The 60,000-nt window shown below is 45.7% G+C and overlaps 6 protein-coding genes across 7 annotated transcripts; 4 read left to right on the top strand and 2 right to left on the bottom strand.

Annotated features, from left to right (window-relative positions):
• Positions 1–5,141: 5,141 nt before the first annotated feature.
• LOC311323124 (proteinase-activated receptor 3) lies at positions 5,142–6,913 on the bottom strand (the record flags this gene model as incomplete). The annotated part of the gene is made up of 2 exons (XM_084455286.1): positions 5,142–6,259; positions 6,838–6,913. The coding sequence occupies 2 exons, from the start codon at positions 6,911–6,913 to the stop codon at positions 5,142–5,144; spliced, it is 1,194 nt and encodes a 397-aa protein (XP_084311412.1).
• A 9,321-nt stretch (positions 6,914–16,234) lies between these two features.
• LOC311323115 (proteinase-activated receptor 1-like) lies at positions 16,235–17,476 on the top strand (the record flags this gene model as incomplete). The annotated part of the gene is made up of 1 exon (XM_084455274.1): positions 16,235–17,476. The coding sequence occupies one exon, from the start codon at positions 16,235–16,237 to the stop codon at positions 17,474–17,476; it is 1,242 nt and encodes a 413-aa protein (XP_084311400.1).
• A 5,008-nt stretch (positions 17,477–22,484) lies between these two features.
• Positions 22,485–25,633, top strand: LOC311319825 (proteinase-activated receptor 2-like). The gene is made up of 2 exons (XM_084451431.1): positions 22,485–22,616; positions 24,013–25,633. Exons 1-2 carry the CDS (start codon positions 22,544–22,546, stop codon positions 25,080–25,082), a joined length of 1,143 nt encoding a protein of 380 aa, XP_084307557.1. The 5' UTR covers positions 22,485–22,543; the 3' UTR covers positions 25,083–25,633.
• Positions 25,634–26,137: 504 nt separating this feature from the next.
• On the top strand, positions 26,138–28,982 carry f2rl1.2 (coagulation factor II (thrombin) receptor-like 1, tandem duplicate 2). Of its 2 annotated transcripts, none has more exons than XM_084451414.1 (2): positions 26,138–26,233; positions 27,064–28,982. In XM_084451414.1, exon 2 carries the CDS (start codon positions 27,222–27,224, stop codon positions 28,152–28,154), a length of 933 nt encoding a protein of 310 aa, XP_084307540.1. In that variant the 5' UTR covers positions 26,138–26,233; positions 27,064–27,221; the 3' UTR covers positions 28,155–28,982. The 2 variants fall into 2 exon arrangements, with proteins under 2 accessions (XP_084307540.1, XP_084307539.1); XM_084451413.1 differs by having other exon boundaries at positions 26,184–26,455.
• Positions 28,983–36,434: 7,452 nt separating this feature from the next.
• Positions 36,435–37,355, bottom strand: ch25hl2 (cholesterol 25-hydroxylase like 2; the record flags this gene model as incomplete). The annotated part of the gene is made up of 1 exon (XM_084455263.1): positions 36,435–37,355. One exon carries the CDS (start codon positions 37,353–37,355, stop codon positions 36,435–36,437), a length of 921 nt encoding a protein of 306 aa, XP_084311389.1.
• A 19,082-nt stretch (positions 37,356–56,437) lies between these two features.
• s100z (S100 calcium binding protein Z) lies at positions 56,438–59,310 on the top strand (the record flags this gene model as incomplete). The annotated part of the gene is made up of 2 exons (XM_084452262.1): positions 56,438–56,578; positions 59,152–59,310. 2 exons carry the CDS (start codon positions 56,438–56,440, stop codon positions 59,308–59,310), a joined length of 300 nt encoding a protein of 99 aa, XP_084308388.1.
• Positions 59,311–60,000: the final 690 nt, after the last annotated feature.

The raw sequence follows: 60,000 nt of genomic DNA, 5'->3' as shown, positions 1-60,000 counted from the left end.
CACGCAGGTCGCTGCTTTACCTGGTACACACTGGGGAATTATCTGATGACACGGCGCAGTTATCGTCTATCTATTATTCCGTTGAATACTGATTTATTTCGGTATTCAAACTCCACGTGTATGACATAATATTTGGCAGTTATCATTTTGGTATTCAAGCTCCACGTCATACACGTATTTACGTCACACACGTATACATAATACGTAAAATATTATTTTTTTTGTTGAATAATATTTAGAAGAAGAATTCTTAGAGTAGCTATACTGTTACTTATAATTTCCGGATGATTACCAGGTAACGGACCTGCTGAAACAGGACTGTCAACGTTGCTCGACCCACAGCCAGAGATATACAGAGTTCAGGTTAGCAAACTCGCCATTAAATGTAACATTTTGATCTGCGCCCCACAACGGTTCCTAAAGTCTTCTTCTAAAACTTGATACCAGTGAGAACCTTCTAGTGATAGAATGATTGGAGGACACTAACAGGGACCTCTGTATATGATTGGCTGTGGGCCTCTGTATATGATTGGCTGTGGGCCTCTGTATATGATTGGCTGTGGGCCTCTGTATATGATTGGCTGCAGACCTCTGTATATGATTGGCTGTGGGCCTCTGTATATGATTGGCTGCAGACCTCTGTATATGATTGGCTGTGGGCCTCTGTATATGATTGGCTGCAGACCTCTGTATATGATTGGCTGTGGGCCATCAGTGGGCAGTCCTACACAAGCCTTTCATCAGAAACTGTACACTTCAACTCAAAGACTGCAGAAGACTTGAACATCCAGTCACTCTCCTTTACTTTCAATAGTGACATGATCAGTGGTTGTTGATTCATTTGGTTCTACTGTAACTATATGTTTGCGTGTTTATTTATTTGTCTATTTATTGATGTAAAGATGTTATTTATTGTGTCACCACTGTGCTATCTTGTACCACAATGCCAAGGCATCCCAGTGTCCACCAGAGGGCGGTATTTCTCTACTTCAGATCTCTGGTGAGCTGCGATGTTCAAGTCTTCTGCACGTGCTCCTATTGCAAGAATGACAAGGCCATAGACAAATTAATAATAATTAGTAGTAGTAGTAGTGTAGTCAAACCGGCGAATCCAGCAGCTACATTTCTAAAGAAGAAAAAAAGTTTACATTTTCTGCTTTTTACAGTCAAGAGATTTTTGAGACTGGAGACCTCATGTCTGGATCCTCTGTCTTGTGTGTGTAGGTAGTGTGCAGAGGAGGTCGTTATGAAGGACTCTGCTCTCCCTCCGTTCCTAATTTCTGTCAGGGGGACTTGATACCATCAGAAACAGCTGAGCTGCTATAGCACACCTGACTCCCCCCCCCCTCTCTCTCTCTCTCATGGTTCTCTGTTCCCTCTTTCTCCTTCTCTTCCTCTCTCTCTCCGTTCTGTCTCTTCCCTCTCTGTCACGCTGTTGCGCTCTCTCTCCAGATCCTGATGGCCTTTCTCTGGTGTTGTGCCTCTCTCCCGAACCTGTCCCTCCTTCCAAATGTAGCTTTGCCAGGCTGCTCTAGTTGTCCTATCTTCTCTAGAGACCCGTGTGTGTGTGTGTGTGTGTGTGTGTGTGTGTGTGCGCGTGTGTGCGCGTGTGTGCGTGTGTTTGTGAAAACTCTTGTGAGCTGATTCACCATCTTGTGTTGTGACTCTATTTTAATTCATGTACAGAAAGTCATATATTTTACATCTCTGTTTGTGTGTCACAGAGTAGAGGGGTCTTTATTGTATTTGATATTAAAGCTGGGGATTTTAACTATGGCTTGGTAAGATTTTAAAAAGCTATGCTTAACCTAGACTAGTTGAAAGGTAGCCTACCTATTGCTGCTACAGTCTTAGTGCTGAGTTCTTAAAGGGATAAAAGTTTGGCAAGAAGATCAAAATATAAAAGCGCCCATGTTGAGGTTTGGTTGGAGATGAATTTGATACGTTTTAAGCAACTTCTTTTTAGATCTTAAGATTGAGAAAGGCTACCTTGTCAAATGGGGTCTGTAATGATTGCTTATCTAGCAAAACATAGAGAGGTTTCTACACGTACACAATGACTATAGCAAGCGGATCTGGGCCATATCCAGGCCAGATCTGTCCCTTGTGGCTTAGTTCCGGCCCATATATGGCCCAGAATTATTACACATCCGCTCGCTATCTGGGTGTAGATGAGCCTGATCAGTTCTAAGGTAATACACCAATGATTCAATGATAAATGATCATTGATCAGTCCTTCAGTCATCACTGTTATGAAGCAGAATTCTCATTGGCTGAGGTCATAACAGCAAGTTTGTGTGACTGTTACCACACCTGCCTGGTCTCACGTCAACACACACACGTCCAACTGTGCTACAAGGACATGCTTTGGTATTTTAGCAGATATTCAATTATTTTGATGTGTTTGAGTGTGTGAAAGTGCACTGTACATAATAAACAGGTATTGAGTGTGCAGTGTTGGGTTTAGGCTTCACGTAAGTGTCTCATGTTTTATTGATCAGTCGTAGTGCCAGCTTGTCCAACTGCCCCATCACGCCCTTCGCCCCGTCTATGTGTGCAAAACAAACGGAAAAATACAACACCGTTAAAAAAAAGAGGAATATTGCATGTGTGTCGGTGAAGCCTTTCCGTTGTGTGTTTTTCTGTTTTCGTGTCTTTGCTGTTGCCGTTTTCTGAGGAGCAGGCATTGTATTCGGCAGGGGTCAAAGGTGAATGTATCATTTCACCGTGAGCTCTTTGTGATCAGGTGGTCGGGGGGGCAGGTAGGCGCCTGTCCTGCCGAGCTGACCTGCGGTCATCGTGAACAGGGCGTGCTAGTGGTGAGATGATGTAGGTGCTTCAGATGTTGCTATGAGCTGGGGGTTGGGTTGGGGTCGACACTGAGGCCTGCAGTTTCCCGGTCAGATAATGAACCGTACACGTCTATAACTGGCCTGCACTGTGTCTCTCTCGCTCTGACCTGACAGAGGTCGGAGGTCGAAGGCTGCTGACCCCTTGGTTCGAACCCCCCCCCCCCCCCTCCCCTCCCCCGATGGAAATGAGAGATGTGTCAAATCATTTGCCAAATACCTGTCCTTGATATTTCTTTTGTGGGGTGAGTTAAACGGTGCAATGTAAAATATATCAAGATGGATTCCTCTGGGATCTACGTGTGATGATTAAAGAGTGTCATTCTCTATAAAAACCGTAGTGTTTTCATTCTGTGATGTATCTTGTCATTATGAAAAGCCACCAGTAGAGGGCACTGTTTATCCGACAATAACAACTACAAAGGTGGAGTGACAGGCTATTAGAATTCACTTCAAACATTTTCACGAGTCATTATGAACGCGTTGAGTTAGAGATGTATTGCTTTATTGGCTGTTATTGCTCACTGTCACAGTGGTACAACATTCACCACTTTCTCCAACGCACTGCTTTGCCTGCATCAGTAACGTGGGCGCACGGAACACTGGCACGGAACACGGAACACTGGCACGGAACACTGGCACGGAACACGGAACACTGGCTGGGGTAGAACTCAGTATTCGGGGCACGGAGCCGTCACAATGCCGTCTCCTGGGTGAGCAGCGAGGCCCTGGAAAGGAACCACTTAAGGGACAATAAAAAAAATAAAACTGTCTTAACGGTTGACTCTGAGAGCTCCTGGCTGGTCAGAGTGAATTAGTCTTTACCCACAATTCATCTGCATTGACCCCAGAAAGCCTTAATGCTGATAAGGGCTGGACTGACATTAGGATTAGGAAACATAGAATATAGAACAGAATTCATTATTATACAGTAATAATTCAACATAACGTTAACATGCCCCACCATATTTGGCCCGATACATATGTTCAACATCCTGTCCGCCTTCTTGGAATGGGTGTGTGTGCCTACAGGTAGCCTATATATCCCTGGGTGACAAGACCTTTGGGCTCTGTGACGTATCACGGTGTGTGTGTGTGTGTGTGTGTGTGTGTGTGTGTGTGTGCTCTCTGAACTGATAAGAGAGAGCTATGTCCTGTTACACGCTAGACAGGAAATACCAACACAATTCGAGAGATAGAGATCAGTCCTTTTTTGACATGTTTGACGTTTACAGCAGACCAGCTATGAAACACAACCACAAAGTGAAAGCTTACCTACAAGAACAGAATTACTAACATCTACGTATTCAAATTGTCCCGAAACTAGCTGTTTGCCGTGCCACACCTGGTATGTTATCAGTTGGTAGGCTAACGCTAGAGTATTGATCAGATGTTAGAGCATAAACAGTTGTTTAACACAGGCGGAGGAAGACAGGGTTAGGATGAATTTTATGACCACATTATGAATGCACTTATAATCAAATATTCATTCTGAAAGTGCAAAGATATGTTATACCCTGAGAAGTCAAGCATTAGTCAACAAAGCATGCAAACAAGATAATGATTATACAGTATTTTCACTCACTCAATTCATAAAATTCACGAATGCACGCACGCACGCACGCGCGCGCACACACACACACACACACACACACACACGCCGTTAGTAGATCAGTAACTCATTTCCCCATTCACACGATTGTACAACAACTATTTACAAACAGGTCCAGAATGTCCTTGTATGCGCTCATCCATATCCTCATCCATATCCTCATCCAAGTCCTCCTCCTAATTCACATTGAGGAGCTCGCTTGATCGTTGAGAGAGGTCAGGGAAGAATGCTTACAGTTCTCCTATTGGCTCAGATGAGGGAACTGTTTTCTTTTATGGGGTAGGATCAGAGTGCCCCCCCCACCACACACACACACACACACACACACACACACACACACACACACACACACACACACACACACACCTTCTCTCTGTAAAGCACATTGTGTTGCCTTTGCGTATGAAATGCTCAGTCATGAAATGATTGATTGATTGATTGACGCTCCTCCCATCCTCCCATCCATCCATCCTTTCGGGAAATACCCGTGATCGACCACCTGAACACCGTAAGTCACAACTGAACGTGATCGACCACCTGAACACAGTAAGTCACAACTGAACGTGATCGACCACCTGAACACCGTAAGTCACAACTGTACGTCATCGACAACCTGAACACCGTAAGTCACAACCGAAGGTGACGGATCACTAAGAGGAGCAGGCGGCCATTTTGTCTGCTCAGGTGGTGATGCTCAAGCTCTTCCCCTTGTCGGTCAGGGAGTACATCCTGGACCCGGTGGACCTGGACATGAGGAGGAAGAGGAAGGGGTCAAGGCAGGCGTGCAGGCAGCACAGACACACCGCCACGCTGAAGAAGGCGTAGAAGTCCTCGCCGCCGCCGCCGCCGCCCGCGGACTGCAGCGCGTAGTGGAGGAAGTGCGCGGTCGCCGCCGGGCCGAAGCACAGCAGGAAGATGACGAACACCAGCGAGCTGACCTTCACGTACAGCTCCCAGTCGTGGTGCGAGCGGTTGAGCTCGTAGACGATCCGGGCGAAACACAACGCCGTCACCGCCAGGGGGAGCAGCAGGCCCAGGACGGCGAGACCCAGCCTGTAGTAGAGCAGGGGTGCGTGGGAATCGTAGTCCACAGGCAGCACGTCGTGGCAGGTGGTGACGCCCAGCTGTGGGATCCGGTAGCTCTGCTGGACCAGGAGCTCGGGCACCACGGCGGCGCCGAACACCCCCCACACGGCCAGGGCGGCCCAGGCGGAGCACGCCCTCTTGGGGAGGCTCCGGTAGAAGAAGGGGTACACCACGGCCAGGTAGCGCTTAACGGCGACGCACGCCAGCGTGTGCGCCGAGCAGTAGAGGTTGCCGTAGAAACAGGCGGTGACCGCCCGGCAGGCGCCCTCGCCGAACACCCAGTGGTTGCCGCGGAGATGGTAATGGGCCTTGAAGAGGAGCGAGAGCAGGAGGAGGAGGTCGGACACGGCAAGGCTGCAGTAGAGGATGGCGGACGACACCCTCCTCACCTTGGCGGCCAGCGAGGACAAGATGGCGACGTTGGCCGGGACGCCCACAGCGACGACTAGCATGTAAACGGCGGGGACGACCCTGGTGCTCAGAGCGCCACGGAGGAACTCGGCCGTCCTGTTGCTCAGCAACCGTAACGCCGAAGACGGGGGGGGAGGGGATGGGGGGGGGGAACGGCGGGCGGGCGCTCGGATGTCCGTCCCGTTGGCGGGAGAAAGGGACTTCGTCTCGATGATCGTCTGAATGATTATCCCCTGGAACGACCTGGGTACGGCCACCGCTACCTCAGAGATATTCCTACCTCTCTTCCTGCCCCGCCTCCCTGCTGAAGGATGTGAGTAGAAGTTAGAGCCCACAACGACAACTGCACCAATGGTAGGTAAAAGTGGCAAACCTTTACGACTTAAACACTGAAGTACACAAATGTACAGGTAGGCTACCAAGCCTGCATCTCTCACAAACACATTCCTTATCTCAGGTAACCTAGGCCACAACCACACTTCTAAGGTGTGGCGACGTTATCAAACATTTTAAGGTTCAGTAGGCTAGTGACAGTTAAACATGTCAATAGGTGAGTGAAAACACACATTTATAAACAAAAATATAGCCTATCGATTATTTAATTATTTAATAAAATCTTTATCAACATAACAAACACTGCTAATAGATTGCCCTTAGAGTTTGAAATACCTGACAAGCGTGACTCACCTTTGGCTTGAAGTGTCACACTCAAAATAAGAGATAAAACTAGGAAAAAGAAGAGAAGTTTCCCCATCGTCAAAGTTGAATCCCTATAGTTTGGTAAAACAAAAAACTGAAGTCGACTGAGCCCATGAGCAGCCAAGCCTCATCCGACGACTGAACTGAACTCTGGACTCAACTATTATTGAGACTGCTCGCCGATGAGCGAGATCACGTTGAGAAAACGCCGCCCCCGGTGATGTCGGTAGAGGACCGCCTTGTTACCGTCATCCATAGGCTATCGCCCAGACTTGTCTAGAGTAGACTAGTCCTGCACGCAAGTAGCCTGTGTTCTCCTTACGTTGTGGATCCAATGATCCCACCTGAATCCAACCAACGCCTTGGGTTGTAACCTAGTTCTATCACACCTTTAACAGCTGAAAACCATTTGAGCTGCTGTATATTTCTCTCTTTTTTTATTTTTTATTATTATTACAAATCCTGATTTAAAAAAAATATAATACAGGTAGCTCACTAATCTGATGTATATTTATAAATTAAAGATTGATGTTTTTGACCTACAATTTCTAATTACTATATAGGCTACGTTTTCATAATATCCTGTTTGTATTGAGTGTGAAACCTGTAGGCTATGGAATAATTTATTTGTCTGAGCTTGTGCAGTTTGTCTGAGTCTTAAGACTCAATGGTTAATCACTTGCCTTAACGCTTGCTGTCTCATTTGCAGAATCTAAACCCTTAAACATTGAGCTTATATTATTATGTTACCCCAGTGTCATAGCATGTGCCACTGACCCATAAGTCCACCAAGTTTTCTACTTGCCTCTACCCAATTATACAAATAAGGCTTTCTGTACATCTCCCCAGATCGAAGGCTGATGACCTTTTCACAGCTATGTTAAAGCAGAAGACCAGACCAAACCGCTTGATAGTGGATTCATCTATGAGGACAATAGTGTGGTCTCTGATAGCCACCTGGCCCTGTGTAACCTACCCTTGCCATCTGGCTGTGTAACCTACCCTTGTTCCCTCTGAGCAGGTAGGCTACCAGGTGTTAAACAGCCACAATAAACATGTTATGCCCAGAATGTCGTCCTGGGATAGTGGATCATTGCCCTTGTAATGACTGAGGAATTTATTTAATGTGCTGAATTCACTATATCCATGTTCCGTTCAAGTGAGAAACCATCAGACGTGCCACGGTATGGTTTATTGCAAAGCAAATGCATTACTGTTCTGTGAAGGTGGGAAGAAAAATTACAAACGAACAGGCTACAAAACTTATGCCTTTAATATTTATTTGGTTGAGCAGCTGCAATTTGATAGCTTGAGAATGCCAACATGCCCACAATCAACATGCCCACAATCAACAATCTAAAGGGGGACAGAAATATGTGTGTGTATGTGTGTGTCTGTCTGTGCATGTGTGCCTGTGCATGCATGTGTGTCGATGTTTGTGTGTGTGTGTGTGTCTGTGTGAGTGTGTGCGTGCGTATGTGTGTGTCTGTGTGTGCATGTGTGTGGATGTTTTGTGTGTGTGTGTGTGTGGATGTTTTGTGTGTGTGTGAATCTTTGTGTGTGTGTGTGTGTGTGTGTGTGTGTGTGTGTGTGTGTGTGTGTGTGTGTGTGTGTGTGAATCTTTGTGTGTGTGTGTGCGCGCTCGTGCGTGCGCGTGTGTGTTTGCCGGAGGGGAGGGGATTGGTTGGGGCTTGCCCCTCTCTACTCTACCTGCTCTTTCCTGGAGATCACGTGGTTTACAAGCAACACTAACTGGCAGATGTGCTTCATTAATCCAGAGTGCATCCTTATGCATCCCATGTGTGTGTGTGCGCCATCTTGAACTCTTCAGAGAAATCTGCTGTTGATTATGCCATCCCTCGTCTCAAAACACACAAAACAAACATGTGTCCATGTGACATGAATCATCTATAGATTGTAGAACGAGTCCGCTTGCCTTGAGATTCAAATGTCTAAAAACACAGACTCGATTGTCTATGTGTAAGTGTGTCCGTGTGTGAGTGTGTGTGTGTTTGTGTGTGAGTGTGTGTGTGTTTGTGTGTGAGTGGGAGATTGAGCTGATACCCACATTCACCCTATTTCCTTGATCGCAGACATAACATGAAGCCAGCCTGTTGATGTTTAGCATCAGGAAGGGGTTCTGTTTCCTGGTGACTCAGGAGGCTACAGATGTTCTGTTTCCTGTTGACTCAGGAGGCTACAGGCGCTGCTTTTATTTACAGTAACACTGCAGACCCCTCAGAATCTTAAAAAAACGTTCTCCGCCCATGATACTGCGATTGAGTGAATTTAGTCCTTAGAACTGATCACCAATAATATACCATAATTTGTAGGCCTAACGCAATAATAATATACTGTATGTTGTAGGCCTAATGCAATAATAATATACCGTATGTTGTAGGCCTAATGTAATAATATACTGTATGTTGTAGGCCTAATGCAATAATAATATACTGTATGTTGTAGGCCTAATGCAATAATAATATACTGTATGTTGTAGGCCTAATGTAATAATAATATACTGTATGTTGTAGGCCTAATGCAATAATAATATACTGTATGTTGTAGGCCTAATGTAATAATAATATACTGTATGTTGTAGGCATAATGTAATAATAATATACTGTATGTTGTAGGTCTAATGTAATAATAATATACTGTATGTTGTAGGCCTAATGTAATAATAATATACTGTATGTTGTAGGCCTAATGTAATAATAATATACTGTATGTTGTAGGCATAATGCAATAATAATATACTGTATGTTGTAGGCCTAATGTAATAATAATATACTGTATGTTGTAGGCCTAATGCAATAATAATATACTGTATGTTGTAGGCCTAATGTAATAATAATATACTGTATGTTGTAGGCCTAAAGCCCGCTGCTTGAATCATCTCACAGTTTCAGTTTCTGTCTGTCTGTCTGTCTGTCTGTCTGTCTGTCTGTCTGTCTGTTATCTATTTTCCTAATCTCACTGGTGTACGTTAGTCAATCCATCTTCAGTTCACAGGTGTGACCTCTGACCTCTGGAATGTTCTTCTTGTGTTTTTCTTCAGAATCTCTGACGTGTGTGATGCTGGGAAGTGCAGAGATGAGTCTGTCGTAACTATGAATGTTTATACACACACACACACACACACACACACACACACAAACACACGGGATCCTGGCTGTGAGTGGATGTCCACATCTGGCCTGATTTCAGGCCAATCAAACACGGCGACTAATGACTCAGCCAGTGGTTTGACCCGCCACTCCAACGGCACTCTGGGTAACCAGTGGTGTGAGGAGACACATGCTGTGCTTCTGTGTCCTCTATGAACCATGCATGACGCCAATTCCTCTCCACTATTAGGCTACTTCAAATAGTTACAAATATAGCAATAGTACAGTCTGTGTCAACACAATTTAGTACAGTTTGTTCCAAGTGAAAATACACATGGGATACAATATCTATCACCACTGTACCATATCGCAACACAATTGAACACATTTGATATATCATAAGAAATTCCATAACGTATACCACAGAATAATTGCACTGAGCATTTGTACATGATACCTGTACGACAGATGACAGATAAACATTCTTGAATCAGTGAATTGTAATAACAAGATTGTTGTAGTTTATTGCATGAAATAAAGATTTTGACTTTAAATTCAGAAATCAGAAACCAGAAATTGCCAAGTAGGTTTTCACATACAAGGAAGTAGCTTTGGTCTGATGATGCACTACCAGAGGGCCGTCAGGTTAAAAGTGCAAAGGTTCCCTCACCCACGTGACCACAAGTGGAAACAACAACTTGAACCCCGCAGCTAACAAAACCACACACATCTATTTCAAACAGTTACTGACACACGATTGGAAGCTGTGCATGAGAAAGGGGAGTAGCTGGTGACTTCTCTTTATATAACGTTATTCTTAAACATATACAACAGCAGATTTGGAATCCTGTCAACAACCTTCTAAACGGTCCTTCTCTATGTTCCAGAGCATGATGTTCTCGGTTCCAGGTTTTCCAAACAAGTGCATCCTGGGAACTTGCACAGCGTGTGGGAGGATGGTTGTGGCGTGATTCAGACCGTATTGATACACACTTCAGGGATGAGTAGAAACACGAGGGAGATATGAGGAATGGTGAGATCAGCCATCGCAGGACTGTAGCTCTGAGAGGACCTACTGGTCCTTCTCCTGCTTTGCATTCTGGGTGACTCAAGGCTCTCAGACCAGATAACGTTAATCAAATCAAACTTTATTTGTATAGCGCATTTCGTACACAGAGGCAACACAATGCGCTTTACAGAGAGCAATGGGGGGGGGGGGGGGGGGGGGGCATAGGTCCCACCCCTACATATTCCAGAGGGAAGCAAAAAATATCAGTTTCACCTGGGGGCCAGAAAAGTGAGCTGTAAGAATTCTTCCCTGACCTCTCTCAACGAGACGATCAAGCAAGCTCCTGGAAAATGTTTGTCTATTGGCTAAGAACATATACAGAGCAGCACAGTACTACTAACACTAGAGACTGGTCTATCTGGTCTGTGTTCCACTGTTGCACCCCCCCCCCTCTTTCTCTTTCTTTCTCTCCTCTCTCTTCCCCTTCTCTCTCTCTCTTTCTTTTGTTGTTGTTGTCAGATAGTACTACCACATTTCCCCCGAAGAGGGCGATGTTGCTCATATTTTATTTATTTCAAACTGGATAGACCTGAATGTCAATAATAGGCTATGACTCTTCTTCTATCCTGATGATACTGTAGGTCCAGCCTTCACTGTGTAGTGATTTGCAGATCTGTATCAACTGTCTTAAATGATCGCTCATCAGGTCAATCAAGGTACCTAAAATGACCTTGTGTCCTCACAAATCCACAACTGGAGTGTTTATTTCAAGCTTCCCCATAGTGTCCATATATAGTATACAGGAAATAATTTGGAATTTCTCCCTTGTTGTTTCATTCCTAACGGTCTGTACAAGTTGTGTAAACTAATTTTAAACTGTCTGTAAAGCCGGGCTGAGGTCCATTCCCAGACTGTCGCCCTCCCCTCTTCCCTTCCCTCCCTTCTTCCCTTCCCTCCCCTCTTCCCTCCCTTCTTCCCTTCCCCCCCTCTTCCCTTCCCTCCCCTCTTCCCTTCCCCCCCTTCTTCCCTTCCCAGCTCTTTTTACAGACAGAACAGACCAGGAAGAGTCAACCAGGGTGGACGGTAGGGAGAGAACCAGGGATGAATGAATTGATTAATTGATTAATTAATTAATTAATGACTTTTATTTAATATGGACATCACAATTACATTGGAATAGTCACAGTGGACAGACCAGATGCATTGCTTAAGTGTTTGTTGCACAAGTGCTAATTTCCAACACCAGTCCATAGGAGGCTTTTCTAAAAGATAATAAATAGAATAAAATATGCAGTACGAAACAGTATAGCCTACATATTACAAAATACAGAATTAAAATCACAAATCAGATGTGAACAATCACAGCGCAATCACAGAGAGTCAATGGTAGAGAGAGGTCTTGTCTGGAGTGGAATTCAACCCCAGTTATCCTCGGTGCTATCACCCTCAGTATCCTGCCCCCCCCTCCAACCCCCCCACCCCCCCCTCCCCAGAGCATGGGGTGAGCTGATGTTTGTTTAGGAACGCCTAGCTGGATCGTTTTTATGTCCAGCTGGATCCACAGCTGGCTAGGCTCAAAGGAACACAAATTGTGTTATGAATGTTCCACGGGTTACAAAACACGAAGTTCGGCAGGCGATGGAGTGAAACGGTGTTTGACGTCGGCTTACGGACATCAGCAGGGGGGAGGAACGTCTCCAGCGACGAGAACGTGAGGAAACAGACTTCCTCCCTGAGCTCAGCGTCTGGATCAGAGTGGGTCTGCTAAACCTGATAGTCCCAGGATGAATGAGTCAGACTTCATCCTTCCTGAATCGCCCTGTCTTTCTCTCTCTCTCTCTCTCTCCCCCTCACACACACACGCACACACACACATTCTTTTGTATTCTCCCTGCACACAAAGAGTATTCTGTCCTTCTGCCCTACAGGGCCCCATCTCTCTGTCTCTCTCTGCCTTTTTTTCTATCTCTTACTTACTGTAGCTCGCAATGAAACAAATTCAATCAGCATGCAAAGTTATCTGTTATGTATATATTTCTGTGCGTGCCAAATGGATTAGGCTATACACCAGTATATATTCAGTCGCTCGGGGCATGACTGTAAGCCATGGGGACTCATAACGATGAACTCTGGATTAACTGTTAGGTAACTCTAACAGCTGTTAGGTAAATCTTCCAGTTAGGTAAATCTTCCAGTTAGGTAAATCTTCCGGTTAGTGTTACTTGTGTCTAACTTGCAGTAAGTGTCACTTGTAGATCTGGGATCTGTGAATAATATGATACCATGTGATCTCGGGGGAAAAAGCCTAGCCCCAACCCAACTGTCCCCTCCCCTCCACCAAACACACACACACACACACACACACACACACAAAGGGAACAGCTGGTTTGTTATCATCTCTTCAAACAGACAGACAGACAAAACATGTGCTGTAGCTACAGTATATGTACAATTCTAAAGTAATAAGCGCATGTATTTGTTATTACAATATTACAATTCAAATTGAGACAATCACAGAGAAATACACAGATAAAGTACACAATACTATTTTAGCAGTTCCTCGCCACTCCAGGAAGGAAGCTGTTCACCATTTCCACCGCCATGGTGTTCTGTTCATGTTGAAAGGTGTTTATTTCACGCTGTGAGATCCTGCAAGCATTGGATGATATCTTCTACTGACCGTTATGGCTAACTGACCAAAAAACTAGCAGATTCCGCAGCTAAACATACCTGTATGTAGATCAAACTGATACAGTCCTAAATTGGAAATGTACATGCTTGTTGAAATCAAGTTAATCAGTCATATGTTTGTTCTTTTAAAGAGTTGTTTTCTGTCTGTTGAGTGTGAGTCAATGCACCATATCATGACCTCAGAAATATGTGGCCTTGATGAACTGTACCCACCCTTATCTGCCTTTTAATAACTGCTACATACTGGTGACACTTGTTGGTGCTACTGTGTAATGGGGAAGAACTACTCCGAGCGATTTTGCATTGACACCGCACGAAGGAATTTCTCCTCGAAGGTCATTAAAGTACTATGTATGTAACCTACTGTATGTATGCCTGCCTGCCTGCCTGCCATCCATCCATCCATCCATCCATCCATCCATCCATCCATCCATCCATCCATCCATCCACATCCATCCATCCATCCATCCATCCATCCATCCATCCATCCATCCATCCAGTAAAGTAAAGGTTTTATACCTGAAGCCAGAGTGAAGACACACAATGTCCATTTTAATTCTCCACCCATAACATTGCATAGTAAACTTAAGCAATTGACCACTTGAGGCAGTGGGTTAGGCTACTGTGTGTTTGTTGTGAATATGTAGTAACCGTTGTAGAAAAGTAATCCGCTATCGCGTCGGGCCTAACAACGCCCCGAAGCTGCTGGAAAATCCTGCGTAACCCACTGCCTCTCGTGGTCAAATGCATCACCAGCCTCATGGATACATTCCAATAGTAAAGAGATGTAGCATCACCAGCTTCATGGAAACATTCCAATAGTAAACAGATGTAGCTTCGCCAACCTCATACATTCCATAAACCGATGGTGAGCATAGGTCTACAGTAATGCCAAGTCCTACTGAGATGACTGGATCTTCACGGTATGATTGCCTTTGGATTGTGGACCATGACATGAGAGAATATTTAATATTGCCCTACAAGGAGGTTTATGGCATAACTAGTCGCTATGTTCAGTCACTGTAAGTACAGTAGGCTATTGCAACAGGGGAAGCAGCTTCTCTATTAGTGTAGGCCTATTCTCTACGAATATTCAGTCAAAGCCAAGATGCAACAATGCAATTAATGTAAGCCATAGTCACATTTTACAAACCAAAACATCCATGGCCTATAGAAAATGAATTACAGTAACTGGATAATACAGGAGCTGTCGTGATGCTTGATGTGGTGCTCCTCTCTGTGCCATGCCGTGCAGGGCCAGGTGCCCACAGGAATGCCCGTCAGTAATGGTATTATCTCAACCACACTCCTCCACTGTAATATATTAACTCAGTGCACATAATATCATTCACCTGCCTTCTATTCAGCGGGCAGGATTTAACCAGAACAATAAAGTCTGCTCAGCCGTAGCCATGGGAACCAGATGAATGTGCGAGGTCATGTTTTGGTCTCGCGATGCTTCAGTCGGCGGTCCCAGTTCTACACCAACGACAAGGACAAGGACAAGGCCAGTGTCCTACTTTCCCAGGAAAACAGTCTCCAAAAGTAAACAGGAAAAGGAAGAGCTTTTTAAAACGTTTGAGAAAGGCCCAAATTAGCACAAAGGCACATATTGTAGGGGGAAAAAAGGCGAGGTTTGCGTCTTCCTGTCCATTATCACACAAGATCATAGGCCTAATCATGGGTTGCATTTCTGAGAAATTCTGCTCAGAATTGAAACGAACAATTTGGCTATTAGGCCTAATGGCCAGTAGTCTAATTCAGAAAACAAATTGGGCTATTAGCCTATAGCCTAGAAAATGAGTCATAATGGCTATAACTCAAAGTAGACCAACCGTTACAACCAAAAGTGATTGAGATCCTAGAAAAAATCGGGTGAAAGTTAACCTACGTCTCACATGTGCAGAATCTCTGATCTGTGTGATGCCATCGCGCAGGAATGTGCGCCCGCTATTTCCACGTCACGCGTCAGCGGGAGAGCAGAGCAGAGGGCGTCCCCACACACACCCACGCACACACACACACACACACACACACGCACACACACACACACACACACACACACACACACACACACACACACACACACACACACACACACGACCACAGACAAGCTACAGCGACGACAGCAGAGTGAAGACAACAGAAGCCCCGAAGCTACACTCTTTAACATTTAAGTTTATCCGTCGAACCATGTATTTAAAAACGTTTATCTTTCTAATAGCCGCACATGCGGCTGCTGGCGCGTTTTCTAACGGTAAGTCGCCTGGAACTCTCCGACACAAAGTAGTCTAGACTATAGTGATAGTTTCGCGGTTAGGATATATACACATGTGTATTATCTATAGGCTACATCAACTACATCTATAGATTACATGGTTGAATCATGTGTAATATAATCTTGTAATTCGATCAACCCTTAAATTACACAACTCATTGAGCTGAGATTAGGCTACCAGGAGTTTTTTTTAAATTCTGAATCGTAGTAAATTTTGTAGCCTATGAAGAAGGATAAAACTAATTTAAATGTAGCCTATCATATTGTTTTTAAGGAGATCCACATGAACTTAAAACAAAAGTATATAAGTCATGTTTAAAAGATGACTTGCCTCTCATATCCCCACTGGAAGTCTGGCTCACTTTATACTTTATTTACTTTACTGTACTATACTTTACTGTACTTTACTGTACTATACTTTATTTACTGTACTATACTTTATACTGTTTTTCTCCCTCAGGCACCTCCATCGTGAGGACGTTTGCCATGATGTACGAGGACTACGAGGTCACAGACGAGCCGATAGATCTACCCGACTACGACTCGGACCCCGTCCCGGTAGAGAACATCGACAGGTGGACTCCGCCTGGACCCGGCAACGGAACCAGACCCGAGCGGGAGAACCGTCACCCCGAGGTCAGGCGCAGGTACTTCCTGTCGGAGGAGGCGCGCGCGTTCCTCGGCGGCCGCGTGTCCACCGTCTTCGTCCCCTTGGTCTACACCGTCGTCTTCGTGGTCAGCGTGCCGCTCAACGCCGCCGCCCTGGTGGTCTTCGCTCGGAGGGTCCGTCCCATGAAGCCGGCGGTGATCTTCATGCTGAACCTGGCGTGCGCCGACCTGCTCTTCGCCCTGCTGCTGCCCTTCAAGGCGGCCTACCACTTCGGAGGCAACGATTGGCTGTTCGGGTCATGGATGTGCAGTCTGGTCACCGCCGCCTTCTACTGTAACATGTACTGCTCGGTTCTGCTCATCGCCTGCATCAGCGTGGACCGGCTGCTCGCCGTCGTCTACCCCCTGGAGTCCCTGTCATGCCGGAGGCCCCGGAACGCGGCGGTAGCCTGCGCCGCCATGTGGGCGCTCGCCTTGGGGGGCTCCCTGCCCCTCCTCCTCTCCCAGCAGTCCCTGTACCAGAGGGAGTTGGGCGTCACCACCTGCCACGACGTCCTCGACGTCGACGCCCTCCGCCGCGGCTATGCCTACTTCTTTCCCGCCCTCTCCTGCGTCCTCTTCTTCCTGCCGCTGCTGGTCACGGCGGCGAGCTACGCCCGGGTGATCTGGACGCTGAGCGCCGCGCCGCTCGGCGCTGTCGGCCGCTCGCGGAGGAAGAGGAGGGCGGTGGTGATGGCGGCGACCGTGCTGGTGGTGTTCGTGGTGTGTTTCACGCCCACCAACGCCCTCTTGATGGCGCATTACCTGCAGTTGACCCTCGACCCCCGTTCGGTTCCTGGCGGCGCCGAGGGGCTGTACGGCGTCTACCTGGTGGCTCTGTGCGTGGGGAGCGTGAGCTGCTGTCTGGACCCCCTGGTCTACTACTACGGCTCGTCCCAGTGCCAGAGGGAGCTGGCCGGCGCGCTGGGGTGCCGGTCGGGTACGAAGGGGGCCAAGAGCCTGCACTCTTCCGGTTCCTCCCGGTCCAGCCCTAGAACCAGCACCAGAACCAGCACGCGGACTATCAAGAAGAACATCTTCCTAGACAGCCGAAGCAGCCAACACAGAAAGCTACTGGTGTGATAGAAGAGAGAGAGGGCTTTCTGATCGACTTATTGATCGATCGCCTGGTGTGAGAAATGCCAACTTCCATTATCATAACAAATATTCATTTGTGATTGAATATTTGCATCTACCCTCATGCGGTAGATGTGAAAGTGCAAACGTGCACATCTGCGAAAGGCCTTGGTGAATTATCCATTTACAGTTTAGTTTAACTGACTGTAGGCTAGAGTACTTTTTAGTGCCATAGCAAATAGAAGGAGTTCTGTGTTTTGTCTGTGTCTCAAGTCTCTTAAAGGGGCCATTCCATCGAAAATGCATTTTCAGTTAAGGGAATAATTAGAAAAAAAACAATGTATATTGTAGCCTAATATGTTTAATATTTGCCCTTCAAAGACGACAGTATAGATTGAAAGCCCTTGAAAATTATAATGGAGCACATGAAAGTTATTTTGTAACATCTTATATAAGCTAATATATATAGAAGTAGCCTAAATGCAATGCTAAAAGTAGATTTCTTATTTCTTTTTTTCTGAAATGAGTGGTTTAGGTGTTCAGGCCAGTAAACAGCCAATGGCCCAGGTGGTCAGTGTCAAATTTGCCGTCAGAAAGCGCTGAACAGCAAACCAACCTCTAAGTTATGAAGGAATGTGCTCTGGTCTTGCTGTGTTTATAAGTCAAGTACATGTTTATTCAAAATAATTGATACATCTGCTCTGCTTATAAATTTTGAGGTATTCAAAGCAAATCTATAGGCTACAAATCTCTGGTCACTTAAATTATGAAAAGAGTTTATTTAACTCCCCAAGTATCCGATATGGGAAATATTTCGGTGCTGCTGAGGGATGTGCTGGTGCCACCAGCTGAGAAGGTTAGCGAGCAGCAGTGGAAAATGTTAACTGGAGCGCTGTACATGTATATTGTATATAGCCCTAAGGTATATAGCCCTAAGGTATATAGCCCTAAGGCTTAGTGAAGTGACCTAGTGAAGGACTAGTGAAGATATAGTTACATTGTTATCGTCATGTGTATTTCATTCCTGCCTGTTATTATATGATATTTGATTACTGTTGTTGATTCACATGTATTTTGTGTTTCAATTTTGCTAATTGTAGGCCTACTGCCTATTCATTGCTTAAAATGATATGCACTGTCTTAATACATTACATACAGTAAAAAGTATTTTGTGTGTGTGTACGTGTGTCTGTGTGTACAATGTTGTAATCCCTCAAATCCAGACGTTGAAGAGACTTGTTTAGGCTACCTACGTGGTTGGCTGCGGATGGAGAGAGAGAGAGAGAGAGAGAGAGAGAGAGAGAGAGAGAGAGAGACGTGTTTAGGCTACCTACGTGGTTGTGGTTGGCTGCGGATGGAGAGAGAGAGAGAGAGAGAGACTTGTTTAGGCTACCTACCTGGTTGTGGTTGGCTGCGGATGGAGAGAGAGAGAGAGAGACGTGTTTAGGCTACCTACATGGTTGGCTGCGGATGGAGAGAGAGAGAGAGAGAGAGAGAGAGAGAGAGAGACTTGTTTAGGCTACCTACGTGGTTGGCTGCGGATGGAGAGAGAGAGAGAGAGAGAGAGAGTGAGAGAGAGAGACTGTTTAGGCTACCTACGTGGTTGGCTGCAGGTGGAGAGAGAGAGAGAGAGAGAGAGAGAGAGACGTGTTTAGGCTACCTACATGGTTGGCTGCGGATGGAGTGCGGTGGAGAGAGAGAGACGTGTTTAGGCTACCTACGTGGTTGGCTGCGGATGGAGAGAGAGAGACTTGTTTAGGCTACCTGGTTGGCTGCAGGTGGAGAGAGAGAGAGAGAGACTGTTTAGGCTACCTACATGGTTGGCTGCAGGTGGAGTGCGGTGGAGAGAGAGAGAGAAGCAGGCGGAGTCACGGTCATGTGACATAGTGTAACAGGAAGTCACAGGTCACAGAGAGGACAGGAGGATACTTCGGCAGCAGGAGGGTTCCAGGTTCAACACCACTTAGTCCTCAGATAAAAGTGGAGAGAGGTGGAAGAGGAAAGAGACGACATGACAAATACATGAGGGTCTCTGCCCCAACCCTAATTATTTAAAACTTCGGTAATGAATTATAATACAGCCCGTGTCTTTCCCGCGTCTTCCCAGTGTCTTACCTGGGTCTCACGGGGTACTTACCCGGTAGGCTACTTACATGTAAGTATGGGTGCTTACAGGGATATTACAGGATAGTACAGGGTACTTACATGCAAGTACCCAGTAAGACACGGATAAGACACTGGTAAGACACCAGCTGTATTATAAAGCGTTACCAAAACTTTAAAGAAATTATCATTTGTCATGTGTCTGAAATCTAAACAGTAGGCTACAATGACTGAGTAAACATTAGGCAAGGCAAGTTTATTTTGTATAGCACATTTCAGCAACAAGGCAATTCAAAGTGCTTTACATGAGACATTAAAAGCATCAAGACAAAGTGCAACACATTAAAGGTCATATAAAAGCATGTTTATTCTGCATCACCCGGGGCTTGAGCTCACAATCATAGACACCAAAGGTCATGTTCTTGTTGATCCAAGTGAGAAACTGACAGTTTGGCCTTCGTTTGAACTACTGTAAGAAACCAAAAGAACATTCTCAAACGAACAAATCACACGAGCCATGTAGAAGCCTTCATGTATGATCCATCATCTTCTTGAGTGACAAACTGGCTAGGGTTTGAAACATGTTTTTTTTGCTTGTCTTCCCATTTACAGAGTAACTCAGGCTGTGCTCAATCAGTGGCCAGTCAATCAATTTGGCCCGATGTAGTCCTAGGAGGGGGGTGGCTGGGGTTGCCAACAGCAACGTCTGATTGGTGGAGCTCGTGCTGTTGCACTTTGTGGGTAATGTATTTTTTTTGTGCGTCAGTGTTTGAGGGGGACAGGATGAGGCCAGAATTCAAAATACAGTCAAAATTGCATTTGAGATGCTGTATAATTCTGAAATGTCACACTACATCAATATCATTTTCTCATGAATATTGGAGGTTTTGCAGTGAATGAGGAGAGCATGGCTTCAGATGGCTCTAACTAAAATAAGAAAAAAGGATAAACGTCATTAGCTTATTTATACCGTCGGAATCCTAGATAAAACATTTTAGTAGGCCTACTTACTGTGATGGGAATGAGTTGTGGGCCGACTGAGCATAGATTGACTGTATTGATTGGATTGAACACAGGTGGGACTGATTAGCAGATAAGACTGGTCAGATGAGACTCAAACAAGATGGAACACTGACCGTACCTGCTACAAATCAGGTACAAGATGGCCTGAAACTAAATGTTAGTTTGTCACCTAGAGAGTTAAAAATAAAGTAAAACTACTGGGATACTCCCCTAAGGACTACTTGTGCATGAAGGTCAACGGCTAAGCTAAATGAAACTATGGGGAAGTGTGCATGAGGTAGGAGGAAGAGGAGGTAACTGACAAATACATGTCTCGTCAGCAGAACTGCCTGGACCATAATTTAAAACTGTTAAATATCTTTAAAATCATGTCACCGCACAATGAGTATGCATTCACAATTTATTCTCCATCATCCTGGGCATGAAGTCACAAAGTTACACCAAGGGCAAGTCTAACAAGTTTCCACAGAATGTTAAAGGCACCACGAGGGATAAAAACTAAATAAAACCACTCAAGTGGAGAACAAAAGACAAAGCTTAGAAACTTAAAGGTGGCTCAGGAAACACCAGGGAAAATGCACAGCTACAGCAATGAACAAAGAACTGGACTGGGGGAGCTACATGTAGGCTATATATATATATATACACAGACTAGCAAGACAGGTGGAAACCAATCAAACAATCAGTGACACAGGTGTCCTCTCAATCAGTCAATTTAGCCAGTTGTAGTCCCAGGGTCTACTTTTTGTGTGTGGAGGGGGGGGGGGAATACAAGAGGGACAGGCAACTGCGCCCCCTAATAACAGTTTTAATGGGGGAGGTGATGTAATGTAGTCTCGTGAGACCATCCTGATCTCGCGAGTTCACATTCTGCTTCTCACTCCATGCGTGCGTCGCTCGCATGGAAGAGTACCTACCGGTAATTTGTGTTAGGCTGCCACCTACTGGTGTCTTTTTTTTTTAAACAAACAAACAAAAAAATAAAAATTTAGCTGCTATTCAGGTACTAGGCCAGCAGATGGTGCTACATATCTAATTAGCAAGTGCCCAGATAGCGCTGCATGCTAGAGATATCTTAACTATAACCCTATCAATAGCTTTTTATGTCTGTAGACACAAACACACCTTCCATCCTTATAATCCACTTGAGCAAAGGACAAACACTGCTTGAGAAGGCCCCTGGGGGATATCAAACAACAGGTTGCCTAAAGCATTTATTGAACAAACAGAAGAACAAACCTTTCGTAGTACTTTGACTCAGTGCGGGCAGGCTGAACATAGTACAAAACATTTTCTCATAAACCTTTGAGCTGTGTGGTCAGGTGATGCCGTGTTGATGGGGGAGGGGACACAGACAGACAGGGAATCCCATGGTTTCACATTCCGGAAATAATATTTTCCCAGAGAGGGAAAATGAATAATAGCCTAATATTTAAAAAGTTTGTGCACTAGGCCATCAAAGGCCAACCTCAATAAATAAGCTGTCTAAACAAGCTGAGCATAAACATTTATTTAAACTTCCAATGAATCATCAAAGCGTCAGATAACGTCATAAAATACAAAATAAAGAAATACATAAAATGTTCTTGCCATGCCAGTAGCTCATATTGACCTGCCTACAGTTGATGCTGAGAACTGCGCTGGTGTTTTTCACGTCCCGTCGCCCTAAAGATGTCATTCATGCAGATATAGCGTGGAATAACGTTTTACTCAACAATTCCCTTGGAAAAAGCCAAACTGAACTAATTCACACGCGGCCTACAGGTGATAGGCTATTGTCGGTGACCGTGTGATGTCATTCGTGTGTCTTCACCAGACTCGGGGTGGGGTTTCTGTTTATAAGGTTACTGGCATCTGACTGAAACTGCATTTCCGTGCGCAGTCGAACCAGCGGCATCTCGGTGCGGACTCACCTCGGATATTACTCTCGAGTGCTTGACTTAAAACATGAATTCAAAGACATTTTGGTTGAACTTGGTATTGTTATTGGCCTGTGCCCCTGGGTGTCTGTCTCAGAATGGTAAGCTTTTCACTATTTCCTCACACCTCACAATAGGTATTCGTTCATATCCTATAAAAAAAAAAAAAACTAGACTTACCTTCCCATCGATCAATTGCATTCGTAATCATATATTTTCTATATTGTTCCTAAATGTCTCCTTTATCCTCCTATATTTTCTATAATGTTTCTAAATCTACGACCTATACTAACTAGCCTAAGCCCACCTGCCAGTTTTAGTTTGAAATTACTTCTGTTGTCCTCCTACCAATGATTCAAGCCCAGATATGAGAATTAATAACTTTTGGAATTGGTAATTCATTAGGGTAGAGGAGCAGGAACATAATGGCATTTAAGTTGAAACAAAAAAACAGCATTGATTATATAATTCACCAGAAAAGGAAGGTGGGTCTGAGGCTAGTTAAGCATATTAGACTAAGCAATGAAGCCAGAGGCAGGCAGACTAATGTTGAAGCCAAAAGTGGCAAAGATAGTTCATTCATGAGCATAATTCAATGTCAAGGGACCCTTTGAACATAGCTATGTAATTATGTTTGTCTCTGCTAGCCAACCATTTTAAGGCATCTAGAGGGGCCTTTTGCCCACATCAGGGTGTTTACCCACTGGGTTACATTTAAAATGTATTATTTAAGTACAAAAATATTGCTATTTTACAAATACAATATTGCTATTTTTATAAGTATTATTATTGTTATGATTATAGGCCTATACAACAAATTGATTACCTTACCTATAACTCCCCCAGTTAATAATAATAAAATAAAAACTGATATTTAACTGATATTTAAACATATGCATATGCTTATTTTGCAATAGCAGAAAGTCATCAATTTACCTCAAAATCGATTTTGCTGAATAACTCCTCTCAACTGAGATGTGACAGATGAAATATTTAGATGAGGTCTTCAGATGTAAATCAGCATTAGGTGTGGTGGGGTAACCTGAGGCCTGTACCTCTGGCTCCTCTACCCTAATATCTCTATCAGCTCCTCTACCCTAATATCTCTATCAGCTCCTCTACCCTAATATCTCTATCAGTAGACATAAGTTAACCTCTTGGCTACTGCAGCTGTCAACCATCAACCATCAGACACTAAGGAATGAAGGAATGAAGGAAGGAAGGAAGGAAGGAAGGGAGGAAGGAAATTAATCAATTGTAGTTGATGACAGAGTCTCCACTGCAGCCGCTGCGTCACATTCGATGCCTGCACGTTCGTTGCCTGCGTCCGACATTAGAGAATCGCCGAGGGATTCGTTTCCTGATTTTTGACGGACGCTGATGGTTGACGCTGACGGCTGCGGTGGAGCTAGTTGCAATTTGCCTCAATTCTGCATTTTTAAATATTATTCTCCACCACTTCGTCATCATAATACAATTGTCTTCTCTCCTTCTTAGACCCATTGGATGATTTGCGAGGCTTCGGCGGCGAGGAGACGGCCTCCGGCGTGGCGATCAGCCTCACGGCCCGCATGGTTCTGGACAGCCGCCTGACCACCGTCTTCCTCCCAATCGTCTACATCATTGTGTTCGTCGTTGGGCTGCCCACCAACGCCATGGCCGTGTGGGTCTTCCTCTTCAGGACCAAGAAGAAGCACCCTTCGGCCATCTTCATGGCCAACCTGGCCCTGTCTGACCTGCTCTTCGTCATCTGGACCCCCCTGAAGATCGCCTACCACATCAACGGCAACGACTGGATCTACGGCGAGGGGCTGTGCAAAGTCCTGATCGGGTTCTTCTACGCGAACATGTACTGCTCCATCCTCTTCATCGCCTGTATTAGTGTTCAGCGTTACTGGGCCATCGTGCACCCTCTCTCTAAGCATAGGAGGAACAACCATGTGGCCATCGCCGTCTCCATCACAGTTTGGGTGTTGGTCTGGCTGGTCACCACGCCTCTCTACCTCTACGACCAAACGGTCAAGGCCACGAACATGGGTATCGTCACCTGCCACGACATCACCAGGCCTAGCCAGAGCCACATCGCCGCTGGCTACTTCCTGACCATGGGGATCGTGGGATTTGTAGTTCCCACCGTTGTGTGCATCGTAGCCTACGTCCTCATGCTCAGGTCTCTCAGGAACTCCATGATGGACGCCGCCATCGCCGCAAAGCGCCGCAAAGCGGTGGTTCTGATCGTCACGGTCCTGGTCATGTTCCTGGTGTGCTTCACCCCCAGTAACATCATGCTGCTGGTGCACTACTCCCTCCTACTGGCGGGAAGAGTGAACAACGGCTACGGTTTCTACATCACCACCCTGTGTCTGGCCAGCCTCAACAGCTGCGTGGACCCGTTCATCTACTACTTCATCTCGGAGGAGTTCCGGGAGCACGTGAGGAACACGCTGATCTGTAGGAGCGAGAGGACAGTGGAGAGGATGAGGGTGTCCTTCAGCGCCCTGAAGTCCTCCAAGAAGAGCAGCACCTACACTTCGGACTCGGGAAACACCCAGAGCAGCTCGTGTTAAAGAGGTTGCCTCGGGTGGCTTTTTTAGCAAGAGGGAACAAAGGGTTCCTGACAGAGTTTCTGACAGACATGCAGTATCCTGTGTTTAAAACACACTTCTCTTTGTGTGCTTGTGACGCTGCAACCCGATAGCTGTTATATTTTCAGCTTTTCACTCCCCCAAAATCCTATCATTCTCTCATTGAACATTATACAGACAACGAATGATTTGACTGAAGGAGAAAGAGTCATAATACACAGTTTATCCATCATAATTAGTCAATTTTTAATGGTGCAAATTTGTGTCTCATTAAGCTATTTTAAGTGTTTATTTTGTACTGTCCCTTTAGCACTGACGGGTTATGGTCACCATGTTCATCAAGTTAACCACACTTGACTTACATTATAATACCCATAATCACCCATGGAAATGCTTCTTAACACACTAAGAATGGCCTTTAATGTCATGTATAAAATGTATATATTTTCTATATATTTGTACTCTATATAATATGTACTGTATTTTAGTGTGCCTATTGTTTTTATCCTGGATATGAATTGTACCATTCTTGTTTTACAATAAATGAATGACTATTCATTGGGCTTTGTTCTTTTGTCAGGTACAGGTAGTTGGTATTTGACATTGGTTCCTCTTCACTAGTGACCTGAGGAGCAGAAGGGGAAATTCATCCCACGTGACCAGGCTTAGAATTACATAGCCTACTCACAACATCTCTTTTCTTGTTTAACCTTATTTAACCACAACGCAAGACTGTTTACATCCATGAGAGTTTGCTGTGCCAGAAGAAAAGATCAATAAACTGGTTAAACTTTGTACCCCTTCGTGATTTTGTCTCCCAGCTTCAACCACCGAGACATTTTGACACAAACGACCACAACTTTCTCTGACATAAACTAGCCTATACTACGCATTCTAATAGTCTTAGTCATTTTGCGGTGTAATGGAAATTCACAGACAGCAACAGTCCCGCGTCTCTGTGTGCGTGTGTGTGTGTGTGTGCGTGAGTGTGTGTGTGTGTGTGTGAGAGTGTGTGTGTGTGTATGCGTTCGTGTGTATGTGTGTGCGTTCGTGTGTGTGTGTGTGTGTGTGTGTGTGTGTGTGTGTGAGAGTGAGAGAGAGAGAGACTCCCACTCAGGAGTGAGAATGTACAGGTAACCTGACTCCGTCACTCTTTGCTTCCGTGGTTGGGTGTGTCTCATCAGTATTGGTGGTGGTATCGAACTTCGGACGGAAGTTAAAGCGCTCAGACAGCAGGCTCTACCAGGCATAACATTCAGACAATCGGCTACGTAATTTACGGGCAATGGCATCAACGCGAATGCTTAGTGTCTTGGTTTTGTTCGGATTTCTGTGTTCATCAAATGCGATAACCGGTAAGTTTTCGTCAACAATCGGATTTACTACCAATTGTCTGAATTTGTGTTTAATTTAAGTTCGATCGTTTACATTGACCCTACAACGCTGTCTGATTCATGGTTTCTTGACCGTGGTTTCTCACTCGCAGGTGGACAAGTTGTAGCCTTGGCAGCCAGCCAAATCTAAAACGTATCGTAGCTCAGAACGTCTTTTGACAATCAAATGAACAACGTTTATTTCTAGATCAATCAAAAATATATTTAGAATAATGGTTTAAAATGTTGAATATGAGGCGACGTGAGGACGTAGTTTACATTTTATTTTCAGGTGTAGACTATTTTAAACATGTTCCATTTACAATTACATTGTTAAGTTGTGTCATATAGTCGCACAGGACTGAGCAGATACATTCAGGGGTGTCGTGGTGACTAGAGAAGTGGGTATACTGTGGCAGAAATGTTAGAAATAGAAATAGAAACTATTAAAAATAGTTTTAAAAAGTGGATATACTGTGGGTCCATGGATAAATACGTGGGTATATTCCATATACCTCTGTATATCCTCCACTACACCACTAGTTAATGATCCCATATCAATTGCATTTGTTTCTAATCTGTGACAACAGGAAAAGGGCGAGGATTCATCGGGGTTGTGGACCCACAGAATGCAGATCGTATTGCAGTGGACGTTGAGACGGCGGACACGCTGAAGAGTGGCCTGACCACCATCTTCCTCCCCATCATCTACATCATCGTGTTCGTCATTGGGCTGCCCACCAACGCCATGGCCATCTGGGTCTTTCTCTTCAGGACCAAGAAGAAGCACCCTTCGGCCATCTTCATGGCCAACCTGGCCCTGTCTGACCTGCTCTTCGTCATCTGGACCCCCCTGAAGATCGCCTACCACATCAACGGCAACGACTGGACCTACGGCGAGGGGCTGTGCAAAGTCCTGATCGGGTTCTTCTACGCGAACATGTACTGCTCCATCCTCTTCATCGCCTGTCTCAGTGTGCAGAGGTTCTGGGTGGTGGCTCACCCTCTCTCTCAGCAGAGGAAGGATAACAAAGTGGCCATCGCTGTTTCCATCTGCATCTGGGCCTTCATCTGGCTCTCGACCACCCCCCTCTACCTCTACGAGCACACGGCCAAGCTCCAAGACCCCAACATCACCACCTGTCACGACGTCACCGTCATCCATGCCAGCGGCGACCCCTTCTCGAGCGTCCGGTACGCGTTCTACTACTTCATCGTCATGGCGGTGCTGGCCTTCCTGATCCCGTCCATCGTCATCGTCGTGGCCTATATCCTCCTCCTCCGGGCGCTGGGGAACGCCATGGCGGACGACAACGCCGCCAAGAACCGCCGCAAGGCCGTGTTCCTGATCGTGACGGTGCTGGTCACCTTCCTGGTGTGTTTCGTCCCCAGCAACCTGACGCTGGTGATCCACTACGTCCTACTGAAGGACGGCGTGGTGGACAACGGCTACCGCGTCTACATCACCAGCTTGTGTCTGGCCAGCCTCAACAGCTGCCTGGACCCCCTGATCTACTACTACGTGTCGGAGGACTTCAGGACGCACGTGAAGAATACGCTGCTGTGCCGGAGCAACAGGACGGTGGAGAGGATGAGGGTCTCGTTCAGCTCCATGAAATACTCCAGGAAGAGCAAGGCGTACGTGTCGGAGTCGGGGAACACACAGAGCAGCACCTGCTGATGGGTAACGGGACGCGGGGACGAAGGGTGGATAGAGTCCATCGGCGTCTTGAGGACTGTTGGCGCGCTGGAATTCTCGCAAGCGCCCTGTCGCAGTGAGGCGACCGGGGTACACACACCACCAAGGCCATCTCACTGGTACCAAACTCATGGATGTTAACTGGGTCATCGTCACAGAGAATGATAGCATTTGACGCAAGGAGAAGAATTCTGTTACCCATTTATGCAACAAAGAAGCATCAACAGGAGTAGTTACGAAACTTAAGTTTGAGCTGAGGACTACTGAGCTACAGAACATAAAATGGCTGCCTTTGTCCTATCTCTACATGTAATTACTTTTGGAGACATATTGCTTGGAAGTGTGAAGAATGCAATGGTTTAATTGATAGACAAAGAAATCAATCATTTATTGAAGGTTGTTCTTTGTCCTGTCGTATTTAAGGTTGACTGAAACCACCCACTCGCTTGAAGTATTTCAGGTTTCCAGAGGTGTAAATGTTGGTCCTGACCTGTGATGGTTGCCTGAAAGCACAAGGCACAGCTCTTTACTTAAGTGAAAATGTTGTCAATTGTAAACATGCTATTGCATAGTGCAAACATTATGTCCATTAGCAAAATTGAAGTGTTGGCATTTGATTATATTGAGTGCTAAATGACTGTGGTTTCATGATTGTTATTGATAATTGAAATATTTATATCATAGTTGCTTTGAACCTTCAACGTCTTCCATTATTTTATGTTTTATGTCTATATATTGTTTGTCTATATATTGTATGTCAGTGCCCAGTGACATTTTAAACCACATTTGTTACTGATTAAATCTACTGCTAAGCTTTAGTTTCTGTCTTCCCTTTGTGGTCTTTTGAGGTGAAACTCTATGACTCATGTAACTGAGCACATTCCACAGTTTGGAGTCTTAATGAATCTCGCCAGGTCGCTAAAAGATGCGACAACAAAGTGTCATTGTCAGGGCTCCTGGTGTTTATCTCTGCCTACCTGTTTGTGGGACGACAATGTCTGGAATTCTTGGAATGCCTCACACTTTCAGTGTGGCAGTTGGTGTCGGTATACTGATGTAAAACACATTTACTCTCCAGTGGGAATTAGCATGTGCTTGTACACAACTGAAATTCGGGAGATCCTCACATGAAATCGGGTGTCTCACCTGTTCCTCTCGGTTCACTGTGCCGGTCCGAGATGTCGGAGGGCTCTGGAATGTGTGAGGGCGGGACGGGACATGCTGTTTTTCCTCTGACTCACGGATGGCAAGTATCTGTTTAGGAACCCGGAGGAAGCAGCAGCAGGGTTGCCTGTCTGTCAGAATAGGTTTTCCCAGAGGAACTTTAAACCCATACTTCCTAGTATCCTAAACCCATACTTCCTAGTATCCTAAACCCATACTTCCTAGTATCCTAAACCCATACTTCCTAGTATCCAAATAACAATTATCCTTTCAAATTGTCTGTGTTTGTTTGACCAGTCCCTGATATTTTATCAGTCTTAAACTATGCATTAGCGGTTGCAAGTTTACTGGGAAAAGAACAGGTTCCATCCATCCAGCCCACTCCCATCTCACACCCTGAGGAAAATTCTTTTGAGCCGAAAAACGTCTCATCTTTTTTTTTCTATGTCTGCCACAGCCATGGACCAATAAAGGCTTTTAAACTTTTGCATTGGAACAATATTCCTTAGACATTCTTTAAGTTGCCTGCAAGGATTTCATACATTTAGATACACTACAGAGGAGACCAACTTAAACATTTGTATTGCTATTTGATCCAACACTTCCCAAAGAGCACCTGATTCTGGTGTGTTTGACAGGGGACCCAGGCATCGCTCATATCCAATTATTTCAACCTCTTCCATCTTTCTTTGCTCTGTTCTAACAGGCTAAAAACCCTCACATTGAAGATTCTCGAGACGACTGTAGCTTTGATCTATTCCTATCCTCTTCTCCTACAGTGTTGTTGTTGTAAATCTTGAGTGATGTTTACATTTCCTGTGGCACTGAAACATCTTAAGTTTTATTCTGTACCAGTGCAACAAGTCTCACCTCATCTTAGTTAAAGTTTAACAATTGACAATGATGAAAGATAAGGTGGGGGGGGGTAAGTGGACCCTGTCTTTACTCTGTAGATAACAAGCAGGTCAGCTCAATGGTGTCCTTTTGTCCACACAGGGGCCTATTCTGACTGTGAAGCCCCAGGCAGTGGTGGGGTCTCACCTCCCCCTACACACACACACACACACACACATACACACGCACTACTAGAAAGCAGAATAGCGGAATACGCAGTCTCTGGAAATGTGCTCAGCCCGTAGCAGTTCTATACAGAGTAACCTGCCTTGGGCTGATTCTGAAGTGATAGATGGCCAGACTGCCCTTTGTCATGAGGGCCGTGCGTCACTAATACCAGCCTTTCACATCTACCACAGACAGAACCACTCCCTAACATTCATGACATTCACACAACCCCCCTGAGATGCCAACCATTAGAATCCCTCAGGATGGAGATATCACCCACGGGCCCTAGAGAGACCTGTAAGGAGAGACGTGGTGGTGAGGGTTGTTGTTAGGGAGTGGGGTAGGCTACAGTAGAGGAGGTGTCCATATATACCTGTGTTTGAGGACCCCGGGAAGAGCAGCTGCTGCCATGTGAGGAAGCTAATGTGGATCTGAACAATAAACAATAAATAATAATAATAACAGCTGCTGTGCAGCACTGAGTCGGGGCCGGGCGATTTGCGGAGGAAGAGGATGGGTCTCTGCCCGGACCCTAATTATTTAAAACTTCTTAAATTACAAAATATCTTTAAAAGAATGTGTCTGAAATCAAACAGTACAATGCCTGAGTAGACATTAGCATGTTTATTCTGCATCATCCGGGGCTTGAACTCACAACCATAGACACCAAGGGAAGGTCATGTTCTGGATGATCCATGTGAGAAGCTGGCAGTTTGGCATCTATCTATCTATCTATCTATCTATCTATCTATCTATCTATCTATCTAATCTGCTCCATGTTAGACAAACTGTATGAAGTTTTTTCATGTCTTTTTCATGTTTTGTCATGTCTTGCTAATTGCAGAGTAGCTGCAGCTGTGCTCAATCAGTGGCAAGTCAATCACACACACACACACACACACACACATACACACCGAAGCAAGTACTTGTCCTGAGAGATACTGGATATTTCAATGACTCACATATGTTGTCTCTTAAACAATGTGACAAACTAAGATTCATGTCTCGTGTCCTACATTTCTAAATGCAGCTATGGTGTGTGTTGCAATTTCCTCATAGCGCCAGGACCTGCCCAACCTGTTCTGCAAGTGCCGTCGCCCTGTGAGTAACAACTAGGTGAGCCACAGCCTCCATAGCGAAGTATTACACTACTTTACTGCCTTGCAAAAAACTGTGTTTCAATTGGCTACTATATCAAGATTCAAGATTTCTTTATTATTATATTCATACAAATATATAAGGGAGTAAAACGCTTGGGTTCTGGCTCCTCAACAACAACAACAGAATAATGTTTTACAAGAAGATAAGAATGATAAAATGGCAGGTGTGTGAAAAGTGCAAATGTGCATTGCTTGCGTGTTAGTGTCTGTGTGTGTGAGTCTACAGTCCGGGTGTGTCAGCGTCACAGGCATGCAGGCAGCAGGTTCATTGTTCAAGAGCTTGCTAGCCTGGGGGAGAAGCTGTCCCGGATTCTGCAAGTCCGGGCCGTGAGACTGCGATACCGTTCGCCAGACGGCAGCAGCTGAAACGCTGTGATTGAGGTGGCTGGTGTCTTTGATGATACCAACTGTAACTCCGTTGTATATCTCTGCATTGGGCAACTGCAGCGCTTTGCTGATTAGGGCAGAGCCGTTCCGGGGTCATCCCTATATTCCCCGGGTCCTATGTTCCCCCCAAAAAAGGGTTCTATGTTCCCCGGGTCCTATGTTTCCCCCAAAAAAGGGTTCTATGTTCCCCGGGTCCTATGTTCCCCGGGTCCTATGTTCCCCGGGTTCTATGCTCCCCATAGTGTTCCCGCAGTTCCTATACCACGCTATGATGTTCCGAGTTAGGACGCTCTTGTGCTTGTGTACAAGGCTCGTAGGTTCATGGGCCCGATGTCAAACTTAGCCTTTTTCACCACATGGTCAGTGTGCACGTCCCAGGTCATGTCTTCAGTGATATGGACACAGTGGTGACAATGACAGACCCAATGATGGCGACAGGGTCCAGCCTCTCTCGTTTTGTCCTGTAGTCCACGACCAGCTCCTTGGTCTTGGCGACGTTGAGAGAGAAGTTGTTGTCCTGGCACCACTGTGTCAGGTTGTTGACCTCCCTCCTGTAGGCATCATTGTCGGTAATCAGGCCTGTGTCGTCAGCAAACTTAATCACCATGGTGGGGCTGTTCTTGGCTCTGCACTCGTGGGTGTATGTGCTGTACATGGCTGTTTGTCTTTCATGCAGGGTAGTTGTATCTGGAGACAACTTCATATTGAGAGAACTGAAATCCAGCATTGGACTATTTCTGTGATCCTGTTAGGTTAGCCTACTGAAGGTAAAAAATATGTCTTGCTTTTCATGCAGTATATTCTTGTCAAGGCTTTTTCCCCACAGGCCATCAGACTACTGAATTCATGTATCTCAGGTTGTGTGTACAGTAACTTTACATCTGTATATAGTGTACTAATATGTCCACATGTCCAGTATTGTGTGTACAGTTATATGTTGTGTATACTGTAGGTACATAGGCCATGCACTAATTATATAGAAAATATCTCCATAGAGTATATATACACCATATTTTGTGTGTACAGTTATATACAGTAGGCCATGTACAGTACAATCATATATAGCCTACACACACTAATTTTGTCTGTATATGTCGATTCTATACATTCCGGTTTTAACTTTTTACTCTTTATTTATGTCTTCTGTCTGATTGTAACATGCACCAAACAATTTCACTCACTTGTACATGAACTCAACTCAACCCGTGTGTGTGTGTGTGTGTGTGTGTGTTTCAGTTATTCTTTCTTGGCAAAATTGAAAAAACTTATTTTGAGTTATTCAGTGTTTTGTGATGTTAACAGTGACACCTTCTGGATGATTAGTGCAACAGCATGTATTTTTGAGGACTCGGGATGCTGCCCACTGGAAGCGTATGAAGGTAACTTGATTCAAATGTTCATTTTCCACTTTTGCTTGTATTATTTTAGCCAATCTGAAAATTCGAATTCAATCATGTGATTTGCATTTGAAAGATCAGAAGAAAGAAATGTAGAAATCGTTTACTAGTGCTGTTAAACAGACATGTTATATACATTATAGGCCTACTTTACAGGAAGTATTTTAGCATTGCATTTACACTGTGGGGACCCTCAAAGCTTTTAACAAGGCTTTTAACAAGTTGTGTCAAACTAATCTCGAACTAATCTCAAGTGCTACTGTTGTTCTGTCCTGGTAATCCCCTACTGTATGTTCAACTGATTCAGCTACTTACACTGACTACTTGATCAGACACTGGCATGATCTGCATTCTTCAAAAATACAAAATCATCCAGGAGGTGTCACCATTAACACAAAAAACGACTTCAATTTTACCAAGAAATACCCATCTTAGAACATTTTTAGAACAAATGATTGCTAGCTGGGTAATAACTGAAACATATATACACACACACACACACACACACACCCTCGGGCTGACAAGGGTATTGTCAAGTGTATATATCATCGAAGGCATGCCTTATAATTTACCCCAGTAACCTAACAGGACCTCAGAACTAGTCTAATGCTGGCTTTTCACTTTTCTCATATGAAGTTGTCGCCAGATCCGACTACAACTCCCTACATGAAAGACAATGATAAACAGGTAGTAGCCTATTGAAAGACAGTCTTTTTCTCTGTTATTGAAGGGCAAGAAAGTGATATTCGGCCATATAGAGTGTGGTTGTTGTTCACCTACTGTTGTTGTGAATAACAACAACAACAACAGCAGAGCAGGTTTGGCATATCCTGACATGATGAGGGAACTGTAACACACACCGTACCTATAGAAATGTAGCCCGCCAGACAGGAGTCTCTGTTTGTGACGTCTGTGAAACAACGTGAAATATCCTGTACATCTCGTGCCCCGGTGTGTATGTGTACGTGACTGATCGTGTACAGTAGGCTGTGTGTGTGTGTGTGTGTGTGTGTATGGTGGGTGGGGATGGGGGGAGTGGTGGTCCTCTATCCCCCTCCATACTGGATCATCGGTCCCAGATAGCAAGCGGATCTGGGCCATATACAGGCCAGATCTGGCCCTTGTGGCTTAGTTCCGGCCCATATATGGCCCAGAATCATTACACATCCGCTTGCTATCTGGGGTGTCTCTCATGGCTGGCAGACACACTTCCTGAGTCGTACAGCTATATGCCAATACTGTATTTTCAGACACGAGAGTCTCCACTTTCTACTGGGAGTCGCTCAAAGGCTCACATGTGATGATGTCACAGTTGAATTTGAAGTACTGATTTCTCAATGAAGTCAACTTAGAACAAAGACAGATTGTGTTTCTTCCTTATTACTGATAGACTTCAATCATCCAATCCGCCAAACAAGAGTCAATAACAACAACTGAATATACTGTGTCGCATTGGCAGAGATTTTTAATGGGGGGTACCCCACACACATACTCTGCTGCTCTTTCCACAAATGCATGTTCTATACAAATGGATCACCAATTAAAAGGGAAATAAGTTCCTTACAAATGTGCCACCATTTGAAAGGGGAATAAAACAGGCTTTCCAATGGTATCAAACTTATTGCCCAGAAGCATTATTACAACAGTAAGAAGAGTAAAAGTAGAGTAAAAATCCACCAAAAACAAATATCCAAACTTTTTGTTTCATGTTTATCATCATACTATAATAGAAGGAGTCTCTGTATTTCGATATTCTCGAGGACTGGGCACTGTATGAACAGCAGGTGTATTGCTCAGGACCCAAGGTAGTGCAGTGTTGAGTGCGAAGTTGATTGGATGAGCGGTTCTCGAGAAAGCTGCAATTAATTGTCCAGTTTTGAACAGGCATGTGTTCAAAGACCCCAGGAAGTGCAGCCAGAGGGCGCTGTGCCCGGGCACTGTTAGCAATCCCGGGCCGTTCCGAACACGCACGTTTTGAACAGTCATGGCACTAGTAGTTAACTTAAATAAAAATCAACACTAACATGTTTCGGTTTATCACAGCATAAGTGATTCATTTTGATCTGAATAATGATCAAATCTGCTTAAAACGCAGCTCAGATTTTACCCCACTATCTAATACTCCAAGAGCCCTCATCCATGAAGCACACTAGGTAGAAATCTCGTAAAGATAACGGGCGTGCTTTGGAGGAGAAGGAAGGAGAATATCTCGGTTTTGTCTCAGTCACAGTTGAACCCTATGGATGAGGAGGGCTGGAAGTACGACCCCTACCAATAAGGGCATTGACAGCGTCTGAAAGAGAGGCCAATGAATTAGTATTGGCCCCAACGCATCACACTGAGGTACGGCTAAAAGACCCTCATTCATGCCTCTAGATCATTCTACTTTGTGCGTGTGTGTGTGTGTGTGTGTGTGTGTGTGTGTGTGTGTGTGTGTGTGTGTGTGTGTGTGTGTGTGTGAGAGTGTGTGTGTGGGAGAGGGAGAGAGAGAGAGTATATCCGTTCACACCTATAAATAATTATCTATGTCAGTTACATGATAACAGAAGTCTACACACTATGAGCATGTTCATGGATAATAACCATTTTTATTCACCAATAGTTTGGGAAAAGAACAAGCACAACAACAACATTCATCTTATGTTTCAGAGACATTAGTAAGAGTTGTTTTGTTTTGAGAGGAGCTTAAAGACAACACGTGCATGGTCTGGCCTGAGGGTGCCATGGAAACCACCAATCCGAAATTGACAGTAAGGATCTAAGAAAAATACATCTACATTTTTGAGAAATGCAGGATATTGCATGAGGCTTGCCACTCAACACAGACTACAGCAACGCATACAAACCCCCCACAGAGTGAAGAGGATGGAATCTCGAGGGAACACACGATTAGTACAAGACAATTCACCAACGAAGGAAGAGGTAGAACGAGCCAGCAGGGAATAAAGGGAGAGAACTAGACGGCGTCAGAAGAGAGGTTAAAAACAGACGGATTACGGAAGGAATTGAAAGCGACGGGGAGTCGAGACACAAAGACGGGGTGTTTTTTCAGAGGGGGGGAGGCGGCGAGAGTGACAGTTGAAGCGACGACTTTAACCCCGGCCCTTTTGTCTTTCTCGCCTTTCTGCGCCGTCAGCGGCCGCCTCGGCGGCGTGACCGACGGGCGCCGGCGGCTCTGTGCTGGTGCCCCCTAGCCAGTCCCAGTGCGAGAAGAACGGCGCGAAGTTAGTCCCGGGTCTCTGGTGGTGGATGTCGTGTTTCGGCGCGCCCCCCCACAGGCCGAACGGCACCAGGTTGTGCATGGCCCAGGGGAAGTCATAGCCGCAGTGGTCCTCGGTGGACACCCAGATGTTGAAGACCATGAACCCCCAGGCGGTCAGGCAGTGGCAGCGCAGCAGCAAGGGGTCAGCGGTGGTCCAGAAGCCCACGCTGAAGAGCTCCCAGCCCGACAGGTACTGGGTGACCAGGCTGAAGGGTTGGCTGTACTGGTGGTGCACGGCGTGGAAGGTGCGGTAAAGCCACGGCACGCGGTGGTGCAGCAGGTGCCAGAGGTAGTACTGGAAGTCGAACACCACCGTGCAGCCCAGGATGCCCAGGAACAAGCCCCCGAGGGTGGGTGCGTCGCGGGGCAAAGGGGTGGGCGGCCTCCACAGCCACTGGGCAGCGGCGGCCGGGAAGATGAAGACCAGGTGATTGTAGGCGGTGACCCCCAGCGTGACCCAGATGTTGTCCCGGGAGACGGGCCGGTCCGGGTGGAGCTTGTAGCGGTTGATGCTGGGCCAGGTGGGCGCCAGCAGGTCCAGCAGGGTGTAGAGAGACACCAGCAGCAGGTAGGCGGACACAGAGAGAACAACGGGGAACAGCGGGCTCCTCAGGTGCTCGTGGTGGTTCTGGCGCAGGTAGTCCCAGGCGGGCTGCAGGGCCGACCGCTCGGACATCCTCAGAGTCAGGTCGGCCACCTCCGACATCCAAGGAAAAGACGCTACGCTCAGTAGCCCGCCTGTGTCATTCATCTTTGGAACAGCCGGGACCGATGCCTCTCTGTTAAAATGGAAATCGGAGAGAAGCTACTTTGTATGCGTTTATGCTAAAGCAAATAACCTAGTGTGGTGGCCATGCCAAAGTGGGCTGGCGGTCTGTCCTAGACTCTTATGTATGTCGAAGCGCCACCCACCCCCCAACGCCCCGCCCCCCCCCCCCCCAGATCTAAATGCAGGCGTTCTCTGAAGGCCCTTCTTTCTTGGGTTAGGGGAACCCAGCCAGGACTCTGGACCGGGGTCACAGCAGCGTTCATTTATGACCCAGATCTCCGACAGAGAGGGGGGGCTCCCATCGATCGGAAATGATCTGACTTCAAAAGAGCAGTGTTTTTTTCTCTTTTGGTTTGGGGAAACAATTTGGTCGCACTATAACCAAACCCCTGCGCTAATTTCTGTCATGATATCTGAGTTGTTTGTTTGTAGTAATTCATTTTGCTCCCATTTTAATGGGCTACTTACAAAACAATTTAAAGATTAATCTTAAATTAAGACTAATGTAATATAATGATGACATTTCGACTCACTTTGTTTATTATCTCTCTCTCTCTCTCTCACACACATTCACACTCTCTCTCTCACACACACACACACACACACACACACACACACACACACGCTGTGTATGGGTCCAGAGTAATAAATCATAGCAAAGCTGTCAGAATAGACATTGAGTTCAAAGACAGTTCTTCATCCATTTTGAATTACTGCTGGCCTGTTACACTGTTTCTTTGTATAAATGCTGAACACAAAAAGCTTTTATTAACTGTCAAAAAGGCAAGTGGCAACCACAGAGATGGTTTCTATGGTGTGGCTGAAACAATCCTGTCAGAATTTAAATGAGGCTGTTGATGATGACCATGTTCTAACTGCCAGTAACGTGCCAAAGGATCTCTCACTGACATTCATGTTTGGTAACACGTAGCTCGTCTTCACAACAGATCAGAATCGTGTAAATGCCGGTGTTAGTGATGATAACATGTATGCTTCATTGAGATAATTTACGTGCTCGCGAAGCTTTGTTGCTTCCTGACCTCTAGGGGGCAGCCACGTATCAAGGAGATAAAGGCAGCTTGGCTTGCCGATGACAGACTATGGCATAGTAGAAGAATACAGTTCATGGTTGTTGAGAAAAGCGATCTGCACATTACTTCAGCCACCTCTGAAAGACAGAGTAGATCTGTCTAACAGGTCTATTTGAGAAGAGAAACGCATTCAAAATATTCAACTTATTTTTATCTGCAGAAATGTGATACTCCTGCATAGAGGCATTATTTCATTGTCATGCAAAATAGGGATTTTATTTCTAGCCTAAGATTATTTTGCCATTTTCCCTGTTTGTTGTTCACATGTGAAACATGTTTCACATGTTTATTATTATTATATTATGTATACTATTATTTATTTATTTATTTACCTATTTATTTATTTATCTATTCATCTATTTATTATACGGAATTGGACCAAGGAGTGTTCTCATATGGAACTAGGCTAACACAGTTGTTTCAAGACCAGTAACGTTTGTGGTTTCATTTTTGTCCTTCGCTTGGCTATTCTTGTTGGGGTGAACTGACCAGCTGTTTCAAATCGCCGGACGAGATGCCCGCTTCTATGACTGGATCTACACAGCAAACAGGTCTGGAGGAGGGCTGGTCAGAAGTGTTGGGCTGGTCAGAGGTGGTGGGCTGGTCAGAGGTGTTGGGCTGGTCAGAGGTGGAGGTCTAGTCAGAGGTGGTGGGCTGGTCAGAGGTGGAGGTCTGGTCAGAGGTGATGGGCTGGTCAGAGGTGGAGGTGGAGGTCTGGTCAGAGGTGGAGGGCTGGTCTGAGGGGGAGGTGTTGGGCTGGTCAGAGGTGGAGGTCTGGTCTGAAGGGGAGGTGTTGGGCTGGTCAGAGGTGGAGGTCTGGTCTGAAGGGGAGGTGATGGGCTGGTCAGAGGTGGAGGGCTGGTCAGAGGTGGAGGTCTGGTCTGAGGGGGAGGTGTTGGGCTGGTCAGAGGTGGAGGTCTGGTCTGAGGGGGAGGTGTTGGGCTGGTCAGAGGTGGAGGTCTGGTTAGAGGTGTTGGGCTGGTCAGAGGTGTTGGGCTGGTCAGAGGTGGAGGTGGAGGTCTGGTCAGAGGTGTTGGGCTGGTCAGAGGTGGAGGGCTGGTCAGAGGTGGAGGTCTGGTCAGAGGTGGAGGTGGAGGTCTGGTCAGAGGTGGAGGGCTGGTCTGAGGGGGAGGTCTGGTCTGAGGGGGAGGTCTGGTCTGAGGGGGAGGTGTTGGGCTGGTCAGAGGTGGAGGTCTGGTCTCCAGCTGAGGCTGCCCAGCCCCTAAGCCTGAAGTGCTAACAGTAACTATAGTAACAGTACTCCTATATGCTAACATGGATATCTTAATAACAACACTATAGCTTACAATGAGAATCAGAATCAGTTTTTATGATTAAAATCGTTTTTTATTTATTTCTAAATTTGCCACCTCCACCGCCTCCACCGCCTCCTCTTCTGAGCCAAGGAAGAGGAGAGAGTCTCCCTGACTCTCAGTGGTCCAGAGAGATTGAGAGAGGAGAAGGAGATACCTCTGACCAGCCCTCCACCTCTGACCAGCCCATGTGCATATCTAGTGTGTGTACGTATTTTAATGTGTTTGCTGTATATGTCTGTGTCTGCCAACCCCCCCATCACCCCCAAAGGCCAACCACCTCCTCCCGGTACTATCTCTGTGTTGAAGAGCTCTGCATGGCAAAGAACATTCTCTCACACACACACGCACACGCACACACACAATGCACTGCTCTGGGCTTGCTTCATGTATATAATATACGGAAATCAGGGTTGTCAAACTCATTTTTGTCCCGGGCCACATAGAGATTATGGTTGCCCTCAAAGGGCTGGTTGTATCTGTAAGCCTATATACATTTATATATTTGTTACTATTGCCTCTGCATTTGATTATTATTGGTTTTCATTAACTTAACGAAAAAGTAACCCTGAAAACAGAATTGTAAATTGTAAAATAATGGCAAATAGACATTCATTTGTACAACTATTGGACAATTTATTAATTGGTTGGGGCGTTACATATCTCTGGGGAGAGACTTCCAGAGGGTGGGGTCACACGAGGGGGGGGGGGGGGGCAGACCCGTGTTTGAGGACTGCACGCTCCGGGATGGGGCATGTTGGTAGAGAAGGTCAGATAGGTACTGGGGGTCAAGGGCATGGAGGACAATTAATTTAAGAAAGATGACTGGAATGGTTAACAGAATGGTTGACAGGTCATATTGAGGAAGGCTTTTTTCTTTATTTGTACGCCTTACAATATGAGACTGACAGAAAGCTTACTGGCCTACTGGGCTATCAGAATCCAGAAGTAGCCTACTTATAACTAGGCAACATAACTAGGAATTTGCTTTCGGCCCATGGTGCATAGATGGAGACAAAATTAGACAGGGTGCAGGGACAAGACGGGACAGTGCAAAGAGGGCAGGGCCACATGAGCAGAACTAAGTGCAAATACAAAACACAATACAGTTTATAGCCTACCTATGGCAAAATGATATGTAGCAAATGGGGAAAGTAACGTTACAAAACTCATCTCGTGCGGTGATGGGACCACCTGTTCCCGAAACCTATCTGCTAACCATGTTAGAAGAATATTGTAGAGATCTATGTTCGCTAGATTAGCTAATAAGGTAGCAAGCTACTCGCCCTGTTCGCAATATGAAATCCGATATAGCCTACAGTAGCCTAATTCTGTTATAAGTGCGCCCATCTGTGTTATAATGAATGATATGGTCAGACTAGGCTGCTCCTGCAGCTGTTGGCTGTCATGACTGAACAATGAATTCATACATTTTCAACGATGATCACATGAATGAGAAATTAGTAATTTTCAATAGTATACAGTAGGGTGCTCCTACATCCATAGCACTGGTCTCCAAACGGTCTTCATCAAACCTGTTTTGGTTGGGTTCGCGGCTGTTCAGGGACTGAGGTAGGCCTAATGTTAACGGAACAAGACAGTAGCCAAACCGTTTCGTCAGCATTTTGACGTTGTGTCTCAAAGTAGGCTACTTTATGAATAGAATAACAGGACCCGGGGGGCTTTAATCGGCCACACGACACCGCTCTCTCTCATCGGATCATGGGCTGTGCGCTCGGGGGTCAGGAGCGCATGCGCGCCTCTGTCTTGGGCTCCTTTCAAATCCTACTGGCCTACGAGTAGTCTTCAAAATAACAAAACGCCCTTGAATATGAATGATTCATAGAGAGCGATTACCCTTATTTAATATCGCCAATAATGCCTATCCATCTCTATCGAAAACGTGGACAATTAACGACTGCAGCGCCGAGTGACATCTCTACGGACACTATGCTATCTGTTGTTATCCGACCAGCGCTCCTATTTAATTCTGAATGTCGGAGTGTATTAAATAAGGGGTATCGTTGGGTCTTAAGCAAAAAGAAAATAGCTTAAATCTATTTAAATATAGCCCTACATTTATTTCAATTATAGCCGCCTGGACTAGCCGTCAAATCACAGTGTTCTATCCGGTCTGTGACATCACGGGCACTACGGCGTAACATGTACACGTCACAGCGGCAAGGTACATATCTGGACTAGCCGTCCAATCACAGTGTTCTATCCGGTCTGTGACATCACGGGCACTACGGCGTAACATGTTGACGTCACAGCGGCAAGGTATATATACTGCTGTAACAAGTGAACAAGCCTCAGTGCGGTGTTCGCGATGAGACAAACATGTGGCTAAAGATTGCACTAGTGTTGGCTAGTGTATTAACTAATGATTTTAGAACCCGAAAGAGGGTGCCGTGTGGACATGGATACCAAGGTCCTGCGGCGACGCCCTTGCAGACAACCCCGTCCCAGGATCTTGATCTGGAATTCCTATGCAGGGCAGTTGTGACCGCTCTCTCTATGATCCTGATCGTGTCTTGGCTGTTTGATGAATGGAGAAATCGCCACCGAAACATTCAGGTTGGTAATCAAAGTTGCATTGTACTTTAATCATTTACAATTCAAACAATTACAGAAGCTGTTCTGTCGTTGTGAACCCTTAATGACCTCAACATCCATCTGGTATTTCCTTTATGAATTAGGATGAAAACCTTGAAGACATTGATTGGTAAGTTGATGTTTTTTTCAGTGTATCCAACCATGTGTGTGTGTGTGTGTGTGTATGTGTGTTTGTTTGTGCGTGCGCGTGTGCATGCATGTGTGAGATGTGTGTGTTTGTGTAAAATGTGTGGTATGATGCATTTTGATTGTACAAGTGTACTGAAATCATCAAAAGTCATTTTAGTTTCTTTTCTTTTATTGTATCTCAAAAGGGCCCAGCAGGACAGTGTGACAGGCCGGGTCAACAGCTGCTCTGGTATGGAGCTCTCTCGGCGTCGGAGGCTTTTTCGCAAGAAGTGGGAGGGATTCTTCCAAGGGTCGGCCATTTCCACCTTGGACTCTATGGTTAAGAGGGCTGCTGACACAGCTCCATCTGTCAGTCGACCACTTTCCATGACCAGGACCAGTAGAGTTGACAGCCCCGCTAGCGCCTTATCCACCCCCACGGCGTCTAGTGGGGTGGCGCTAAAGGGACAATCTGAGCCCGATGTTCCACGATCACCCAAGTGCCACTGGAGACAAGATCTGGAGCTCTCTCAGCGTCGGACACTTTTTCGCCAGAAGTGGGAGGGAGTCTTCCAAGGGTCGGCCATTTCCACCTTGGACTCTATGGTTAAGAGGGCTGCTGACACAGCTCCATCTGTCAGTCGACCACTTTCCATGACCAGGACCAGTAGAGTTGACAGCCCCGCTAGCGCCTTATCCACCCCCATGGCGTCTAGTGGGGTGGCGCTAAAGGGACAATCTGAGTCCGATGTTCCACGATCACCCAAGTGCCACTGGAGACAAGATCTGGAGCTCTCTCAGCGTCGGACACTTTTTCGCCAGAAGTGGGAGGGAGTCTTCCAAGGGTCGGCCATTTCCACCTTGGACTCTATGGTTAAGAGGACACCTGACACAGCCCTGTCTGACGCAGTCCCTTCTATCACTGCTCAATCTGTCTCTCCTCTTCCCCCTACTCCTCCTCCTCCTCCCCCTACTCCACCACCACCATGCCCCCCTACTCCTCCTCCTCCTCCCCCTACTCCACCACCACCACGCCCCCCTACTCCTCCTCCCCCTACTCCACCACCACGCCCCCCTACTACTCCTCCTCCACCATTCGCGATGACCAAGACCGTTAGAGTTGACAGCCCCGCTAGCGCCTTATCCACCCCCACGGCGTCTAGTGGGGTGGCGCTAAAGGGACAATCTGAGTCCGATGTTCCACGATCACCCAAGTGCCACTGGAGACAAGATCTGGAGCTCTCTCAGCGTCGGACACTTTTTCGCCAGAAGTGGGAGGGAGTCTTCCAAGGGTCGGCCATTTCCACCTTGGACTCTATGGTTAAGAGGGCTGCTGACACAGCTCCATCTGTCAGTCGACCACTTTCCATGACCAGGACCAGTAGAGTTGACAGCCCCGCTAGCGCCTTATCCACCCCCATGGCGTCTAGTGGGGTGGCGCTAAAGGGACAATCTGAGCCCGATGTTCCACGATCACCCAAGTGCCACTGGAGACAAGATCTGGAGCTCTCTCAGCGTCGGACACTTTTTCGCCAGAAGTGGGAGGGAGTCTTCCAAGGGTCGGCCATTTCCACCTTGGACTCTATGGTTAAGAGGGCTGCTGACACAGCTCCATCTGTCAGTCGACCACTTTCCATGACCAGGACCAGTAGAGTTGACAGCCCCGCTAGCGCCTTATCCACCCCCATGGCGTCTAGTGGGGTGGCGCTAAAGGGACAATCTGAGTCCGATGTTCCACGATCACCCAAGTGCCACTGGAGACAAGATCTGGAGCTCTCTCAGCGTCGGACACTTTTTCGCCAGAAGTGGGAGGGAGTCTTCCAAGGGTCGGCCATTTCCACCTTGGACTCTATGGTTAAGAGGACACCTGACACAGCCCTCTCTGACGCAGTCCCTTCTATCACTGCTCAATCTGTCTCTCCTCTTCCCCCTACTCCTCCTCCTCCTCCCCCTACTCCACCACCACCATGCCCCCCTACTCCTCCTCCTCCTCCCCCAACTCCACCACCACGCCCCCCTCCTCCTCCTCCCCCTACTCCACCACCATGCCCCCCTACTACTCCTCCTCCACCATTCGCGATGACCAAGACCGTTAGAGTTGACAGCCCCGCTAGCGCCTTATCCACCCCCACGGCGTCTAGTGGGGTGGCGCTAAAGGGACAATCTGAGTCCGATGTTCCACGATCACCCAAGTGCCACTGGAGACAAGATCTGGAGCTCTCTCAGCGTCGGACACTTTTTCGCCAGAAGTGGGAGGGAGTCTTCCAAGGGTCGGCCATTTCCACCTTGGACTCTATGGTTAAGAGGGCTGCTGACACAGCTCCATCTGTCAGTCGACCACTTTCCATGACCAGGACCAGTAGAGTTGACAGCCCCGCTAGCGCCTTATCCACCCCCATGGCGTCTAGTGGGGTGGCGCTAAAGGGACAATCTGACTCCGATGTTCCACGATCACCCAAGTGCCACTGGAGACAAGATCTGGAGCTCTCTCAGCGTCGGAGGCTTTTTCGCAAGAAGTGGGAGGGAGCCATTTCCACCTTGGACTCTCTGATGAAGAGGACACCTGACACAGCCCTGTCTGACGCAGTCCCTTCTATCACTGCTCAATCTGTCTCTCCTCTTCCCCCTACTCCACCACCACCATGCCCCCCTACTCCTCTTCCTCCTCCCCCTACTCCACCACCACGCCCCCCTACTCCTCCTCCCCCTACTCCTCCTCCTCCTCCCCCTACTCCACCACCACGCCCCCCTACTCCTCCTCCTCCACCTACTCCACCAACACGCCCCCCTACTCCTCCTCCTCCTCCCCCTACTCCACCACCACGCCCCCCTACTCCACCACCACACCCCCCTACATTTCCACCTTGGACTCTATGGTTAAGAGGGCTGCTGACACGGCTCCATCTGTCAGTCGACCACTTTCCATGACCAGGACCAGTAGAGTTGACAGCCCCGCTAGCGCCTTATCCACCCCCATGGCGTCTAGTGGGGTGGCGCTAAAGGGACAATCTGACTCCGATGTTCCACGATCACCCAAGTGCCACTGGAGACAAGATCTGGAGCTCTCTCAGCGTCGGAGGCTTTTTCGCAAGAAGTGGGAGGGAGTCTTCCAAGGGTCGGCCCTTGGAAGCCATTTGCGATGACCAAGACCGTTAGAGGAGACAGCCCCGCTAGTACCTTATCCACCCCCATGGCATCTAGTGGGGTGCTGGTAAAGTGGCAAACATTCCACGATCTCAGGGTGTGTGAAGAAGTGTCATCTAGACCATCACCATCTACCCCATTGGCCTCAGATTAGGTTTGTTCAGTTTGGGGTTACTTGTTATTATGTCTTGTGCTTGTACTGATTTCATTTGAGAATAAAGTCTCTGAACATTCTCTGCCTGTGGACTAAGACACTTTGTGCAATAAAATGTGTAATAAAAATTGAATTAAAGCCGCAAGCAACAATGAGACGAGGTCCTACGGTTACGCCCCCTTAAAGCTCAATGAGATTTGAGAAGAATGAGAAACTTTTTTATGGTTCAATATTCACTTTTACTTCCTATTAGTTTATGAATTGGCCTTAGCAAGACCCCAAAAATCATTTTCGTGACATGAGACTGCATGAGACCCTGTGAATTTAATTTCGGTATACTGGTTAGTACACTGGCGGGAAATCTTGTGGTGGAAATGGAAGTGACACGTTCTGCGTGTCACAATATCAGGAAGACAACAAACTTTGCCCAGCGAAACAAAATCTACATGCACATACTGTACAAGAAAGAAGACTGGTATTTACCTGCATTGAAGACATCCTTCCAGAAAGTAGCTACAATCTTCCGATCCAGTCTGCGCACGCACGTTTGTTATCATTTTTCCCCCATCATTACAGCGAGTGAGTGGGGGATTGTGGGAAGTGTGGTTAAAACGCAGTGCCGATTTTATCACGACCAGAGGGGCTGCCAAAGTGCCGAGTTATCTTGTGTAGCTTTAATCAAATAGAAAATGTCTTAGTACATCTTTGCAAATTATTAAGTACAATAGCCTACACGTAGCACAATTACCAATTGAATATACCTTGCTGAACTAAACTGACTGTTGCTTCTCAGTCAAATGGTTGTACTCTCCAAAACATGTAAGCATCTTTTCATTGTGTGAGTCATCACATGCAAAACAGTCCATTCAATTGTCACAATTGAACATAATACCATGAATATCATCACATTACATTATATGAATCTCTTGTAGAACATTTGCTAAATTGATTACAGTAATTGACTGCCAGGTGAAACTAGAACTTGACTAATGAAGGGTGAGTGTCACACATTCTCATTTCATTCTCAGATGACCAATCAAACACTATGTTTAGTTACCTGACAGGTGCTATCCATGAGTATGATTTTTACCAAACATATATTAAGAGCATATCAGAGAGAATAAGAGAGAATCAGTACAATTAGAATCAGAATCTGAACATGGAGGCACCTGGCCAGGTAAATGAACAAGGACAACTGGCTGCTCGAGGAAGAGCAAGAAGAGGAAGAGGAGTAGGGGGGCGTGGTGGAGGAGTAGTGGGAAGAGGAGGAGGGGGGCGTGGTGGAGGAGTAGGGGGAAGAGGAGGAGGAGTAGGGGGGCGTGGTGGAGGAGTAGTGGGAAGAGGAGGAGGGGGGCGTGGTGGTGGAGTAGGGGGAGGAGGAGGAGGAGTAGGGGGAAGTGGTGGTGGAGTAGGGGGAAGAGGAGGAGGAGTAGGGGGGCGTGGTGGAGGAGTAGTGGGAAGAGGAGGAGGGGGGCGTGGTGGTGGAGTGCTCTGTTGGTTTATATGGTTGTAGATTGACATTCTACCAACCTGGAGGATGATCAATAACTTTAGCCTGGAGACCTGAGGAGACAAGTAGACAGGGAAGAAATGAGCATCAGCAAGACTCTCCTCCCCTCCCTCCTCTCTTGGTATCAGTGTGTGTCAGCTCAATCACTTTAACCTGAGTTAGAGAGGGTGAGGATCTCACACATACAGCTACATCCAAGGGCATTCCCGTGTTACCCACTCTGTTGCGCGTGCGGAGTGAGTGGAGAGCAGAGAAGACTCTGATTCTCATCCCAAGCTTATATTTTACAAATTAGTTATTTTATTTGATGCACTGGGCGCTGATACGCAAATTTTAGCTGTCACCAGGTCAATCAATCAATCAAAGCTTTATTTGTATAGCGCATTTCATACCCAGAGGCAACACAATGGGCTTTACAGAGAACAAGGGAGGTGGGCAGACATCCCACCCCTACATATTCCAGAGGGAAGAAAAAAAACAGTAGTAGTTTTACTACAAACCAGGTAGTTTTTCCAAAGTGCTTGAAAAACTATTTGTACAAAAACTGGATATGTTCATTGAAAAGAATGCAGTGTTGAGTGAGAGCCAGTATGGGTTTAGGTCCAACCGTTCTACAGCTTCAGCTCTGATGAAGACAGCTTCAGACAGTAAGAAGTATACAATAGGGGTGTTTATTGATCTAAAAAAAGCATTTGACACCATTGATCATTATCAAAGTTAGTCTACATACGGTGTGAGAGGAATGGTCTTAGACTGGTTAAGCAGCTATTTAGATAACAGACAACAGTATGTTCAGTTTGCTGGTATCACATCAGAGCATATAAGAATTGAATGTGGAATTCCTCAAGGTTCAGTTTCATTTTATATATTAATATTTGTGATGTATCGAATATATTGCGATTTGTACTTTTTGCAGATGACACCAATTTTTATAGTTCTGTATATGTTTTAAAAACTTTTGCAAATACAATTGAACAAGAAATGGTCAAACTTAAACAATGGTTTGTTGAAAATAAGTTATCATTAAATCTAAAAAAAATAAAAAAAGAATTTTAGTAAGAGAAAAAAATCATGAAAATGTGTTACTATCAATAGATGGAAGCAATATTGAAAGACTATCTGAACTACGATTTTTGGGAGTAATATTAGATGATGGTCTGACATGAAAATCGCATATATCACATATTAGTAAAAATATGTCAGAGAGTATTTTTGTGTTAAACAAAGTTAAATATATGTTGAATCACAATGCAATGCGAACACCGTACTGTTCACTCCTATTGCCATACATCAGCTACAGTGTGGAAGTGTGGGGTAATACATCAGCTACTGTGTGGAAGTGTGAGGTAATACATGTGCTACTGTGTGGAAGTGTGGGGTAATACATCAGCTACAGTGTGGACATGTGGGGTAATACATCAGCTACTGTGTGGAAGTGTGAGGTAATACATCAGATACTGTGTTGAAGTGTGGGGTAATACATCAGCTAATGTGTGGAAGTGTGAGGTAATACATCAGTGACTGTGTGAAAGTTTGTGGTAATACATCAGCTACTGTGTGGAAGTGTGGGGTAATACATCAGCTACTGTGTGGAAGTGTGAGGTAATACATCAGCTACTGTGTGGAAGTGTGGGGTAATGCATCAGCTACTGTGTGGAAGAGTAGGGTAATACATCACCTAATGTGTGGAAGTGTGAGGTAATAAATCAGTGACTGTGTGGAAGTCTGTGGTAATACATCAGCTACCGTGTGGAAGTGTGGGGTAATACATCAGCTACTGTGTGGAAGTGTGAGGTAATACATCAGCTACTGTGTGGAAGTGTGAGGTAATACATGTGCTACTGTGTGGAAGTGCGGGGTAATACATCAGCTACTGTGTGGAAGTGTGAGGTAATACATGTGCTACTGTGTGGAAGTGTGGGGTAATACATCAGCTACTGTGTGGAAGTGTGGGCACATACATCAGCTACTGTTTGGAAGTGTGGGGTAATACATCAGCTACTGTGTGGAAGTGTGGGGTAATACATCAGCTACTGTGTGGAAGTGTGGGGTAATACATCAGCTACTGTGTGGAAGTGTGGGGTAATACATCGGCTAAGGTGTGGACATGTGGGGTTATACATCAGCTACTGTGTGGAAGTGTGAGGTAATACATCAGATACTGTGTGTAAGTGTGGGGTAATACATCAGCTACTGTGTGGAAATGTGAGGTAATACATCAGCTAATGTGTGGAAGTGTGGGGTAACACATCGGCTACTGTGTGGAGGTGTGCGGTAATACATCACTAATGTGTGGAAGTGTGGGGTAATACATCAGCTACTGTGTGGAAGTGTGGGGTAATACATCAGGTACTGTGTGGAAGTGTGGGGTAATACATCAGCTACTGTGTGGAAGTGTGGGGTAATACATCGGCTAAGGTGTGGACATGTGGGGTAATACATCAGCTACTGTGTGGAAGTGTGAGGTAATACATCAGATACTGTGTGTAAGTGTGGGGTAATACATCAGCTACTGTGTGGAAATGTGAGGTAATACATCAGCTAATGTGTGGAAGTGTGGGGTAACAAATCGGCTACTGTGTGGAGGTGTGCGGTAATACATCAGCTACTGTGTGGAAGTGTGGGGTAATACACCAGGTACTGTGTCGAAGTGTGGGGTAATACATCAGCTACTGTGTGGAAGTGTGGGGTAATACATCGGCTACTGTGTGGAAGTGTGAGGTAATACATCGGCTACTGTGTGGAAGTGTGGGGTAATACATCAGCTACTGTGTGGAAGTGTGGTGTAATACATCAGCTACTGTGTGGAGGTGTGGGGTAATACATCAGCTACTGTGTGGAAGTGTGGGTAATACATCGGCTACTGTGTGGAAGTGTGGGGTAATACATCAGCTACTGTGTGGAGGTGTGCGGTAATACATCAGCTAATGTGTGGAAGTGTGGGGTAATACATCAGTTACTGTGTGGAAGTGTGGGGTAATACATCAGCTACTGTCTGGAAGTGTGAGGTAATACATCAGCTACTGTGTGGAAGTGTGAGGTAATACATCAGCTACTGTGTGGAAGTGTGAGGTATTACATCAGCTACTGTGTGGAAGTGTGGGGTATTACATCAGCTACTGTGTGGAAGTGTGGGGTAATACATTGGCTACTGTGTGGAAGTGTGGTGTAATACATCGGCTACTGTGTGGAGGTGTGCGGTAATACATCAGCTAATGTGTGGAAGTGTGGGGAAGTGTGGGGTAATTCATCAGCTACTGTGTGGAAACTGTGAGGTAATACATCAGCTACTGTGTGGGAGTGTGAGGTAATACATCAGCTACTGTGTGGAAGTGTGTGGTAATACATCAGCTACTGTGTGGAAGTGTGGGGTAATACATCGGCTACTGTGTGGAAGTGTGTGGTAATACATCAGCTACTGTGTGGAAGTGTGAGGTAATACATCAGCCACTGTGTGGAAGTGTGGAGTAATACATCAGCTACTGTGTGGAAGTGTGAGGTAATACATCAGCTACTGTGTGGAAGTGTGGGATAATACATCAGCTACTGTGTGGAAGTGTGAGGTAATAAATCAGTGACTGTGTGGAAGTTTGTGGTAATACATCATCTAATGTGTGGAAGTGTGGGGTAATACACCAGCTACTGTGTGGAAGTGTGGGGTAATACACCAGCTACTGTGTGGAAGTGTTGGGTTATACATCAGCTACTGTGTGGAAGTGTGAGGTAATACATCAGCTACTGTGTGGAAGTGTGAGGTCATACATGTGCTACTGTGTGGAAGTGTGGGGTAATACATCAGCTACTGTGTGGAAGTGTGGGGTATACATCAGCTACTGTGTGGAACTGTGAGGTAATACATCAGCTACTGTCTGGAAATGTGAGGTAATACATCAGTGACTGTGTGGACGTTTGTGGTAATACATCAGCTACTGTGTGGAAGTGTGGGGTAATACATCGGCTACTGTGTGGAAGTGTGAGGTAATACATCAGCTACTGTGTGGAAGTGTGGAGTAATACATCAGCTACTGTGTGGAAGTGTGGGGTAATACATCAGCTACTGTGTGGAAGTGTGGGGTAATACATCAGCTACTGTGGGGAAGTGTGGGGTAATTCATCAGCTACTGTGTGGAAACTGTGAGGTAATACATCAGCTACTGTGTGGGAGTGTGAGGTAATACATCAGCTACTGTGTGGAAGTGTGTGGTAATACATCAGCTACTGTGTGGAAGTGTGGGGTAATACATCGGCTACTGTGTGGAAGTGTGTGGTAATACATCAGCTACTGTGTGGAGGTGTGAGGTAATACATCAGCCACTGTGTGGAAGTGTGGAGTAATACATCAGCTACTGTGTGGAAGTGTGAGGTAATACATCAGCTACTGTGTGGAAGTGTGGGATAATACATCAGCTACTGTGTGGAAGTGTGAGGTAATAAATCAGTGACTGTGTGGAAGTTTGTGGTAATACATCATCTAATGTGTGGAAGTGTGGGGTAATACACCAGCTACTGTGTGGAAGTGTTGGGTTATACATCAGCTACTGTGTGGAAGTGTGAGGTAATACATCAGCTACTGTGTGGAAGTGTGAGGTCATACATGTGCTACTGTGTGGAAGTGTGGGGTAATACATCAGCTACTGTGTGGAAGTGTGGGGTATACATCAGCTACTGTGTGGAACTGTGAGGTAATACATCAGCTACTGTCTGGAAATGTGAGGTAATACATCAGTGACTGTGTGGACGTTTGTGGTAATACATCAGCTACTGTGTGGAAGTGTGGGGTAATACATCGGCTACTGTGTGGAAGTGTGAGGTAATACATCAGCTACTGTGTGGAAGTGTGGAGTAATACATCAGCTACTGTGTGGAAGTGTGGGGTAATACATCAGCTACTGTGTGGAAGTGTGGGGTAATACATCAGCTACTGTGTGGAAGTGTGGGCTAATACATCAGCTACTGTTTGGAAGTGTGGGGTAATACATCAGCTACTGTGTGGAAGTGTGGGGTAATACACCGGCTACTGTGTGGAACTGTGAGGTAATACATCGGCTACTGTGTGGAAGTGTGAGGTCATACATGTGCTACTGTGTGGAAGTGTGGGCTAATACATCAGCTACTGTGTGGAAGTGTGGGGTAATACATCAGATACTGTGTGGAAGTGTGGGGTAATACATCATCTACTGTGTGGAAATGTGAGGTAATACATCAGCTAATGTGTGGAAGTGTAAGGTAATACATGTGCTACTGTGTGGAAGTGTGGGGTAATACATCAGCTACTGTGTGGAAGAGTAGGGTAATACATCAGCTACTGTGTGGAAGTGTGGGGTCATACATCAGCTAATGTGTGGATGTGTGGGGTAATACATCAGGTACTGTGTGGAGGTGTGGGGTAATACATCAGGTACTGTGTGGAAGTGTGGGGTAATACATCAGCTACTGTGCGGAAGTGTGGGGTAATACATCGGCTACTGTGTGGAAGTGTGAGGTAATACATCAGCTACTGTGTGGAAGTGTGAGGTAATACATGTGCTACTGTGTGGAAGTGTGGGGTAATACATCAGCTACTGTGTGGAAGAGTAGGGTAATACATCAGCTACTGTGTGGAAGTGTGGGGTAATACATCAGCTACTGTGTGGAAGTGTGAGGTAATACATCGGCTACTGTGTGGAAGTGTGAGGTAATACATGTGCTACTGTGTGGAAGTGTGGGGTTATACATCAGCTAATGTGTGGAAGTGTGGGGTAATACATCAGTTACTGTGTGGAAGTGTGAGGTAATACATCAGCTACTGTGTGGAAGTGTTGGGTAATACATCAGCTACTGTGTGGAAGTGTGAGGTAATACATGTGCTACTGTGTGGAAGTGTGGGGTAATACATCAGCTACTGTGTGGAAGTGTGGGGTATACATCAGCTACTGTGTGGAACTGTGAGGTAATACATCAGCTACTGTGTGGAAATGTGAGGTAATACATCAGTGACTGTGTGGAAGTGTGGTCTAATATATCAGCTACTGTGTGGAAGTGTGGGGTAATACATCAGCTACTGTGTGGAAGTGTAGGGTAATACATCAGCTACTGTGTGGAAGTGTGGTCTAATACATCAGCTACTGTTTGGAAGTGTGGGCTAATACATCAGCTACTGTGTGGAAGTGTGAGGTCATGCATGTGCTACTGTGTGGACGTGTGAGGTAATACATCAGCTACTGTGTGGAAGTGTGGAGTAATACATCAGAGGAACATAAAACCATTGTACATGCAACAGAAGAGAGCTGTCAGAATTATTCATAAAGCAAGTTTTCGGAAACACACAAATATATGATTTATTACACAACGGTATAGATCTGGTCCATTGTCTCTATTGGTCAGTTTGCATTACAGCCGTGGCGATAACCTCGATATCCCCACTCTAAAAAGGAATGTTCGCACATCTTTTAATATCAATCCACCTCTTATTAGCAGGCCTAGCCGTGGCAGCGTCCAGATCAATGTTTACAAAGATGTGCTGTAGCATTGTCGTTACCTGGCAACGTTCGTTTTTTCAGTGGAAGTATCCGCAAATTATTAACAAATAGTTCCATTTAAAATACATTTTAAAGTTCGTATTGTCTTTCTTTTTGAAATATTGACGGATAAATGTGGCAACCGTTGTAGCCTATAAAAGCATTATGGAACTCGAAGCCGTGGGATGTCACGGATATCGTCACGGCTAGCCGGGTGTCGTCACGGGTATCGTCACTCCCGCTAGCCGTGGCGATATCCGTGACATCCCACTGCTTCTCGTTCCATTATGCTTTATTAAATCTGGACTATTGAAATTGAAAGAGCAAATTCAGTTATAGACACTGATAATTATGCACAAGGCAAAAAGTAAAACAGTACCAGTTAATTTACAAAAGTTGTTTGTTTTCACTTGAATGATGATCACAGTGCCTATGCACGGACCACATTAAGACAGATGTGTAGGCCTACTGCAGTGGTGGGTGTCAAACTATGGAACTCCTTGCATAATGAGCTAAAGCACTGTAGTACAATATTTCAATTTAAAAAAAAAAAATCAGACTATGAAGATGCATAGTTTGGTTTTGACCTTGGATTATTATTTATTTATTTGACCTTGGATTATTATTATTTGACCTTATGATTATTATTTAGGGGCAGGTAAAAATAAGATTTTATCTTCATCCTGCTCCTTTTCGATCATGGATGATGATGATGTGGAAATTGAAGCATTATTTGTCTGTTTAGTTGATACATTTTACTCATCTATGTGAGAAATAAAAATTAATTCATTCATACTTTCCGGATGCACTGTATTTGTATAGGCTAGGCCTACTATAGTTTCCCCAGGAACACACACAATCCCACCTCCCTCAGGTGAGGTCTGCTGGGGCCCTCGGCTCAAAATAAAATCACACCCAGGTGGGGAAGTAAGCTGTGCTGGGCTTATGAGCAATCTCTCCTGCCCTCTGCTGGTGTGCAATGGCATTGGTCTAAATGTTCATGCTACAAACAGACACAAACACTAACGGACACCTCTTAAAAACCACCTGGCTTCATCACGAAGAATCTGGTTCGATCCAGCTCACGCTGAACGTACAGCGAGTACAGTAGCCTATAGCCTAACCCTCCCACAATGCATCACTTCGTCCACAATCCTATGGGAATATGACACAGGGAAAATCAAGAAGACATTTCTGATTGTTATGCCTGGACGTTTCCCTGTCTCTCAGTGTGGGACGTTGTGTAGATTGCCCACACACACACACACACAAACATACCAGATTGCCAGTAATATGCTATGTCACATTCCCAGTCAGAACTCATTAGTAGTGTATAGGGGTTCAGTGTGTAGCGACAGTAAGACAAATAAAACATTATGGAACCAATACATGACTTGCATGTTTAAAATAATATACTGTCTGTACCATAGACTGTCATATATCAGTATGTCCAAACAGCTATTATCATTTGGGCTTTATGAAATACAGAGGAAGAGCATTTAAATTGGGGTCAAGGGAGAGGCAGGAAACATGACTGATGCATTGTGGGTTCAACCACAGCTTGTTGCTGTATAGTCTACAGTCAGTCTTCAGCTGACACAGTTGGTTACTTTAAAAAAATATATATTTAAGCCTTTATTTAAACAGGTAAAATCACGTTGAGACCCAGGGGCTCATTTACAGTACAAGTGCGACCTGTATCAAACGGCAACAAAGAGTTAGTGGAACAGCAGTGAGCAGTCTGGTGTGATTGTACACAGTTCTCCACCTACACCTGCTTTTCTTGCTCATGGATAAATAACACTCTCCATAGCATCACTGAGATTCATACAGATACTAATTCGCTTTGGGGGCTGACAGCCCACACAAACCCTGATCACAGCCCATATCAACTGTCTATTAAAGTAAATAACTGTATAACAAACGACCACGATTTACAGTCCTATATTCAGCCGAAATCTCAGTCGGGTGGTGGAACATCATCAACTAGGCCCCCTTTTACCGGTTGACTTTGGTGGAAGGATCCCTGGACGACGTCACACGGCCCTGTCCCCGAGTCCTCGGAGGAGCGTGTCCTCTCTGCTCTGCTTCAACCCAGTCTGTTTTAAGTGTCATGAGAACCGTAGCCTACTAACCGTGTGGGTCTATTTTTGGGGGCCGGGATACACGGTACTCGGCTGGCAGCGAAGTGGCCCCGCAGAGAGGGCCCCTCCTCGGCGGATGAATCCACCGGGGACCGCCTGGGTTACACGGGTACATGTTTGTTTTTCTCCCAGTGCCTCTTTGATTAAAACCGGAGAAAGAGGACACGGTTACCATGGGGCCCTCTCACCTGTGGAAATAATTATCGCCATGGTGATGGAGGATGGCTGCCAGCTTCCTCATAAACAGGGTCAGCCGCAGTGGCTCAGACACACACACACACACACCTGACTTCCTCAGCTCTCCAACCAGGTAAGCACCGCTCCCCTGCTGTGTCGCACTGTTAGTGGACTACTTGTGACTCGGACTTATCGCCTGCAATTGCCATTGTTTGCTGTTGCCTCCTCATATGAAGTGAGTATAAAGGGACATTCCACTGAATTTCTTTTTTCCCAGCAGGCCGCGAGACTCGCCAACCCTCCTATCGTCATGCCGAGTCAGCTCGAGGGCGCCATGGACGCACTTATAGCGGTTTTCTACAACTACTCAGGAAACGAAGGAGACAAATACAAACTCAACAAAGGAGAGCTGAAACAGCTTCTCAACAGCGAACTCACTGACTTTCTCACGGTAAAGTCGCCTAATTTTATATTTAACTTTGTATACCTCATTGAGACCTTTCTGTTAAACATAACTGTAAAACCACTTTGCAATGACGGAATTAATTTAATTACAGGAAGCTAGCTGTCTTCTGGTGGAATAATTTTCAAAGTTGTTTTAAAGCTCAATGGATCAGAAGCAATGTGAATAAGCTGTTTTTATTTGGCACAGTGCAAGAGGTGTCAGAAGTAATTGCTCTCCATCTTGAAATATGTTTAAGAATAGTTTTGTACACATTAGCTGTTTGGTGAACCCTAAATTAATTGTTGGCTTGGATAAGAAATCATCTTGATATAGAAATCGGCTGACATTTTGAGTTGTAAGCCCACACATCTTGAAGAGAAAAATCACATCCGGCAATTATTTTGTGAACAACATGTTAATGATTGGAAATTGTCTATTGGAGTGTGACCTTTCCAACTTGTTTTTTTCCTCAGTTGATCTACAGTATAGAGAAAAGCAGTAATTATTTTGTGTAGTGTTTATGAATAGGTTTGGCTTGGCTGACACCTTGTGAATGGAATTAGACAGATTATGTATATTGAATTTAATGATTTTAATGTGTGTGCGTGTGCGTGTGTGTGTGTGTGTGTGTGTGTGTGTGTGTGTGTGTGTGTGTGTGTGCTTGCCGTAAAAGCAGGCTGTCTGTAGCTGGCTGGCGTCGGTGCTTGTGTGGGAGTGTCTAGGTCTCTGTGTGTGTGTGTGTGTGTGTGTGTGTGTGTGTGTGTGTGTGTGTGTGTGTGTGTGTGTGTGTGTGTGTGTGTGTGCGTGCCGTAAAAGCAGGCTGTCTGTAGCTGGCTGGCGTCGGTGCTTGTGTGGGAGTGTCTAGGTCTGTGTGTGTGTGTGTGTGTGTGTGTGTGTGTGTGTGTGTATGCGTCCGGGTCTGTGTGTGTGTGTGTGTGTGCGCTCTAATGAATAAGCTCCTGTCATGGGAGACCAGAGGGCGTAGAGGATGAGGAGTCAAACCTCTCCTCCCTTCATTTTCTCTCTCTCTCCTCCTCCCTCCTGTGGTCGGAAGCCTCAGGTGCTTACACATCATCATCATCATCATCAGTGGCCCATGTCACTGCCAAATATAGACACCCCCTGTGATGTCACCCGTCCCCAAAGCGTGTCCCTCCAGAGTAGAAACTGTCCTGGTCTTCTAGCAGAGCAGCACTCTGCTCACCTCTCTAGAAGGGCAGGCGGAAACATAGCTCTAACGAAATCATAATATCTTAATATTCTTAATATTTTTGATATTGCGTACTTCGTCCTGCGCTGAGGTAACCACTCATTCATACTCAGGGTAACACTTGGCTACACCGCGAAAACGATCCAATATTTCACTTTGCGTGTGATTTGTTTATTCTATAATGATGATATTTTCAATGTAAGCCTTTTCCAATAAGCTTAGAATTACTCTAAGCTTGGTCCAATCTAATGTGGATCCAACCCCCTCAGAGATTCCTTCAATAGCTTCTTATTCACTCAGCCCTGAGTCTGCTTCCCCCTCTGGTGCCCTCCTCTGGTGTGTGTGTGTGTGTGTGTGTGTGTGTGTGTGTGTGTGTGTGTGTGTGTGTGTGGGAGGGGATGGGGGGGGCACGGACGACAGAAGCCACTTAAAGACCCCAGATTTCTCCCCAGGGGAGAATGGTGGATCCACAATACAAAATTGTTGTGCCGAGTTTCTCCATCCCGTGGATATGAGAGATGTTGTTAGTTCACGGGTCATTTGACCCCATCAGACCCAGCCTGGCAGTGAGGAGCAGGATCAGAGGCCCTGGGTGGTGGGAGGAGCCTTCTGGAGCTCCGCTAGCCACCCATCCTCTGAGCGGCCCCAGGACTCTCCTCACATCTGCTCCATCTCAGACAGGCGGTCGTAGACGTCTGCTCAGATCGAAGACTGCTGTCCGGAGGGATGGGATTTATTGCTCAAGCCGTACGTTTCAATGATCAATAGTTGACATTAAGGCCGGATTCATAGTCGACGCAAACTACATAAGCGCAAGCAACGCAAGCTTCGCAAGGCCACGCAAGATCTCGCTGCGTCCTTGCGTGTGTCATGCCGAAATTTGTCACTTGACGCAAGCAATAGTGCAATTCCTTGCATTTCCACGAAACAAAACACAGAACGCAAGCTCTCGAGTCATGTTGGAGCTTGCGTTCACAGCGTAGCTTGCGTTGTTTACGTCGACTATGAATCAGGCCTTAGACTGACAGTCCATTGACCTGGTGTGTTCAGATGTAGATGTGTTCATAGACCCAGAAGACAAAATGTGATGGGAGGCGTTATCCAAGACTTCTGTTCATCATCCTGGTCCTTGATTAGCTCACAGGTGGATTTGTTTATCATCCTGGTCCTTGATTAGCTCACAGGGTGATTTGTTTATCATCCTGGTCCTTGATTAGCTCACAGGGTGATTTGTTTATCATCCTGGTCCTTGATTAGCTCACAGGTGGATTTGTTTATCATCCTGGTCCTTGATTAGCTCACAGGTGGATTTGTTTGCTAGATTGATCATGAGTTGCGGTACGTGTTTCTTCCTTTGTCTCGTTCTCAGTCTCAGAAAGACCCCATGCTGGTGGAGAAGATCATGAACGACCTGGACTCCAACCAGGACAACGAGGTGGACTTCAACGAGTTTGTGGTGCTGGTGGCCGCCCTCACCGTCGCCTGCAATGACTTCTTCCAGGAGCAGAAGAAGAAGAAAGCCAACTAGAGTTGTACCAGAAGGCCCTGGGGGTCCGACCATCTTCCCAGTGCCTAAACCCACACGTTTACTTCCATCGCTGGTTAAATATTTGTTTGTTTGTTTTGTCATCATTCACTCTGTTACAGAAATCCTCCCTGAAGGCTAAGATTCGTTTGATCAAACGTCTACTTTGATACCCTGTCGTGTTTTGTTCATGTTAAATGCTTTTAAAAATGCTTGTTTATAAAAACACATTTCTTCCTCTCTGCTAGTCATGTTAACACTGATGACTGTAGTTTGCTAGCATGCTGTGGCCAGGCATCACACTGGCTGACAACTCCCTGGGGTTTTCTGCAGATGTCATACCAATTGTTTGGATAATAGATTGATTGTTTGGATAATAGATTAATTTTTTGGATAATTGATTGATTGATTGATTGATTGATTGATTGATTGATTGATTGATTGATTGATTGATTGATTTACTCGGCCATTCATTTATTCACAGGTTTTTGTTGCATAAATGTTTGTCACATTCAAAACAAGACTGTTTTTTATTTGTACTGTATTAGTTTGTATTTGGTATACTGTAAACAATGTGTTATGCAATAAACAACATTGGGCAATTTTTTCAACTTTATTTGCAGTCATTATGTAAATTGTTAGGAAACATGTAATTGTAAATCTGTCTAACAAAAATATAAAATATTGACATTG

The sequence above is a fragment of the Borostomias antarcticus genome (genome assembly GCF_949987555.1).
Source record: "Borostomias antarcticus genome assembly, chromosome: 2".
NCBI classification, from domain to species: domain Eukaryota; kingdom Metazoa; phylum Chordata; class Actinopteri; order Stomiiformes; family Stomiidae; genus Borostomias; species Borostomias antarcticus.
The sequence above is the reverse complement of the archived record's forward strand: the minus strand, read 5'-3'. Positions and strand labels throughout refer to the sequence as shown.

Excerpts from the sequence above, each read along its gene's own strand:
- LOC311319825 (XM_084451431.1), top strand. The coding sequence starts at position 22,544 with ATGAATTCAAAGACATTTTGGTTGAACTTGGTATTGTTATTGGCCTGT. Across the intron at positions 22,617-24,012 it reads TGGGTGTCTGTCTCAGAATG|ACCCATTGGATGATTTGCGA; the intron begins GTAAGCTTTTCA and ends TCTCCTTCTTAG.
- f2rl1.2 (XM_084451413.1), top strand. The coding sequence starts at position 26,386 with ATGGCATCAACGCGAATGCTTAGTGTCTTGGTTTTGTTCGGATTTCTG. Across the intron at positions 26,456-27,063 it reads TTCATCAAATGCGATAACCG|GAAAAGGGCGAGGATTCATC; the intron begins GTAAGTTTTCGT and ends CTGTGACAACAG.